Here is a 72089-nt window from a genome sequence, read left to right on the forward strand (position 1 = left end):
TTTTCTCTGCTTCTTTATATTATGCTATGACTTCATTTTTTTAATCCCACTAGAGATAAGCGATGAAGTTGTTTTTTTGTTTGTTTGTTTGTTTTTCCTTTTCCTTTTGAGAATTACTGTAGCAGTTGGTTTTTCTAGGACTAGAGGGAGAAGTTTCGTGTGTGCTTCTATGATGTTTTACTTCGGTGGGAATAGATTTAGAAAGATTAAAGTAGAGGACTGAACGTGGAGGATATAAAAGGAAAATGCACAGGATAAAGATATTAAAGTGTAAAAGTTCAGACAGTTGAAATCAATAACCGGTTTGCATTCTGACAACACGAACTTTCCAGTCGTTACAGTCTTTGTGAAAAATGGAATGGCAATAATTATTTCCAGTTAGAAGCAAGAGGCTATTTCCATTAGGTCCAAACAAAACAGCCAGATGGGTTGTTTGGTAGATGACTCAGCCTGGGACCAAGCTTGAATTTCTGTGGATTCCCGTGGTAGGGCCTAAAACACACACACAGACACACACAGTGAACTTCTTGATGTGCACATATATTCAAGTCATTTTTGTTTCCTTTTCTCTCATATCTATTTTTTGCATTCTGCTCTGCTCCTTTTCACAGATACTTCCCCTACCTTTACATCCGATCCATGCGTGGTTCCATATTCAAAGAAAAAGATACTCAATAAGTAAGCTTTCCACTCCTTTAAAAGCTGACGCTATTGAATGTAATAATCTACAGTGACAGGAGAATATACAGGATATAATCCGCAACTAATTTACTCCATGAAACCATTTATTTTTGCAGTAGCTAGGAATGATCTGACATTTCTGATACTCTAGGTCATATTGTAACACACAGCCATAATAAAGGAAGGTTTTATTGGTAGAAACGCATTCCTAGCCCCCTCATACTAGCAGCTATTACTATATATTAATATTTCCTGAGTTTTTTAAGTGGTGCTAGAAGCTGATTATCTCACTTAATTTTCATCACAACTCATCAATACAGATGAGTAAACTGAGGCACAGAGAAGGTAAGAAACTTGGCCAAGCCCCACAGTCAGTGAGTGGTAGGACTGGGTTTTGCATCAAGCAGCCTAATTCTTTTTTTTTTTTTTTTAAGATTTTATTTATTTGACAGAGAGAGACACAGCGAGAGAGGGGACACAAGCACGGGGAGTGGGAGAGGGAGAAGCAGGCTTCCCGCGGAGCAGGGAGCCCGATGTGGGACCCGATCCCAGGACCCTGGGAACATGACCTGAGCTGAAGGCAGACGCTTAACGACTGAGCCACCCAGGCGCCCAAGCAGCCTAATTCTTAGTTATGGTTGTGAAAACACTGACTTGCGAGTCAAAAAGTAAACAGTGGTGACAATTGTAGGAAGGCGCGTTGTTTACACATCAACACTAAAGAAAGGATTTGGAAGATGGGTCAGTTTGGTTAGTGAGTCAATATCTAAGTTTCGACATGACTGCATTTTAGGTTTCCAGATACCAACAAGCTCTTCTTTTCCTGTATTTCTGGCTCAGCCTGAAGGAGGTACGCAAACTCCAGGACAAGGATTTCTTTTCAGACCCTTCAATATTTTTTTAAGTCATTTTAGTTTGAAGCTAAGAATGAGCTTCGTCCAATTTAATCACCACAAGATTTATAGCAAGAGATGGATGGAAAATAAAAATTCATTCAATCGTATTGACTATTTGGCCTATCATTGCTAATCATCTTAGTGTTTGGAGGCACTGATTTTTTTTTCACTTTCTCTCGGGTGGTTTAATGTTAGCTGTCCCTCCAATTTCTTATGCACCTATTAAATGTCACTTGAACTCCATTAGGTCAATCCTTACAGCAACTCTGTAAGGCAGGTGTTAGTCCCAACAGTACTAGAAGTAGCAGTAGTAATGATAATCTTACTGATGAAGAAGAGTAGTTTAGAAAAGGTCGTTATTGGGCGCCTGGGTGGCTCAGTTGGTTAAGCGACTGCCTTCAGCTCGGGTCATGATCCTGGAGTCCAGGGATCGAGTCCCGCGTTGGGCTCCCTGCTCGGCAGGGAGTCTGCTTCTCCCTCTGACCCTCCTCCCTCTCATGCTCTCTGTCTCTCATTCTCTCTCTCTCAAATAAATAAATAAAATCAAAAAAAAAAAAAGAAAAGGTCGTTATTATCCTCAGTCGTTGAATAAGCGCTGGAGGTTTGGTTAGAACTCAGATCTCCCTGCTCCCAAGTCACTGCCCTCTGTACCACTCCACTCCCATGTGATAATGAACCCTTAGAAAGTATCCACATATGTCTTTTCTTCTCCCTTTTCTTTGCTAGCAATGTTCCATGATTTTCACAAAGGAAAAAAAAAGCATAATTAATCTCAACCCTCATTTACTAAGCGTGATCTTTTGAACTATAAAGTAGTTATGCCATAAATTGAACATGCCTAATCAGCATCCCCACAAATATTTTTCCCAAGGTAAGGTTATCTAATTCTTGTATCACAGTGACCAGAATAGGAGACTCATGACTTTTTTTTTTACGTTATGTTAATCACCATACGTTCCATCATTAGTTTTTGATGTAGTGTTCCATGATTCATTGTTTGCGCATAACACCCAGTGCTCCATGCAGAACGTGTCCTCCTCAATACCCATCACCAGGCTGACCCATCCTCCCACCCCCCTCCCCTCTAGAACCCTCCGTTTGTTTCTCAGAGTCCATCGTCTCTCAGACTCATGACTTTTTTTTTTTTTTTAAGATTTTATTTATTTATTTGACAGAGAGAGACACAGCGAGAGAGGGAACACAAGCAAGGGGAGTGGGAGAGGGAGAAGCTGGCTTCCCCTAGAGCAGGGAGCCCGATGCAGGGCTCGATCCGAGGACTCTGGGATCATGACCTGAGCCGAAGGCAGACGCTTAACGACTGAGCCACCCAGGCGCCCAGACTCATGACTTTTTTAAAGCAATGCCAATTTGTGAACTTCCGTAGCCACTCCATGGACGACGTTGCAAGTGGCAGCCCACGGAAGGTCACGACATGCTATCCCCCTGCACATGGCGTATAACCTTTTTACAGCAATGGCTGTCGCAGTGTCACTGTTCTTCCCCAAATCATCCAGGACCCTGCTACTTTCTCTTTACGGGCAAAATGTAATTATCCTCCCCTTTGAATGTGGGCAGGATTGTGACTTGCTTAAAACTAAAATGGTGTGTCAGAAGTGACGGTGGGACTCCTGAGGCTAGGTTGTAGGAGGTGACGGAGCTTCTGCGTTGGTAGCCAGGACACTTCTGTTGGAGTCCCGAACTGCAGAGTCAGCGGGCTTACCTCCCCGAGGACACGATGCTGTAAGGAAGCTCAGTCTAGCCTACTGGGAGAAGACATATGTATTACCATATAAAAGAGAGATGCCTGGCCAGCCCTTATTTTTCTAGCTCCAGGGAACTACAATTGCAGGAGATTGCTCTAGCCAAAACTGCCCAGCCAGGAAGAGAGAGGATTGGCAGTGACTCCCCACAGAGGTCTTGGTGACAGCAAAGTAAGAAGCATGCTATGCTTTTTTACTCCTGCTTCTCATCCCGTCACAGCTCCCAAGGTTCTTGCCTATTTCTAAACCTGGACTCCTGGTCTTCTACTCATTCTCAGTCCCTTACCCCAACACACCCATATCTGTAAATCCCTCCTTTGTAAGTTAGCCAGTCAGTTTCAGTTGCTTGCAACCAAAGACCAGACTGGTTGTCCTGATTTTTAAGCTTATAGATGCCTATTGCTTTGTATCAGCACATACACATATACTCATCCAGCTTCATGTTTAAGTAAAAGGATGAGTTTAGGGAACCTGAGTAGTTCCCAGACACAGTGAACCCAGACATGAGTGAACCCAGAACCCTGAAACTCTAGGCAGCCACCTTAAGACCATGAGATAATCAACATAAGGCAAATGCCAGATAATTGTGAGATTTCCTGATATCATTCAGCCTCAGTGCAAGCAGTGGTCTTCCCCTGGATTTCTTGTAGAAAAAAAAATTTTTCTTATTTAGGCACTATTAGTCATCTTTTTCTGTTAATTACAGAGGACCACAAAATTAAGTGATAAATACACAGAAACAATCCTTGTGCATTCCACAGGAGGTCTGTAGGAACAAGGACAAAAGAGGAAGAAGAAAAGTCAAAAGGGAGTCGTTCTCAAAGTATTTAACCTTGGCATTCTGGTGACAGAGGTTTCACTTGAGGTGCCACAGGATATAAAGAGCAGAGGTGGGTCACTGTGATGGATATTCTTATTTAATCATAAGAAAAAAACAAACAAATGAGGATAGATAAAACTAATATAGAAGCAAGGAGCAACTACCTTAGGAGACATTTTAGCCATAGATGAAGAATGCAGAGCATATGTGTGTTGAGCCTAGATAGAAAGGGATGAAAGACCAATGAGTAATATATGGGGTATGGATGGTTTTGCAGTGTTAAATATTCTCTCTTTTGTATTATTCCTATGTTTATGCTGATTGTTGAAAATATTATCACTATTTTGTTTGAGAAACTTATCATTGGTAATACATAGTTTCTACTTCTCCATGCCAGAATCAACAAGTATTCTGTGTGTGTGTGTGTGTGTGTGTTAACAAAATCACCATAGGTTTTCAAAAATTCACATATCAGGCAACAAGGGATAACGGAAGGTTTTTTGGCAAATGCAAAATGCTGGCTACCTGTTTTATGTGTTTGTTTACTTATTTGCATATTTAAAAATTTAAGTGTATGTTATCTACTAGGGACTGGGTAGGGTACGAGAAAAACAGAAGTGAATAAAACAAACACAGTCCCTACCCTTAAGAAACCTAGAGAAGCGAAAGGACAGCTGAGCCAGCAATTGTAATATGATATAATGGAAGCATCGAGGTGGAAGATTTTGAGTTTCAAGGAAGACTTTGTGGAAGAACTGCTGTCTTGACAGAGAGCTGAAGCCTTAGTGTGAGTTAGAAACACAAATAGAGGGAATGGGGAGTTTTCCTAGAGTTTAACTGTTTTATGCATAATAGCGTCAGAGGTTTAACCTATACCGCAGTTTACCAAGAGGAATATCTTGTCCACATGGAAAAACTGATTTCTTAGCATTGTGTGTAATTTCAGTATCTGATCATGGAGACTGAGACTTTTTTTTTTTAAAGATTTTATTTATTTATTTGAGAGAGAGAATGAGCTAGAGAGAGCATGAGAGCGGGGAGGGTCAGAGGGAGAAGCAGACTCCCCGCCAAGCAGGGAGCCCGACACAGGACTCGATCCTGGGACTCCAGGATCATGACCTGAGCTGAAGTCAGTCGCTTAACCAACTGAGCCACCCAGGCGCCCCTGTGGAAGATATCCTAAGTTGTAATTTGATTTTCTTATTTTTGTGTAAATATATCTTACATATCCCAGATTTAAAAAAAAAAAGTATGCTATTTTTTAAGGCTTTTGTTTGTTTGCTGTTTTTTGTTTTGTTTTTTAAAGTACCCTCCATGCCCAATGTGGTGCTTGAACTCATGACCCTGAGATCAAGAGTCACATGCTCCATGAACTGAGCAGGCACCCCTGTTTGATATTTATTTATTTATTTAAAGATTTTATTTATTTATTTGAGAGAGAGAGAGAATGAGAGACAGAGAGCACGAGAGGGAGGAGGGTCAGAGGGAGAAGCAGACTCCCTGCTGAGCAGGGAGCCCGATGCGGGACTCGATCCCGGGACTCTGGAATCATGACCTGAGCCGAAGGCAGTCGCTTAACCGACTGAGCCACCCAGGTGCCCGGAGACTGAGACTTTTTGTCATCTTTTACTTTCTCTTTGTCAGTTAAATCCTGATAATAAATACAGTTACAACTAATAGTTGACATTTATATCTCCAGTGATTTTTTCATTTAAACGTAGCCATTAAAGGGAAATGAGCTATCAAAAAAGAAAATTGACAGTGAATAAACTGCTTTTCATGGCCTTGTGAAGTAGATTAACACGCGCGCGCACACACACACAAATCTCACTGTAAGCAGAGGAGGACATTTTTATTTTTATTTATTTATTTATTTTTAAAGATTTTATTTATTTAACAGAGAGAGACATAGCGAGAGCAGGAACACAAGCAGGGGGAGTGGGAGAGGGAGAAGCAGGCTTCTTGCTGAGCAGGGAGCCCGATGTGGGGCTCGATCCCAGGACCCCGGGATCATGACCTGAGCCGAAGGCAGATGCTTAACAACTGAGCCACCCAGGCGCCCGACATTTTTATTTTTACTTACTATTAAAATAACATCTTTGTCAGAAAACGTGGCTTCTGAAGTAGCTTCTCATTCAGTCTCACTCCTTCTTTGGCCTTCCTTCCCATATATAACTTCAGTGAGATGGATCTGGGGTCAGGAGACCTGTGTTCAAATTTACGTTCATTCATTCACATACTGTGTGAACTTGTGCAAGTCAAGTGACCTTTGGGAACTTTAGATTTCTCATCTATAAAAAGCAGGTAACACCCCCGTCACAGATTTGTCTGAAGACTAAATAAAAGAAAATTAAGCATCTAAAAATAGTTTTTAACAATGAAACGTTCTTGATAAACTTATTTAATCTTCCAACAAAATGAAATACCACTCATTTTTCAGGCATTCCCCATTTTGTAGCTTTTTCCCCAATCCTGTTACCTACTTCCTGTTTTGCTAAAATATTTCATGTTTCTGTATTAATAATCATCATTACATTATCCTGTCATCTTTTGCACAGTTCTTTGCCTCTGGATTTATTTTGAGCTTCAAAAGTTGAGAACTGGTTTTTAATACACTTTATTTTTTTAGGACACTTTCAGGTTTACAGCAGAATTGTGCAGAGTTCCAAACCCCCTATCTCTCTCTGTCTCACAGCTTTCCTTGTTATTAATGTCTTGCATTAGCTGGTATGAACGGATAACTCATTGTTACAGTTGCTGAACCAACACGGATACATTATTATTAACTAAAATCCATGATTTACATGGTCTATGATGTTTTGGGCATTTCTGGAGGTTGTATACGTCTCTAGGTTTTAACAGATGCATAATGTCATAGATCCACCATTACAGTACGGTACAGAATAGTTTACCCTAAAAATGTCCTGTGATTGACCTCTTCCTCACCCTAATCCCTTGGCAACCACTCATCTTTCTACCGTCCCTGTAGTTTTGCCGTTTTCATCACATCATATAGATGGAATGATATAGTGTGCAGCCTTTTCCAGCTGGCTTCTTTCACTGAGCAATATGTGCTTAAGATTCCTCCATGTCTTGATAGATAATTTTTTTTTTTTATGGGTGAATAATATTTCGGTGTGTGAATGTACCACAGTTGTTTTTTTTTTTTTTATCATTAATCTTTTGAAAGACATCTTGATTGCTTCCAAGTTGAGGAAATTATGAACAGACTGCTATTAACACCTGTGTGCAGATTCCTGTGTGGACGTAAGTTTTCAATTCATTTGAGTAAATGTAAAGCAGTGTTATTGCTGAATTGTACAATAGCACAGTCTTTTAATTTTGAAAGGAACTGCCAAACTGTCTTCCAGAATGGCAGTACCATTTTGCATTCCTATTAGCAATGAATGAAAGTCCCATTGCTCCACGTGGAATGGATTTTGGGCAATTCTAATAGGTGTATACCACTATGTCATTGTTTTATTTTGCAATTCCCTGATGACACGTTAAGTATCTTCATATGCTTATTTGCCATCTTTATATCTTCTTTGATGAGGTGCATCTTCAGGTCTTTTGCTCATTTTAAAATTAGATTGTCTGTTTTTTTATTGTTGAGTTTTAAGAGACCTTTGGAAATTAGTCCTCTATCAGATATTTGTGTTGCAAAGATTTTCTCCCAGTCCAGGGCTTGTCTTTTCATTCTCTTAGCAGTGTCTTTTGTGGAGCAGAAGTTCTCCATTTTAACGAAGCTGACTTTTTTTTTTTTTCTTGCATAGATCATGGAGAGCTATATATTTTTATCTTCTAAAAATTGTCTTTTTTTTAAAAATTTTATTTATTTATTTGAGAGAGAGAATGAGATAGAGAGCACGAGAGGGGGGAGGGTCAGAGGGAGAAGCAGACTCCCTGCTAAGCCTATTTTTTAGAATAGTGCTGATAAAAAATACCTTGATAATTTCATCCTGCCTCGATGTACCAGCCCCAGGTTCCCTCTGATTTCCCACTCAGGTACTTCTCCAACCAAACAAGCACACAAAGGAGGTATCTCACGTAATAACAAATGAACTAAAAAATTCAGAGGCTATAATAAGCAGCATATCTGCCAGCCTCAGTTTGGCTGATATACTACGGCCCAAGTCATCGTGATTGTTCTACAGGATGCACAGGACCAGGTATAGATGAAAGAGAGTGAAGGGCGGGGATCAAGGCAAATAAAGCTACAATCGGGCGCCTGGGTGGCTCAGTTGGTTGAGTGACTGACTGCCTTCGGCTCAGGTCATGATCCTGGAGTCCCGGGATCGAGTCCCGCGTCGGGCTCCCTGCTTGGCGGGGGTCTGCTTCTCCCTCCGACCCTCCCCCCTTTCATGCTCTCTCTCTCTCAGTCTCTCTCTCTCAAATAAATAAATAAAAAAAAATCTTAAAAAAAAAATAAAGCTACAATCAGGTGAATGCAGCTTGGATGGTCAGAAACAAATACCCAACTCAATTCGTTTGGTGATGAATAAATTAAATTAAGTTAAATTAAATTATTGCCTATGTGGTAAGAATACTCTCAGGGAAAATAACTGATTTCTTTTACAAAAGTGCAAGAACAATTCAATAGAGAAAGGATACCCTTTCCAACAAATGGTGTGGGAGCCATTGGACATCCATAAGAAAAGAGAAGAGAGAGCTTTGACCTAAGTTTCACACTTTACACAAAAATTAGTTCAATATGGATCACAAACTTTAAATGTTAAACGGAAAACTATAAATCTTCTTTTAAGAAAAAACAGAGGAGAAAATTTTCAGGGACTAAGGTCTATAAAAAGTCTGTAGATGTGACACCAAAAGCACAGTCAATAAAAGAAAAAATTGAAAAACTGAACCACATTAAAATTTAAAGTGTTTGCTCTGAGAGAGATCTAGTAAGAGAGTAAAAAGCCAAGCTGCAAACTGAGAGGAAACCTTTGAAAACCATATACTTGACAAAGGAGTATATGAAGAATTCTCAAAACTCAACAATAAAAAATAAATAAAAAAATAAAAAATAAACAGTGTCAAAATGCAGAATAGTGGCAATATCAAATGCTGGCAAGCTTGTGGAGAAACTAGATTGTTTATACATTTATTATAGAAAAGTGAAGTGATACAGCTACTCTGGAAACAGCTTGACAGTTTTCTTTGAAAACTCAACATGCAACTACCGTTATTTTATTTTATTTTATTTTATTTTAAGATTTTATTTATTTATTTGAGACAGAGAGAAAGAGAGAGCACATGAGGGGGGGATACCGTTTTTTTAAAAAAAGAGAAATTTTCATTGCTGTTATCATTTCATCTTCACACTGGTTTGTGAAACATAGGAGAATGTTCGATTGTTACAATGCTGATGCAATAAATCCATTATTACTCAGACATGCTTTCAATTATCTGCACCCAGATGATAAAATGTAAGGAGTCCGTTTTCCAACTCTGTGAATATTTTTTTAATTTATTAATAATTTTAATATGCAAAATCTGTTTCATTGAATGACTATAATTTAGGATTCAAGCTCCTTTCCCTTGATACAGTTAAACCACTCCATTGCATACCCACCCACACACACACACACCCACACACACACACAATCAGAGCAGAAGAACCAATGACGCACAATTGTCCTGAAGAATCATTTCATTTTCTCCTGCACAAACATCCTTCTCAGGTAATGTTACTAGAACAGCCTGTTTTTGTTTTTATTTATTTATTTATTTATTTTTATTTTTTTTTAAAGATTTTATTTATTTGCGAGAGAGAGAATGAGAGACAGAGAGCATGAGAGGGAAGAGGGTCAGAGGGAGAAGCAGACTCCCTGCCAAGCAGGGAGCCCGATGTGGGACTCGATCCAGGGACTCTGGGATCATGACCTGAGCCAAAGGCAGACGCTTAACGACTGAGCCACCCAGGCGCCCCGAGAACAGCCTGTTTATGAGGCTTTTATAGTCTGGGATAAATAATAGTTTTAAAAAAACTTCTATTTTATGGAGTTGTGATATAAAAATGATTTATAGGCTATATTTTTCAAAAAGCATTTAGCTAGACTGTAATCCTGCTGAGAAAACTTTCCTGTGTAAGTCTATGATATGGAATGAAAAGATATGATTAAAAGTCTTCTGATCAAGAAACTTGCAATCATCAAAGGAATGTTAGTCTCCACAGAGAGCCACCAGGATTTTTTCATAATCTCCCTTGGTTTCGTCCTGTTGGTTAAGAAATAGAGTATGCTTAATGCTACCTGAAACCATAATCAACATAAGGTATTTTTAATTATAGAAGAATTATGTATTTGTAGATTAACGGGCGTAGAACATATATCACAGTATGTAATATATGTTTTTTATAATAATCTTTTATAATAATATCATTTATTTAAATAATACAATTAATATAGCAGATAACTGATATTTGTTAATCGATTATTATATAAAAAGCAAGAGCTTTCAAGATTCAGATTATATTGATTATGTTATATATTAGAACTATTATTTTCCAAGAACTAAATGTCACACAGAATTGAGTGAACTTAACACAGTATGATTTCATATCATAGTGAGGGCTATCTGACTCACTCACCAGGGAGAAAGTGATAAGCCTGTGATTTTCTCACCTTTTCTTGGTAGATTTAGTTATCCAGTATAAGTGACAACTTAACTTGAATTAGTCATCTATCTTTCAGTCTTTCAATAAGTTTAAAACCCTTGTCTTTTTATTTTTAACATTATAATGAAAATTTAAGCATGCATGTTTTACATTTTACATATAACAAAATTAAGAAAGCTTAGAATAATAAGTTTCTAATCTCTGATCAATATTCATTGCAAAATAAATCACTATATATACTCCCTACTAAAATATTTTGGTTGCTAACTTTATGTATGGGAAACTAAATATTTCCATGGCTACTGAAAAATTTGTGTTGTTTTTCAGTAGAGAACTCACTAGTCCAGTGAAAGTTCAATTTACTTATAAATTACGTGTCCTAATATAACAAATTAATCTTACATCTAAAATCTACAGGTATATAAGTCAGATTTTCTCTTTGGAGAAGTTGCAAAAAGACTGCCATTTGTGGAGGTGGCATTATGAAAATCACAACATACCAGGATGGCTTGGCAGAGAGAGACACCATACAACTTCTGGTAGCATGCTTTGATGTCATTCATGTCAATTTCAGAACGGGAAACCATAATTCTGATCAATGTCTTATGACGAGTTCCAGAACCCTGTTTAAAGCAAATGATGGTAAATGTCATATTCAGAGCATACTCTTAATAAAGCAGGTATAGGTTTGAATGTGAAGCTCTTTTGTTCATTCATTAAAACACACACACATGCACTTGACACATGCACTTGACACAGGTGGAAATAAAATGGCAGGAACCCAACTGCTGCATCAGCTGTATGGAAGAGCTTTTACAAACTCCTCATTGGTCTTCCACCATCCAGTCTTTCCTAGGTCTAAACTATTCAAAAATTACAAAGAACGTGAACCTTCTAAATTGCAAATCTGATCACTGAATCCATCTATTTAAAACCCTCCATGGTCTTTGGTTGCTTTTAGGAAGAAAATGAATCATTTTATCAGGGTTTACAATGTCTGTCTAATTCCACACCCTCTTCTTCCACTCTGCACCATCCCTCTCATGACATTTATTATCTTGAAAGAGTCATGCTAACTCTTTCCCTGGACCAACTTTATCCCTCCAACTCTGCTCTCACCTGGCTAATTCCTCTTCAAATATCTTAGTCTTAGTTTAGCAGACCGCAAGTCTACATTGATTCCTCCTGCTCTTCTACCATACTAGGTATTCATCCTTACCCACCCAGATAATTACCCCCTAGATAGCCCCAAGCATGAAGTCTGGGACTCTACTGCCTACCACATGGTGGTGCAATGCCTATCATTTTATCATTTCAGAAGGACTCTTCCTATTAATTGAAGGGTTAGATCTCTCTCCCTCCCCCACCCTTTTCTCTTGAGACCTCCTTATTTTGGAGTTGCAAAGGAAAGAAAAATACAACCTAATAACTTTTCACAATACCTGTATACAGGCGGCATCCTGATGCATGCTAGAGAATAAAGTTCAAGTGAAGTGGCTAAAGTGGGATTGCAAATCTATCTCCATAACACCTTCCACTTCCGTATTAAAATGACATTTTAAAATCTTAGAATGAAATATGAATCCAGGGCATGGATGACAGAATAATAAAAAAGGCAAGTGAAACTTAGAAAGGAGGAAATTATAAAACCCACAACCTTAGCGGAAGTAGGTTACTAAAATCACGCATTAAAAGAAAAAGTACAGAACCTTTCTCTGCTGACTCAGGTTTTATGCAAACAATGAGTAAACCACAAATTACTGACAAGCTCACCTGACTACCTTACCTGTAAAAAAAACTACAACAAATCCGACAGAATTTTATTCCAATAAGTATGTGTATTGCCTCTTGCATTACATGGAACAGTGGTTCTTTTTAATGGGAAGATATGAAAATGAGTGTGCCTTGCAAACAATACGAAGTTTTCTGTTTTTCTCTCCACAAGCAATAATTTCACCCCTCAGCAAAGCATAAAAATAGAATGTTACCTTCATGGCCTGATGAAGCTTCTCGGCAAAGAACATCGGTTTGCTCGTGGCACACTTCACTGCAAGACAGGCACACGTTAGCGGACATATTTACCATACGAGAAGAAAGACGCATGTGAAAGTTTTACCAGAAAGACTCCTTTCTCCACTGCTGTTCCTCATCCCCCACTTAATAGGGGATATTTGGCCTATAAAAAGCTTTCTGTAGATGGTGGTCTTGAGGAATCTTTTCCCTAACAACATCACTGTCTCCTCTGTCTTAAATCCACTCAACAGCAACTTCAGTTCATGGTATTCTAGAGTCTCCTCTTCTTGGAAATGGGGAAACTGGCAGGTGTTAAAGGTCATGTGGGCATACAGTAAATACTTTTCTTCGTGTCATAATAAGAATTTTTTTTTCAAAGGAAATAGGACTTGCCTTCGATATAAGGCAACTGCCAGATAAAACACTAATAGACGCAGCCGTTAGTAATATTCTCTGCCTTGCTCCTCAAAGTGTGATCGATGGACCAAACGTATTGGCACAAACTTGGAGCTTGTTAGGAATGCAGAATCCAAAGGCCGCACTACAGACCTGCTGAATCAGAATCTGCATTTTCACGAGATTTCCAGGGGCTTTATGAGCACAGTCACTGCTTTAGAACATAGGTTCCCAGGTTCTTGGAATAGCATGGGAGACCTTTAAAGGCTTTTTCTTCTAAAGACCTTTCCAGAAGCCCCTGGAGACCTACTGAGCTAATTCCTCTGGACTTGTCTAAGATGACTCAATCAGCAAGTGACAGACCAGGATCTGACTCTGCATTTATTTATCTCCAAACCCCACGTTCTTAATGATCACTCTGACTTTCCCCCAAGCCATGCCCAGCCTGGTGCATCACTTGGCATAAGTAAATGCTCAGAAAGTATTTCCCATCTGTCCATCTTTTTGAAGAATTGTTATTTTATTATAATATTATAAATATCATACTGCATATTCAACTATGATATTAAACATATTATTTAATATAATATTTTAATGTAATTATTAAGATGGCCATTATATACCTTTAGCTAAATATTTATAGTCATTATCTTCCACGTTGCCTCTGTATAAAACATAAGTTTATTATATCTTAGTTTTTTGGGTCTTTTTCATTTTTATTTTATTTATTTGTTTATTTTTAAGGAGGCTTCACACCCAGCATGGAGCCCAACCCAGGGCTTGAACTCACGACCCTGAGACTAAGACCTGAGGTGAGATCAAGAGTCAGAAGCTTATCCAACTGAGCCACCCAGGTGCCCCTGTTTTTTGTTGTTGCTGTTGTTTTTAACTGTGGGACAGCATCGACCGTTTCAAGTTAGAAAAGCCTTCCCCTTCCATGACTACATACCGATAGCCGTGAGGCACTTCTCAATGTCACCTTTCATCTCCAGGTCCAGAACTTTGTTCATGTCGTGCTTACCGTACTTGCTGTACTTCTGAAACACTGAACATTAAATTTAAACTAAGAGAGGTACAAAGCATCCTATTCTTTAGCAAACTAGCAAAAGCAGGGGAACTGACGCAAAGCATTCTTTTGAATGACTGAATTTCAAAACACACATTTTAAAGCTAATTATTCAACTGGGCATATTTTGGATACTTCATCTTCTCCCAGGAATGTAACTCATGTGGCTATTTCAGTGCCCCTGTGTATTTCGGGGAAGTTTTCACAAGTGTTGACATTTATTAGAACTGGCATGTGATTGACAGCCGTGACACTTACTACATCAGAGCTAAATGCCATACCGAATGGATCTTCCCTTATATAAAGATCTGTGGAGTAGAGGTCTCTTATTTTTATCCTTAAAAATCAGAAGGTGCTATTATAAGATAATGAACTTCAAGTAATCATTAGGACTTCCCCCTTTGCCTTGGCTTCCGAAAGGTTCAGAGCCAAATCTAGGGCTCAAAGGACAGAACTCTTGTTTCTTTTGGTTTGGGAGCATCTCTATGCTTTTTTTTTTTTTTTTTTCCACTTAGTCCTGAGTTTAATGTTTTTCTTCATTGTAATTTCATTCTGTTGTATGTCTATATTTTGTCACACCTATTCCAAATTTCTTGGGGGAGTAGAAATCGTCAAGATAATTAAGTAGTGTTCTGCCTGCCGAAGTCACAAAGGGTATTTCAAATATGATAAAATGGTGGCTGTACAAAGTTGGACAAATGCACAAATAGCAGTAAAGGGTCAGGAGCACTATATTCACTTGGTATGAGAGTGACACTGATTAAGGCTTCTCTCTTTCCTTTCTTTTATTTGTCCTCAAAAAAAGTGCGTCTACTATAAACAGTTTTCAGGAATTTTTTTTTCTTACCTTGGCGAAGATGGGGGTAGGTTCTGGTGGTAAGGATGGTAATGAACACATTCGCATCTGTCCCCTTTCTCCTTTCTCCTGCTTCATATAAAGCCTATCAAGAAACACAAACATAGGGGCGCCTGGGTGGCTGAGTGTCTGCCTTCGGCTCAGGTCATGAATCCAGGGTCCTGGGATGGAGCGCTGCATCAATCCCCGCTGCTCACTGAGCCCCCTGCTTCTCCCTCTCCCTCTGCCAGTCCCCCTGCTTGTGCTATCTTCTCTCTCAAATAAATAGATAAATGAAACCTTTGAAAAAAAGAAACATAAACATTTGACTATCTGCTGACTTGTTACTTGCACAAGAATGTTAGATCTCTTCAAAGATTTTCTAGGCATCTGCTTTGTGTCCAATTCAATCATAGTAGGCAAAGCTAAGAATGCAGGTTCCTTAAAGATAGGGACCTTAGTTTGTCAAGTATCTTCCACAGTATGTCTCAAGGCACCTTGCAAACAGTAAACTGAATATATTTTTGCAGAGTAAATATTTGCTGGATTAAATTGCTTTCAGATTATGCTCTATATCAAGGCAACTTCATGGAACTCTCTAAAAACTTTTTTTTTACTCTTAATTGTTCAAAGTAACTATCAGCAAGTGGTACTAATACATCGATAATACAAACATAAACTAGATCTTGAATTTTGATATTAAAATTTCTGGATTCAGAATTCTGACTCTGCAACTTAGCTGCTCTATACTCTTAGATAAACAATTTAACCTTATGAAACTGCCAACTTTCCTCTTTTGTAACTAGAAAAGGTAATCCTTGCCTTATTATCACAAGCATGCTCTGTTAACTTTGAAATGTTAATTGCCATCATCCTCCTGGGCCACACTAATCCATGTAGCTGCCATAAATATACATCTGACAGCCCTGATAGTCTTAAAATAGAAAGCAAATTCAGAAATGTCACAAGCAAATAAGAATCATTTTTTATTATGGGCAATTAGTCAAATACTAACTTTTTTTTTATATGCTTGCACAATTTCTATTAAAATGGCCAAACTTCTGATGGACATAAGTTATTTTGGACTTTTCAAGCAAACATCTGGTGTATATGCCTTTTTTCAACAAAAAGTTAATGAGTACCTTTTATGTGAAAGATAATGCACTGGTATTATGAAGGGAGTGGGTATGGACACATAAGCTTCTCTCCTATTAACTCACTGTGATGAATTTATAGACGTAATACTATCCTGTGAGGGGAGTGGGTATTGACACATAAGTTTCTCTCCTATTAACTCACTGTGATGAATTTATAGATGTAATACTATCCCGTGAGGAAAGCATATGCAAATAATAGTCAGTTTTTTTTTTTTTTTTTAACAAATTCCAGGCCCTAAAATGGCACAATTTTTCTAATGTTGCCAAGGGACTGGTGTATAAATAACCAACAACCTCACTGAAACTATGTGTGTCAATATACTTGAAAGTATATAAAAACGTTATTATAATTATAAAAATTATAATATAATATTATAAAAATTATAATAACGTTTTTATATACTTTCAAGTATATTGACACACATTACTATAATGTCTTTACAATATAAACTTACAGCTATAAACCATTCCATTGTTCACTGTTAAACGAATGTTTGATGCACTTACTCTTTCCACTTAACTTAAAAAATTATTTTTCCCTTTCTTATACATAATAAGATAAAAATTCAGAGTTTTCTCAACAAAACAATTCTTAAGAATGACAAATCAAATTCTCATTCTTTTCTTTCCATCCTTTCCCACTTTGTAAATAATGAAATCTTTTAAAAACATAAAGACCACGTTTTTCTCTCTTGAGCTATTCAAGTACAGGACGGGTGTGCATCATTCAGGGAATGAACGTTAGGGGCCATTGGTCTCTCAGAGGATCTTAGATTTGCTTTCACATAAAGGCATCAAGTGGTAACCCCACCTAACACAGGACCTATCTCACATAGGAAAGTCAACTCCAGGAGTATTTGCTTACCCTAGCATCTGAATCAGCCAAGTCGTCATTCAAGCCAAAATCCTCAGATCGGTCACCCTGAAAAAAATCCCATTCTGTGGTAAGTTGTTTTCTAGCATGTACTCACATGATTTGCTTAATTCCCTTAAAATCAGATAAATAATACTTTTTTGAGAAAAAGAGAATCAAGTGCTTATTTCAAGAGAGAGGGAATCTCATTTTACTCTTCATAAAGGACGAGGTATGTCCTGAACTAGATGAGGTATACCTTAGCCAGGGAAAGCAGAGCGTTCCGATAATCTCCAGATGTGTCTGAGGTGATATCTTTAGCTAGATCTCTCTTCAGTTCTGAGAAACGAGAAAAGTGTATTTTACAGTAAACTGGTGATAAATGGGCACCCTAGCAACTGGAGTGCTGTCTGGTAATACCATGCATGCACCAGACACGTGCCAAACAATGAAGAAATATTTTACTATGCAGACTTTCCAAAGCCCCGTCATTAACATCAACATTCAGTTTTAAGAAATGCGTATTAGATGTAGTTTCCAACTAAGGTAACTTGGACTGTTGGGTATTAAAACGTACCCTCTCTGTAGACTCTGTTAATTTCTCTGATTTCTTTGTTAGTTCTCGATACCAAAATTTCATCCAGAGTGTCTTCATCAGTTCCAAGGCCCTGAATTAAAAAATAAATATAAGAAGAACTTTGTTCAAGAGCGTCTGCTAGTTTTTGGGTCCCAGAATTCATTTGAATCTAGCATTTAGTAAATTTCCCACAGTATTTAGTAAATATCCACAATATTTAATAATTACAATAAACTCTATTATATTGCTCTAAAAACAAAATGGGTTTAAAGCCATTATTTTGCACAAAGATATAAAAAGTGAGGTATAGGATACATGCAGTGACAGATAATATGAGGAGAATGGAAATAATACAGCTGCTAACATCAACATTTCATTCATTCATTCATTCATTCATTTATTTTATGCCTGCTGATTGGCATACTAGGTGTGAGGATATAACAAGACGCATAAGCAGACTTGACCTATACAGTCTGTGGAGGAAAGGAATTCTGCTTAAATCAGGTTACTTACCTTCATGGCAGCACGAAGTTCATCAGCATCAAACTGGGCTGGAGTTTTTAATAGAGCCAAAACCACCTCCTCGAGGTGACCAGAAAGGGCTTTCTTCAGAGCTTCATCCAGGGGCTATAACGAAGAGATGAGAGTCAGGGCTTCTAGTAAGTAACATGCTGGGCAATATAGCAATGTGGGGTTACCTAACCTTTAGGTAATCTTACTACTGATTTTTAAATCCAGCCATCTTTTAGAGCTCCTTTCATTCAGATACAAAATACGAGATTTAGAATGTTACCTTCATTTTTTAGATACAGAGTGATTACAATGCAATGTACTGCATTCATTGATAACTTCTGAAAGGATTTCTTTAAGGGTTCTCTTGATCTTTTACAGGGGGAGGAAATCACAAAGCTCAAAACATAGGGGTTTGTATATGGATAGAAACAGAAATTAGAATGCTTTAAAAATAATGCATTAATAATTTTTCAGCCTTTGGAGTTTGCAGTGCTCAAATAAGCACCGTAATCAGACATTGGCATTAGATCATTTTCTAACTGCACGCCGTAAGAAAATTACCCATTTTGGGCATAAAAAATACAAAGCTTACTTTTAAAGTTGAATTGTATGTATAAACTTTACATTTAGACATGAAATTGCTGTTTACATTTCAGCAGAAGACACGTGTCCATCAGAACATAGTCCTTATTGCCAACAGTACCCTTGATATTCGTTATATTCAAATTAAAGACTGGTCTCCATTAGAGAAGTCATCTGCAAAGAACCAAGACAGCTAATGTCTGAAACCAGAAATTTGCTAGTATCGATTACAGTGCAACCAAGTGGATGAACACTGTAATCCTAGTCTTAGTTGCAAAGGGAACACAGGGTTAGAGGCTGAAAAAACTAGGTAACTGTGCCTCAAAATCTGTGTTTAGACGTAAGTGTAATTGAAATTGAATATCTAGGGACGCCTGGGTGGCTCAGTCGGTTAGGCGGCTGCCTTCAGCCCAGGTCATGATCCCAGGGTCCTGGGATCGAGTCCCACATCGGGCTCCCTTCTCGGCGGGGAGTCTGCTTCTCCCTCTCTCTCCCTCTGCTTGTGCTCTCTCTGTCAAATAAATAAAATCTTAAAAAAAAAAAAAAAAAGATTGAAATTGAATATCTAAATTTCCCACTCCAACCTACCTTCCCTTTTTCCTGGAGATAGGCCGCTTTGATCTGCTGACGCTGTGCATTGTTCCTCTTAGTTAGAATGTCAATGATGGTTGCTTCATCCACACCTGGAAATAAAAGGCCACGAGGCTTTAAAATCAATTTTCTTCATCATCAGTAATGGACATAAAATAATTAATTACCAAGATGTCCCAAATGAAGTTCTAGGGAACTAAGAAATATAAAATGACAGGAGCCTAGGACATGGAGGCGACATTAAAGGGAAGCACTTCAGATGGCACTCTGTCCATTTGAAGGAGAAAGAAAGGGGAAATTGTTCCCGGCCCTCTCTGCTGCAGTGTTTGATCCTGATTGAAACCCTAAATGTGAGCAGAGGTGTTGATTTCAGCATTGAGTTTCTGCTAGAAATGAGCCGGTAAAAATATCAGTCGTCTCAACAAAGATTCTGCTGGTTTGCCCAAAATTTCCTAAGTGTTGAGAAAGGAAATATATCTTTGTTTGATAAAGAAATCTTTTTTGTCTTCAAAAGGAAACAGACTTTTTCCACCGCATATGTCCCTTTTTTGACAGCCATTCAAATGGCCATTGTGAAATGTCCCGGAGGGTTCTGTTTTGGGAAGACGTAATTACCTTTAACTGTTATAGCGTTATGCAAGGCAGCAACATCCGAGGATGGATTGAAGCTAGGATAGGGGCTCACTGCTGACCCAGGACCGCCTTTGGATCCTTTCACAGTTTTCTGTGGATAAGAGAGAAATAGAGTCATGTCCACTCACTCTCATTAGTTTTCCGCTATTTAACTAAGTTATTGTATGGTCACTTGACTTACAATGTATTCCTGCTCTTCATTTTCAATAAACCAGGCCTGTTTGAGGAATTCTGATACCATTGCCATTTTTAAAGAAGTATCTGGAAAGAAAACAGGTAGATGCCATTACAAAACACAAACCTACCACACATTTATATCACTCTACTCTCTCGCATACGCAAGACACAGAGTAGCCTTGACCTTACTTTTGGATTAATTTCAGGAGCATAACAAAATGCTAGATGTAAGCTTTTTACAAGGAGAGTCTTACCCTTGAACAGAAACCCATAGCCTCCACTCAGACACTTGGCTCTTTCTTGGCATATTCAGTCCTAACCTTTAGGGGTCAGATGATTCTACAAGTAAGCATATAGGCTGAAGAGAGGGGTTGGTGATTTATTTTACTGATCTAAATTTATACACCATTCACCATATGCCAGGCAGCGAGGGTTCAGAAAATATTGAAACATCATCCGTGCCTCAGCTAGTGTGTGCTTCCTGTGGGAAAAGACGAAAGCTAAGGGGTCGTGCTGGCTGATCTGAGCCTCTCTTGAAATGAGTCAAGATTAACCTGACAAAAAAGTTAAAGAGAACAAAACAGAGAGAAGGTTGTCATATTTGGGACACGGAAGGAAGTCTACTGAAGCAAAAAATGTTGACAGAAGCCCAATCAAAGAAGTCTAAATGTATCTCCAAAGCTTTAGGAAAACATGAATGGATTTCTAAAAAGAGAGCAGCATGATTCCTTTTATATTTCAGAAAGATCACTCATCCTATATCATAGAGAATGGCTAAGAGATGGGCAAGATGAAAGATTAGAGACTGCTTAGTAGGCCTTTAGAGAATCTGCGTAGGATTGGTGAGGGCTTAGAGAAAAGTAATGGCTAGAGAAACAGCATAAAGTTTTACATTTATAAGGTAAAACCATCTGTGGCAGTCTGCTGTCTGTCTCAAAATTCAGATTCAGACTCAAAACGCTAAAGAAGTTTGATAAAGATTCAGAAATACCATCTGAATATGGTATTTCTCCCTCAAATAATTCAGTGTCTTTTTCCATTCCTTAGTATAAAATTATTTCAGCATGTGGAGTAATTGCTATACTCACATTTCTTCCTAGTTGAGCCATCCTAAATACTAGTCCTGCGTGTTCTTCCACCCAACACAAAAAACCCAGATTTTCTAAAGGGTTCTTTGTTCTGACAGGAAGCATCAGGGTGAAATTGCAACATAAGTGCCCCTTTTGGCAAATCCTATCTTGAAATTTTTTGAATTGCTATCATGGTTCAGCAGTATTTTTATTTGATCAACCATGTATATTTTTAAAACCTGAAGCACGTTTAAAACCTCATGCGTTCCCTGTTTTGTCCACAAAAGAAGCTATCAGCGATCCTTTTTGTCTGGGGATTTGTTTTTAGGAGTCCATACTCAAGGTCAATGTAGCTCTCCATACCCTTCGTTTATCCCTCTGGAGACTATGACCGTGAATACATCTGAAAGAGTTTGGAAGGGTAATCTCAGTAGTTTTAAATTCTTGATACGAAGCTAAATGAATCATGAGGAGTAAAACCCATAACCTGATTCTTCAACAGCATGTTCAGACAAAGTATTTCAGCCACACCTGCTGAAAAATAACCTCAGTCTCGAGTAATGAGATTAAATACGTGAGGGAAATCATATCTAGAGCAGAAACTATCTCCACTTAATTATCATGGGGATTGTTCAAATTACTATTCTGTCATCTGTGAGAAGAACCATTATATTGTGCATTCATTTAAAGTAATCTCTTCCCCACCCCCCAGCAACTGATAAATTTGAAGTTATTTCCTGCGGTAAAGTCATGATGTACAATTCTGCACGAGGTTTTAGTTCCCATTACAGTCGTAATCTGGTGCAATTGCTGTTAGCATGGGGAGTTTCATTTTCCAATTATTTAATTGGCGCATCCAGAGCTTCTAGCAATTTCTGGCAAGGTTTCAGGTATTTGAAATTTCCATTTTTATAATCTCATCTATGCCCTTCATAAAGTAGAAGCCTCAAAATGACTGATGTGATTGGTCACTTAGCGAAGTACTTTTCCATCAGTGAAAGAGGCATTCCAGTATTTCCACTCTTTTGAGTTGGAAACAAAACAAAACAAAAAAACTTCAAGAGAGACCAGAGACTAAGGATATTGTCAAACAGTTTTAAAAATGAATCTCACAACTTCAAAATAAATTTTATGAAAACTTTACTGTGCTTCATTTTTTCACTTCTAAAAAATGCTCACATAATGCATCAATTTCTTTACATAACACAAAACAACAAAAATAAGGGGGTTGAATAATTTATGTGACACAACAGAGTCTATAGAGGAGACAGCTTTGGAACATATCTTCTGAGTTTTTAGATCTTATAGTCTGAAATAATTTGGATGTTCTAAAAGCACAGTCTGGAAAAGAAAATTAGTCTGAATAGACTATCTCAGAAAAGCAATGAGAGGAAAATAGAATCTCAGTCCAGCCAAATAATATCTACTAGCTCTTAGCTTCAAGACACAGGGATAGTGGCAGGATATAAGAAATTGCCCTGAAGCAAAGAGATTTTATCAGGTACTAATAGTTAATTGTTTAATGTCAACTGCATATATTAGTAGAAATCTTTAACAGTAGCAACATACCTTACAAATACCACAGCTAAAGTACTTTGGCCAAAACAGAGGGGGGGAGTGGGGCACCTGGGTGGCTTAATCGGTTAAGCCTCCAACTCTTGATTTCTGCTCCTGTGGTGATTTCAGGATCAGATCGAGCCCCCATCAGGCTTCACGCCCAATGTGGATTCTCTCTCTCTCTCTCCCCGCCTCTGTCCCTCCGCCATACACTTCTATCCTTCTGTCCATCCCCCCACACACCCACAGTGCACACACTCTCGCTCTTCTCAAAAAAAAAAAAAAAAAAAAATTTTTTTTTTTCTTTTTTTGGCCAAATTGAATTGCTAAACCATTCTGTCTCTTCAGTAATTACCCTCTGCATGAAAACTAGCATTTTGTACTTGATAAAACCTATTCAATAATTGGAAGGTAACACTTGGCTTAATTATAGATAAATAATGCATATAAAGATATTCTATAGACTGCTACATGTTATACAAATGTCAGATACTATTATTCTTCAGAGAATAATTTGGTCTAGAAAATAGAATTGTACAGTTAAAAAAAAATAAAGTAGGTAACCCTATGAATTTACAAAAGATTTTCTTTTTTCTGGTTTTTTTTTTTTAGTTGCAACATTTATAGTAGGTACTTAAGAGTTTATTTTATTAATATACCTTGGCTCACTATATATCTAATCTGGCTGCTAATGAGCTCTGAAACCAAGTTTATCTCAGTTCGTAACATCATCTAATTTGAAGATGAAATTGGTCATTTATGGGTTGACCTATATGGAAATTAAGAATATTTCAGAGTTTCATCTAATAAATGATCTGTTTGTGAACATGCACTGCCAACCAATCTCATTTATCCGTGCATAAATATGTAACTTTCTAGAGATGGGTATTTTTTTGTATATTGTGTTTCAGAAGAGAGCTTTCTTCATCTCAGTCAGCAAGGAATTAAAGAGGGCAAATACGCATAAAAAGTATGCCCAGGATGTTAAGTACAATGCAGGAGCCATGCTTGCTGAACTATAAGATAAAGGTATTCCAGAAATGGTACATTAGTAATTGCACCAGCTCAAAATTTGAGAAACTAAGGCTTGTATCAAAGTTAGTTTCCTGATTTTTCAAAAACTGCACTATTGTTGTGTCCTTGTTTTTTAATATATACAGACAGAAGTAAGCTAGAGGCATAGGGACATCATATCTGTAGTGTTCCCTCAAATGTTCCAGAAAAAATATAGTGAGAGGGTGGAAGGGGTAAGAGGACAAAACAAATGTGGCATATGAGCAATTGGGGGATCTGGGTATAAAGGATATGGTAATTCTGTGCAATATTCTCGCAACTCTTCTGAAGGATTGAAATTATTACAAAAGTTGGTTGTTGTTTTGTTGTTGTTCATCACAATTTCTATCTCTTGGCCTCATGAAAGACTACTTCTAAGATCTGTGACAGAAGCTGAGTTTTGTGGTGTCTCATGCCTTCCTAGAATGATCTAGAATGATCAATTATACAGTGACACCAGCAGCAGCCAATCCTTGCAAAGGACAACACCCTTATTCCCATTCTCTACCTGGGAAGAACAGTGTGACTTCCTGGCCGTGTTGTAGACAGAAGTGGCAAGCATCAAGTCATACATAAATCCATGCCTTCCGATTGCATATTCTTTTAAACTAATGACCAAAAGACAGTGAGTGGCAGGGGTGTTATTTTTAATAGCTCACACTTGAGAATCAAATTCATTAACAGTGAACCCATGGAGACTGGGGCAAGGTTTGCCCAAGTCCTCGGGTGTTTCTTTTTCAGTGATTTAGCTTGTGCTCTCTTTTCCCTTGGATATCTATTTCACAAGTCCTTCCCACACCTACCCGTGTGAGAGAAGGCAATTAGACTATACAATGGCATGACTTACGAAGAACCACCTTATGAAAGGTAGTCTCATGAATGTTTTGCTTCTGGGTTTTTGGACAGGGTGTTTCCTTTGCCTGGAATGCTGTTTCTTCCTCCATATTCACTCTCCTATGCCAAACTGTTGCTTCTAAAAGGACTCAGCATAGACCTCTTCATATCCTCTAGAAAACTTTCATTATTGGTTCAACACTCGGCTGGGTGCTCTCCCAAGGCATCCTCCTTTTCCCCTACGCTAGGCCCTACCATTCTGGATCATCACTTTCTGTTGACCTGTCTATATTCCCTGGCAGCATTACCCGGAGAACAGTGCTAGTCCCCGTTCCTTACGTACCTCCAGTCCCTAGTATTTGCTATGGTAATAAGTGTTATTGAATGGCTAAACAGTGTATGAGTGCTAATTACTTGGGAAACATATCTATACACTTAACGAATATTTCCCCCTAACTATAAGATGTAAAAATAAGAATTGAGGAGTGCTGAGGCCTATTTTGATTCTCTTTAACTGACTGTATGGCCTCCAGAAAACATTTAACTTCTCCAGGGGTCTTCGTTTGTAAAAACAAGCATGTTGGAATAAACAGTATCTAAAATGCATGAGAGTTCTGAAATGCCTGTCTCAAACTTCACCTCACGTGGATGGAGGTGGAGAAAATTAGCATAATTAAGGAAGATATTATATATATTTTATCTGTTCTGATCTTCCTGATAAAATTTTATCCTGTGTTAAGGAAAAATGAACTCATTTACTCCAGAAACCACTTTGTGTTTATCACTGAAAAATAATAGATCCATTGGTTTAGCTATTTAGCTCTGATTTTAAATACCACTCTAGGGTATTTAAATACCACTCTAGGGAAGATGAAGAACAACCAACTCAGCAAACTAACATCATACACAGAAATGAACCTTTGCAGATCTTTTGATCGAGAAAGCACTTAATAAGCATGAAACTCTTGAATAATGTTATTATGAACTGTTTTGTCCACACCAATCTGATGTTGGCTAGCTGCCTCATGTGGTTGTGGTAACACAACTTCTGGAGAGGAGACCATTTCAGCATTATGAAACCAGCCCTTTACCACATTTGCATCATTTTACGATGTGCCTTCTCTTCCAGCTACCAAAATACATTCCCGGGTGCAGAGGGCAATGTTACTTTTTCAAAGTCCACGTGTAATTTTAGACACAAACAGAGCAAGAAAAAGTACACCTTTCTTCATCAAGCTAGCATTAAAAGTGAGACATCAGGACATTTAATTTAACATTCAAAATGGGCTAAGAGAAAAATTCTTGCTATGAACAATAGCCGGATATATTATGATTCACATTCTCTCACTTTTGCAAATATATCCAACACCAGTAAAAACTCTGCTTTAGATTTGCTTTGTGCTTTTCTAAGGAATTTTATGGCCATTAGTTCTCATTCACAATCTAGATGCTACTAAGTAGAATAATTTTTGGAGGACCCAACTGGCATCCACAAGAACTCATCGGGCACCACCCAGAAAATATTTCCCTTCCCCTTAAGTTTTCAAAGCAGCACTGGAAAAGCCTGCCTATGACACAGACCACAGGAATAAGAATGTGGCCACACCCTCTTTAAATGAAATGATTAATAAGCGGATCCTCTTATTTATTTATGCTTCATGAATAAACATAACGTAATTTCAGTTGTTAATTACAAAGGGCATGATTATCACTATGATGTCTGAATCTATTTGATTTTTACCAAAAAAGAAAATAAAATAGTCCTATTTTGAAACAGTTTCCTGAAACCCACCTCTGGCACCTCTGTTCTTCTGTGCTAGCTGGCCACAAGTATCCACCCTCCATCATGATTTCCATGTAAGACACACAGAGCTCTTGGAAATGTCTGACTCGGTAGGAGGAAAGCACATTCTTTCCTTTTTTTTTCCATGGTAACTCACCAACAGTACAATAAGCCAGTATTAAGCAAACGGTCCATATGTGTAAAACTCTATTTCTTAAGTAAAATAAAACATTACGATTTTGTGGTTTCCAAACTATAAATACCCAGTGTGATTTTACAGAAAGATTTATCAAAACATGAAATGCAGCCCCCCATAAACCCTGGAGAAGCAGTAACATGTAACATCAGGATGGGAAAAGTTTTGCAAACAATCAAAACTAACTAAAAAGAAAACTAAGACTTACCCTTTTTCCCCCTTCCAAGCACTCAAGAGAGGTTCTCTTCTGAACGTTTCCCACTAGAAGTGAAGCATTGTGCTTCTGATTTTATAGTTTGAAAGGGGGCCACACCTAGCAACCAGAAGTTAGTAATTGGCTGCCCTTTGTTTGAAATACGTGGCTCAGCCTTGTCCGAAACAAAGTGAAACAAGTCTTGCAAAACTACTCACTAAATCAAGTCCTAGCTGACAGCACAAAGGGGGAAAAAAAAACCCGGAAGGACAGACTTTTTTTTTTCTTTTTTCTCTTTAGTTTGCATTGCTTTTTCCAGAAAAAGTAAAATGCAAAAGATTTTCAAGTATGCAGTACTGTTTACCCCATTGCTGCTACAATGATTAACACCCTTCTTTAAACAGATTGTAAAATGAAAAATGTATAAACTTCAAAATAAACCCAAGAAAACCCTTTCAGTTTGAATCCAAGCTCCGTCACCTATTACTGTGTGACTTTGGGGACATATTTAATTTCCCTGAACCTGTTTCTACTTTTGTAAAATAGGATAATAAAATCCAAGCTGTCTATAAACACTAGAATTCTTGTGACAATTGAGAAATAGTGTATTTTTGTAAATTTTAACATCATGCAGTTCTGATTAAGTTTTATTTATATTTTACCAGCATTTCTCCTGCCTTAAAATAAAAGACTTCTTGGGGCACCCGGGTGGCTCAGTTGGTTGAGCCTCCGACTCTTGATCTCAGCTCAGGTCCTTGATCTCAGGATTGTGAGTTCAAGCTCTGCATTGGGCTCCTCAATGGGCATGGAGCCTACTTAAAAAAATAAAATAAATAAAATAATAAAATAAGATAAAATAAAAAATAAAAAAATAAAATAAAATATAAAATAATAAAATAAAAAATACTTCTTGTGCCTGCATATAGCTTGTGGATATAAATAAGAAATGTAAAAGAAATAAAGCTCCAGATCGTCCCCAAATTGTAAACGAAGTCAATGCTAGAAATATGATTATTATGACGTTCAAAAAAGGCATTGGCATTCGAAGAAAGCCTATTTACAGTAATTCCTTTATATAGAATCAGTTTTACAGATAGAGATGGATAAATCCTTGACATTCTAGAGTAGTTGAACAATAAACCAAACCAATAGAACTGTAACGTGAAAGGATGAGTGAAGCTATTAAAAAACAGGTACCTTAAGGAATTTCCTACTTAACATGAGGAACGGAAATTTGTTTTGGTAGCCTCGATGGTAATTAAATTTTGTTCTTCACAAAATTTTACAAAAATTTATATGATATTTCAATTAAACTATGCAGAGGTATAAACTCTTTCATAGTGTGTGTGTCAATTTACGGGACATTTTAGTGCTTTGTTCTTTTGCTTCTTTTCCTTGTAGATATTTCAGGTAATTATATATATATTATTATATATATGTATGTCAGCTTTACAAAAATCAATGAAAATGCTTTCTTAAGATTGTCAGTTTTTATAACACATTCTATAAATTCTCAGTGCTAATTTCAATGAAGTCAACATATCCCCTGACGTAGGATGATCAGCTAATCTAAATATTTGAGAAAATGCCAATCTATACATTTGGCACTCACCATTAAGTATGTGTTGAACGAATTAATTAGCTACTAACTAATTAATTGTTTCATATTATTGTATTACATTTTGACAGATATAGATGAGCTTTCTAATACTGCATTTATTTTGTCAGGTGCAAAGGGAAAAGATAATGAACAAAATTTGTTTCTCTGTGTATATTTGTAGTCCTAACTCTGGTAATGGAAAAGTTGGAATCTTTCTGCACAGAGACACTCTTGTGAAATGAAGAAGAAAGTCCATGTACCTTTTATAAAATATAACAATGTAAAAGGAACGTATAGGTTCATTTTATTTTGGTTTTGTGGTTACCAGTAGCATAAGTCCAGAGGAATTGCTGTATCTACTCGGATTTGTAAGGCGCTGGCTAACCTTTATAGCAACAATAAATGTGGTCCTTGTGGAAGAACTGAGGAAAAAAGTTAGCAGAAAATTTTTTTTTCAGAATTAACTTTCAGCTATAACTCTCAAAGCAAATGAAACCCCCAAATATAAAAAGTAAAGAAACTCACTAATCATATAGGAATATTGATGTGAATAATCTGTTGGAAACTTTCTGCACCCCCCCCAACCAAGTGGATTTGTGGAAATAAAAGAAAGCATAGCATATGTTATCATTAACAGCTGAGGGATAATCAAGAGTTAAATGTTTTATGTATTTGAAATGCCACATACTGCAGCCTTGGAGACATGACTCACTACTCTTGCGGCTTCTAGAAGATAATGAGTCATCAGCTCCAGTTACTTTACGGAGAGAGAGAACAAAAAGTAAAGGAAGAGAAGAAAAGAGAAAAAAGATCGTTAAAAGCAACCACTATGTGTTATATTTTTGACAGCATATTTATTTCTACTCCTTTAGTGTAGGCCTGATAGTGAAGAGGAAGCAAAGCAATGAGACAACATACAGTGTCTCTCACACACATTATGTGTTCACAGAGCAAAAGTACGTGCCTAAGACTCCAGCAAAAGATCTGATTTACTAAGGGATTTCCCCACACCCCTTTAAAAAATCAATGAAAAGACTTTCTTAAGATTGTCAGTTTTTATAACACATTCTATAAATTCTCAATGCTAATTTCAATGAAGTCAGCATATCCTGACGTAGGATGATCAGCTAATCTAAATATTAGATTATGCTGATCTGTCTTAAGCATTACTCTTCATATGGAGAAAGAGGGATATTCAGAATCACCAAGAACAGCATTTCACTGAAATCCCAAACTTTCTCCACACCCAAACTTCCTCACATGCGCTATCCACAGGCCATGGAAACATTGCCTTAGTTGGCATTTAAAATGTGTTCACAGGTTAAAACACTTTGAGAAATAGTGTTCTAAATGGTTTTCCCTTTACCTCTAGATATGTCAGTAGTCAAATAATTATCACACGTGCGTGCGTGCGCATGCACACACACACACTGAGTTACTGAGATGATGATGATGATTAATACTCAGTTATTCCCAACATCACATGCAATAGAAAAAAACTATATATATATATATATATTTTTTTTTTAATTTTACCTGCTCAAGTTAATGAGGTAGTCAAATGGATAGTTGAAGTTCAAATAAGTGCATCTTCATTGGACCTCACTTGAGGAAAAATAGACAAAACTATCTGTATAGAACAAGTGGAGGGAACTTTGTTTCCTTAACACATCACTGTAGGGAGGTGATTGACTGAGAATGTGATGGATTAATATTTGATAAGTTATCTTGCTCCCTTGCTATGGATTCAACAAGAAAAAATGAAAAGAATCACCCTGCCCTCCCCCTGCAAAGTAAACCATGATTGGAATTCCTGAGATTGGAATTTCCTCGTCCCCGTGGACTTTGGAAAGAAAAAAGAAGTTTCTCATTAGGTCAGGTCCCAGCAAGACAACTTTTTGGAGTTTTGAATATCCAGACCCATCTGTAGCAGTGTGTTTCAGTGTTTAGGTCAAAATCATTAGTAGAGTATGAATTCAATTTACTATGTACTGACCAACATTTAAAAAAAAAAAGAGAGAATAAAATAAAAAGGAAAATCATGGAAACTACCAGAGTGTTTCACATATTATAAAGTAAATATTATTTTATGAAATCTTGGCTTATAGTGATATGTGTATATACTTATGAGCGCCTGGTATAAAGATACGAACGTATTCCAACTGAATGTTGTGTTTAAAAAAGCTTGAAAAAGATTGAAGATGAGGAGTAAAGTACATGTACCCAAGAAAAGTAGAAAATGTTGTGTCTTCCTAGTTGTATAATCCAGAGAATACAATTATATCATAAGGAGTCATATATACATATGAAGATTGAAATATTGTTTGTATTATCCCCAAAAATGAAAACAACCCAGTTATCTATCAGTAGAGGAATGGATTAAAAAAATGACATAATATGAACAAACTAGATTCATAAACTTGAATCTATGCTGAAAATGTAATGGTAATCAAAAAGAGCAGTATCAAAGGATGATACCTCTGAAGAAAAACATTTAAACATCAAAACAATAGTATATATTTTAGAAATGTTCACATATGAAATATTACACAGTATGATTGAGAAGGATGATTACAGACTCTGGGTAAAGGTTAACCCTGAGGAGAAAGGGTTTTGCACCATACCTAAAGCTCTCTTTTTTTTTTTTTTTGTAAAACATTCTAAAATAAGTAGCATTTGTTAAACTTAAATGTTGGATACAAAGGTGGTTATTAGGGCCTTCTTTGTTACTTTCTATATGTTTAAAAATTTTTAAATTGTATGTTTAAAGGAATCAGACGTTGTGTCTTGAGTTTTTCATCCAATATCATATTTATGAGATTCATCCATATTATCACATATATTGTTATTGTATATATAAATTCTTTTCATTATTCTCATTGTCCTATGGTATTCCATTGTATAAATATATCACAATTTTTTATGCATTTTTTTTTCTACTCAAATATTGGATGTTTCTAATTTCTGGCTCCTACAAACTATGAGGCTGTGAAAATTTTATATGCATCTTCCGATACTTTTGCTAGTTTCATGGGGTATGCATACATTCAACTTTAGTCAGTACTGCCACATAGTTTCCCAGAGTTGTGCCAAGGTACACTCCAAAAGAGCAGTCAAGGAGAAATCCAGTCATTCTTTAGCCTTCTCAATATTTGGTACTGTCTTTTTTCATTTTAGCAGTTCTGGTGTTGTGAAGTAGTATTACCTTAGAATTTTAATTTACCTTTCTCCAGTGACTTAATGAAATTGAGCATTTTTTTTTTTTTTTACATATATGTTGGTTATTAGATACTCTCTTTTTTGGACTGCCCGTGCAAGTTTTTGGTCCATTTTTCTAATGGACCATCTGCCTATTCCTTATTGATTTGTAGAAGTTATTTATATTTTCTTCATTCTTTGTACAATGTTCAAAAACAGGCAAAACTCATCTACTTCAGTTTTTTAATACTTTAAATAAATTTACTTACACACACTCCCCATATGCACAATGTAATTGGTCTAATCTAAAGGAGTAATTGCAGAATTCTTGATCATGAGAGAAACAAGGGCTTCGACTTCTCTAGAGCAGATAGTCTACTTGAATCTGCTCAAATACCCTTGTAACATGTTAGCATGGCCACAGAAGGGGTTAATGTTGGGGCATTAATGCAGGTCCCCACTACTGAGCTGGTCATCAACAGGTGAGATCATTGGGAAAAAGAACAAGGTGGTCCCATTTCCCATTTCACTAGATTTTCTGAAACTTTGTATTCTGGTACAACCTAAGGATAAAAGAAAAGGTGCTGAAAACTCATTTATGTTGGACTTACTACTATTCTCCTGGTGTGAGTTTGGAGGTAAAGGCTAATTTTATTTATAACTTAGATGAATGCTACATTTTTTTCCATTTTAGTGTGATAATTCTGATGTCCACCAAACAAAAACAGCTCACATACTTGGCCTAAGGTCTCTCTGCCTTTCTATATTTTCTTTTGTAGTTGAGAAATCTTAGAGAAGACAGAAACTCAGATTCAGTGGTAGCTTAGTATCTATTCCTGTGTGACTGAGGAAAAGTCAGTGAATGATTTGGTGAGTCAGTTCTGACACTTCCGTCTGCAGGATCATGCTAGAATTAGTGATTACATGTTGCATAAGTCTGTTTTATCTTTGAATATGATATCCGCCTTCCTCTCTTTTTATCCTAAAAAAATAAAAGAGAGAGTATAACACGATCACATTGGCTGTTTTAACTAATTTTATTCCAATAAATTTTCAAGAAGTTTTGGAGGAGGAAAATTAAGATGTATGTTAAGATCAGGAGGTCAAACTCTGTTTTCTAGACTCAAGGAGAGCAATGGAGCTATTTAAATCCAAAGTTGTGAAATTTCAGGTTTCCTAAAGCCAGTTTAACTATCACGCATTTTGTACACATAATCTTCTACAACTCTTGGTAATTTGTGCCATCACAGTGATTTTTCCTTCTATGTCAACACACTTGGAGCAAAACCTTTTGGTGGGAAAAGAAAAAAATAGGAACTCATTGCATAACAATATTTGTATGAGCAATAGATATTACTTATTCAAAAGCCCAATTGACAAGAACACTCATTCATTGCTGGTAGGAATATAAAATGGCACAGCCTTTAGGAGATAGCCTGTCAGTGTCTTACAAAATTAAACAAAATCTTATGATATAACCCAGCAATTGCACTCCTAGATATTTATTCAAATGACTTGGGAAATTTATGTCCACACAGAAACCTGCACAAAAATGATTATAGCAGTTTTATTCACAATTGCCAAAAATTAGAAGCAACTGAGATATCCTTCAAGTGGTGAATGGATGAACAAACTGTTGTACATCCACACAACGGAATTTTATTCAATGATAAAAGGAAATGAGGTATTAAGCCTGGAGAAGACATGGAAAAATCTTAAATACATATTGCTAAATGATACAAGGGGTATGAGAAGGCTCTATACTGTATGATTCCGACGACATGACATTCTGGAAAAGCAAACTCTAGAGACAGTAGAGAGGTTCATGACTGCCAGGGGTAAGGAGGAGGAGAGAGGGAACAAGTAGGTGGATTTTTAGGGCAGGGAAACTCTTTTGCGTTATACTATAATGTTATATGCATGACATTTTGCACTTGGCAAAATCTGCAGAAATGTACCGCATGAAAAGTAAACCCTGATGTAAAACTAGGGCATTAGTCAATAATAATGTATCAATATTGGTTCACCAGTTATAACAAATACACCAGACCAATGCAAGATAGTCATAATAGAGGACACCAAGGGGCTCCTGGGTGGCTCCGTCGGTTAAGTGTCTGCCTTCGGCTCAGGTCATGATCTCAGGGTCCTGGGATCGAGCCCCACGTTGGGCTCTCCTCTCAGCGGGAAGTCTGCTTCTCCCTCTGCCCGTCCCCCACTTGTGCGCTCTCTCTTTCTCTCTAATAAATAAATTTAAAAATCTTTAAAAAAAATAATAGAGGACACCGAGGCCAGTGGAAGAGGGAACACACGGGGACTCTCCATACTTTCCTACTCCATTATTCTGTAAACCTCAAATTTCTCTAAACACGACATTCTAAGAATAAGAGTTTTGGAAACATCATGGAGAGAAAGTGGTTTGAGAAGAACATAGGAGCTGAGAATGTGCGGGAAAGTGTAGGCAGTTCTCAGACATACGCATATACTTGCATAACATGGTGGGAAAATGGCAACAAGAGGGGCGCCTGGGTGGCTCAGTTGGTTAAGCGACTGCCTTCAGCTTAGGTCATGATCCTGGAGTCCCGGGATTGAGTCCCACATCGGGCTCCCTGCTCAGCAGGGAGTCTGCTTCTCCCTCTGACCCTCACCCCTCTTATGCTCTCTCTCTCTCTCATTCTCTCTCAAATAAATAAATAAAATCTTTAACAAAAAATGGCAACGAGGTATTAATTGTGATGTAGGATTAGAAAATCTGAATATATTTTTAATTGAAAAATATATAAAACCATTAAAGGAAGAGAGGTGAAGGTACAGGAGAAACAGGATAGTTAACAGAACAAGCTTCCAGACGCTTTTGGGAGGACAGAGATCTGGTATGGAACAAGACTTACTACCTTTTAGGATGAGGATATCCCTTCCATGGAGAAACTTCTCACAGCCTCCTTTTCTGGTTGACTATTTGATGGGAGATAAAAGAGGAACACCTCATCCTTGGGTAGAACAAATGTAATCCTGCTGAGGGGCAGAGACAGAAAAGTGGTGGCAAGAAACCTCACCTATGTTCAAAGGGAAGACCATGTGAAGACACAGGGAGAAGGCGGCCATCTACAAACAAAGAACATTTTGGAACAAGTCCATCCCTCACAGCCCTCAGAAAGAACCAACCCTGCCAATACCTTGATCTCGAATTTCTAGCCTCCAAAACTGTGAGAAATTAAATTTTTGTCGGTTAAGCCTCCCAGTCCATGTTATTTTGTGATGGCAGCCCTAGCAAATATTACAGACTTCTTATTTAACCAAGGACATGCTTGATTAAATGCCCCCGTATAGACTTAAAGTCCCACTAACATATGATTAATAATGTCTCCTTGTAGAAAATTCAGTTAATTAGCAAATTGTGTGTTCAGTATTGTTTTTTGTAATTCCTGCTAAATCTATGAGCCCAGTGTCCAGAGATAAATTATAAATATATTATAATGGAGAGAAGATGGAATGTATAATGGATTTCTGTGAGAAATTTCTCTTCTTTTGAAAGATATTGCTACTTGCCTCTTACTTAATCCTTTCCAGTGACCCTACCTCCATGATGTAATGGAATTGAGACTGGAGATTCTTGTGGTCTTAGGAGAGGCAACGGATGGGTCAGAATGCCTCCCTCAGGAAGCCATTGCCCTGTCATGCCTACAGAATTATAGCTAAAGATCAACAAATCACTTAGTGTGCATCCCCAAGAATGTGAGGTCCAGAAACTTCTTACAGTTGAAAAGAAATTTATCTCACTGATGAAGAATAAAGATAAATTTTGTTTGCACTATTTCATATAAAAAAAATAGCTGGACAGTAAGATAAACTTTTGACTGATCTTTATCTCCTGGTGTCCTGAAGCATTGATACTACAAAAATATTAAAAATATTTTGTATGCAGTAAATGGTTATCTCTAATTTTGACAAAGCCCTAAAGCAACCTCTTTCACTCCCCTATTGCAAGACAGATGTAACTTAGTTTAATGGTAACAGATAATGCTTGGGTTTTGCAAGAACACACTACCTTTTTTTCTCCATGCATGATGGCATGAAATTTAAGACCAATTTTAATAACGGAATGATTTTGAGATGTCTTGCAATGCCATAATTGTAAAAAACAAAACAAAACAACTATTGGATGTGACTTCTGTATAGCTAGCTAGTATATAAAAATCATCTTTGAAATTTTTTTTAGATATTTTATATTTTTTATACATCCATGCAAATATGGAAGATCATGAAACTGTCATAAAATAAGCATCAAAATATAAGATAAAAAAGGGGGGGAAATGCTGCACACATTTTATAACCAAGATCATCTTTAAGCTCAAAGCCAAACATGCAAATTCTAACATTTTCCCTAAATCTGCTACATAACCAGGAGTCTTTTGGAAAGACTAAAAATAAGCAAAATGTGAAAAAGAAACAATTCTAAATTCCTCATATGAGAGCCAGATTCAGAAGAACCCCAAGAAATTTAAATTCAGCTAATGAGTGTACAGGGGACAACCCAGAAGATTAAAGATCCTTAATGCTTCATTGGTAGCTCTTCTTCCTATTTGAAACTATATCCCTGTTGCCTGGTTAAAGTCTTGCATTTTTAAGAGGCTGTGGCAGGTGCTTGCAATATGCACATTGCAGTTTAATTTCCATCTGGGTGAACAAGAAGTCAGCTGCCTGGAGCTGAGGCATATTTGCTGTGAACACAGGTAAATTTGTTTAAAGTACTCTAAGTGTAAAGAAAATAAGGGCTTAGTTGGGTGAAGAGGGAGCACAAAAAAACTCACCAGGATTAGAAATGATGGGTTAAGCAAATACTCTTTACAGCATTTGATATTTGCAATATGGAAATGAAATGAAGATCAGAAGAACTGCCTCATGGACTTCTTAAAATTCAGTATTTCCTAAACTTCCTTTAAACCAAAACATCTAAGTTACATTTCTATGTAGCTTGAGTGTACGAAGTTTCATATCACTATGAGATATTTTTTAAAACTCGATAGATGGGGTTTTGTGAAAACAAGTACTGCTTTGAAGAGAGCTATTGTATAGTGAATGTCACTACTATAAAAGAGACTTTCTGAGAAAATGAGTGAGGAGTCCATTTTGTGAACAAACCTGTTTTGCTGAAGGAGTTACAGAAGTTCAGGATGTGTAACTGTGGTTTGATGAGTCACGACTTTAAAATTTGCCCCGAAGTGGGGAAGAAGGGGAGGGAGATTTGCAGGGGATAGCATAGTCCTGTCAGAAGCTAAGTAATGGCAATTTAATATCATTCCTTTGCTTGAAATACCTGTATTTTTCTTTAATAGGTAGTTCAATGTTAACATGGCAGATGCTTAAAACGGAAGCCTGAACTCTTAAAAAAAAAAAAAAAGAAGAAGAAATGTATTTTTCAAATGACTCATTTCTCTTTAAGGAGAAGTGGTAGAAAAGTCACATTTTTCCCCTTGGGAGGGCACTCAGAACTGCTTAAAGTACTTGTGTCTTGAAGAGACCAAAGTGCTTAATAAATTACAGTGAAGTTTTTCAGCTATCTGAACACATTATGTTTTATTTCTGCTGGTCTCGTGGAGACTTAGAAAAGACATTAAGACTGATATCTAGGACAAGGCATTCTCTGACTTTGAGCTTCTCTCTGTTGAAATCCTGTTCATATTTTCAGACCCAGTTCAACAGCCAATCTTCTACAGCATAACTTCAAATCTCTGTAGAAAGGAGTGGTGGCTTCTCTGGAAAGCAAACAGCACATTGGTTGGATCTTGAATACAGAATCATTTCATTTGAATTTTCAGTATGCCTGTTTTTAATATAGTCTCTCTCCTCTACTAGACTAAGTTTCTTCAAGATGAATTTTTATTCATACCCAAATTGTCCACAGGGCTTTGCACATTTTAGGAGCATACACACACAACTTAAAACGTGTATTCAATCATTTGGCAAAATGATCTGGATCTATCTAGTCATATGTAAGCTCTCCAAAAAAATGTTAGCAATCGCATGTACTAACTGCTCTTTCAGGCATGGGGAGAACTTGGTTAAAAACAATACAAAAATTTACCACCCTCACAGAACGTACAGGCTAAACACACAAGTTTCCCTGTGTTAGAGAATCTCTCCTGGAAAGGAAGCTTACCATTCTTTGCTCTATGGAATTTCCAAATAGTCTACTCACAAATAGTGCAGATTTTGAAATTGTACTTTTGACTCATGAGGTGATTTCAGCCAGCAGATAATAAATGGAAGATTGTCTGATGGCATAGGTAATACTCTTGTGGGCATAGCCAATATCTTCCATAGACAAACAAACAAACAAGCAAAAAGAAGAAAAAAAAAAAAAACAAGAGAAGATTGATAACATAGGCAATAATAGTTAAACCTTTGAAGGCATCAAAATTCAATTCTCTGCCCCTTGTGGACATGCTCTGAAGAAATCACATCTACCCCTCTATAATGTCAGTCACAAAAAGGTCCTAGAAAAGGAGACTTTGAAAAAACCATTATTAGCATTGTGTCTTAAGGGTGAAAGTCACATTCTGGAGGAGTAGCTTGTCCTACATGGGCCAATAAAAGCAGGAGCAGGGTGCCTGGGGGGCTCAGATGGTTAAGCGTCTGCCTTCGGCTCAGGTCGTGATCTCCAGGTCCTGGGATCCCGTCCCCTGTCGGGCTCCCGGCTCAGCGGGGAGCCTGCTTCTCCCTCTCCCTCGGTTCCTCCCCCTGCACTCTCTCTCTCCCTCTCTCTCTCAAATAAATATATAAAATCTTAAAAATAATAAAAGCAGGAGCAATACAAGAGGAGGATCAGAAGACAAATCAACAAAAGCCAGCTGTAGTAGTTCTCAATAGAGGAGAGGCAAGAGACCAAACTGTTCCAATTCCATGTAAAGGGCCAGAGAGATAGTAATAAGGAATTACTAATACTTACTGAGCTCTTGCGGTGAGCCAGGTAATGGCACCTAGCCTTTGCTGGGGAGGAGGGTTCAAGACAGAGAGGGAAGAGCTTAGCAAGGTAAGCATTGCGGGATCCTCAGCAACTCACCAGAGAAAATAGCATTAGGAGCAAGGGAAGCTTTTCAACTAGCTTGTATCATTTTGCTATTTAATTAACCTCCCCTTAATATCGGAATAACCTCTTCATATATAATAACCTCTCCTTAATATAACTGATATTGTCGATTTGTGTTTGGGGATTAGTTAGGATTGCTAGTGCAGAAGCTGAACTCCAGCAAGTTTAGTCAGAAAGAGGGATGTGTACAAGAAAGATACTAGGGTGTCTTTGTAACTCGAGCATAGATCTGGCCCTCAGACTCTTAGAAGTAGGAATTAGAATGCAATTAGAAGTTTCTTCCTTTCTCTTATCTCCATATTAATCAGAGTAGCTTTTCTCCTAATAGAAGGAAACTTGACAGCCAACGTTCTTGTCGTTCACACTTCTGGATGTTTCTAGAAGCATTGTTTCTTCTCCTGTTTAGGAAGAAAAATCCTAGAAAAGTGTTCCAGTTGACCTAGCTTGGATAAGTTGCCTATAGTAAATTGTCCACTGTGGACAGAGAGTTGATGTACTATAATTGGAAGACCCTACTAGAGCTTGTTGGTTGGTTTTTATCCAAAAGAAGATATGGTTGTTCTTAGCATCAGGAGAAATGCTTCTTAGACAAAATAACAAATGTTCACAACATTTTTTCAGCATTGGAATCCACCATCTTGTCCTCAATACCTCCTTTTATTCTGTGGAAAGGCTTAAAACCCATAAACTTCAGTCTAAAATTGATTGCCTTTATTTCCCCGTTAGTATAGATGAAAAAAGTCTTCTGTAGTCCCTATAGTGATTTGTGGATAATAGGGAATTATAAAATAAGTAAACTTTTTCCACATTGCTCCCATCACATAGCAATAGGCACAGAACAGATTCTTCTTCTGGTACTGACTTAATCTGAAAAAAAAAAAGTCAAATCCCACTTTCAGTATAAATATCATCTCATTATTAGTTGAGCACCAAGGTTAATTGGTTTAATGTGCATGCATTTGATGTTTTTGTGAAAGTGGTTCTGTAACCACTTGTCACAACTATAATATGACAAAATTTGAAAATTCACGTAATGAAAGCCTTTTTTTTCTTCATAGAATCTCATTTCCTTTATTCTTTGGCTTAGTGAAATATTGTGAAGATGGGGCAAATACGGTCCATATCCCTGCACAACCACCAACATGATCCTTTTGTTGTTCTTTTGACTTTGTTACTCTAATCACAATCCTTTCCATTTTATAGTACAGCACTGTTTGCAAAGTCCCATCATTTTACCAGGTTGTCTATAATGTACTTTTTTAGCTCAGCCTCAGTCCAACATAACATAGCCTTTGGGTTAGAGATTTGTTGACTATGAATAAGGTATGCTTTATTGTATAGATATAGACAGAGATAAAAAAAGATTAGAACTGAATTTTCATGACCTTCCTTAAGATGTATAGGTGGAGAGCCCTTAAAGCTACCAAATTTGAGAGAATTAGAGCTTATTAAAAGCATGCTTTTTGTGAGAAGTTTTGTGACTGGTTTGTAATGCCTTTAATCTCTGCCAATTTACTGCTTAGTTTGGTGGTCCATTTGTAGTCAGAGGGGATGAGAAGTATTCAATTAAGGTTTATAATCTACCCGAAATTCTGGTATCCATCCCTGATAATAGAGACGTTAGAATGTCCATCATTTTACACTTAGGAAAAGCACCACTTTTCATATGGAATCTGGGACTTACGTTCAGATGAGTTCTTAGAATTCACACGTAAGTCAACAGTGCATTTACCAGGGGTGCCTGCCTGACTCAGTCAGTAGAGCATGCAACTCTTGTTCTCAGGGTTGTAAGTTCGAGCCCCACATTGGGTGTAGAGATTACTTAAAAATAAAATCTTAAAAAAATAGTGTATTTACCAAAGGTACTGATTCAAGTCATTTTGTAGTTATAACTCTAAATAATATATATGTCATTGATAGCTCCAGAAGAAGGTTTGATCCAGGTTCTGGAGACTAGAACACAATTGCTCAAAGCCTGGGAAGCTTCATGTGCAATATTACATTTAGATCTCCTTTAAAAGAAAACCAAAATATGACTCAAAATATTTTTTTTGTTTTAAGAAATAAAGAAGATATTCTTCCCTTAAAAAAGAAAGCAATCTTTATATAGAGATCGGTACTGTGAAATTATTAACCAATATCCCTTATTTTAAAATTTCCTTTCTCTCCCAATGGTTGATCTTTTCATGTTGCTTTATTGATGCCTGAAGTAATGACCCTCTTTCACACACATTCATAGATGGTAATTTCACTATAATAAAGGAAAAGGATGGTTTCAGGTAGAAGTCTATAGAAGAAAATTGGTGAAGGTGGGTATATAAATATATATATTCCATCAATGTCAAGAATATATGTATATATATGTATACACATATATACATAACATATATACATACAGTGAAATAGTGAAATCATTCCTATTTCTAATAGACCCTCTTAAGCAACCTCCATGTTCATTAAGAGCCTGTTGTCCTGGTTCTATTCCTATCCTTCAAATGAAAGCTTGTTTTGCAGTTTCAGGGAGAAACTCTTTCCCTCACTATCATTTCTGAGGAAAAACACAGAACACATTTTTACAAAGTAAAAAAATAAGAGTTTCATCTCTTGCCTTGATGAAAAAAAACCTAAAACTGGGAAGATAAAGCAATGATTAAATATTATTTTTGTTTGTTTTATTTTGTTTTTCTCATCCCATAGTTAAGAGCTAAGACCCTGATGAATTGCCTGTTCCTCTCCCATTCTATGTACCTAGTGCCACATGCATCCTGAGCCTAACAAGACCAAATTTGCTACCATTTTTCAAATAATCTTGAATCCCACTTGTGTATATGTGCTCATCATGCTCCTAGTAAAGATGCTTCCTCTTTTCCTCCCCATGTTTTTATATTCTTTCAAGTCCAGCTGCAATGTACACTATATACTCCTTAACTTTCTAATTCAGTCCTTTGAATAATCAATCATAGTCTTGTTTATATTAGTACTTAGCCATTCCATAATCTTAGAAACTTCTTTAGAGCATCCACTCCTTTTTAATGTACCTTTAATTTAAACCTTAAAAAAATCCTATTAGAAATCATTACCATCTCCATCTTTCTATTGATATGAGATGAGGCTCACAGAATTTCAGACATTATTTTTCCTAAAGGAAGAGTGAATTAAGTGGTAACAGTTGAACTCAGTTCACTTTGTTGTTTAGGACTACCTATCTACCTACCACATAGAACTGGGCTCAAAATGAAGTTGATGTTTGAATTAATTGTTATTCACACATTATCATTTAGAATTAGAAGAAAAAAATTAGAAAACTATAATTAAGTCTTAAGAAGAAGATTGCACTGGGACACCTGGGTGGCTCAGTCGGTTAAGCGTCCAACTCTTGATTTCGGCGCAGGTCATGATTTCAGGGTCCCGAGGTCAAGTCCTACTTCAGGCTCTGCACTGGGCATGGAGCGTGCTTGGGATTCTCTCTCCCTCTGCCTCTGCCCCCCCCCCCCCCCCCCCCCCCTTGCCGCCTCTTCCCCCCCAAAAAAAAAAAAAAAAAAAAGTGTGCTAAACTTCTTTTTAATCAATTTGGTGTGAATATATAGTTACGTGTGTGGTTATCTATGTAATTACATGTTTGATATATATCTCCCTCAACAGACTGTAAGTTCCTTGATTTATTTCTTATTAGTTTCCTTTCCTGGCACAAGGCCTGGCACATAGGAGGCATTAATAAATACTTCTTAAATAAGTTATGAACACTGATACCTCTGTATTAAAATGAGTTCCTTTGTCCAAAGAGTTCTTTAATGGTAAGTAATCAGACAGGATGATCTGGTTTACTCTACCTCTATATTAAAATGAGTTCCTTTGTCCAAAGAGTTCTTTAATAGTAAGTAATCAGACAGGATGATCTGGTTTACTCTCCGTGATTGGGAAGCTGATAATGTTCTCTGACAGTAGGCCCAGAGGAAATCTCCTGGGAGTGCTTATCCAGGATAAAGGTGAGCAACATAATATAATGCAGGTTCTGGGACTGAACAACAGATATGGAAAACTGATCTCTTGAAATCAATTCTAGTTTCGGCTTCTGCATTCTAACATTTGTCTCCCTTTCTTCATCTTAAAATGAAATCCTTCCCTGTTAATGATACGATGACAATAATGAAGAATGGCTTTCTTGTTTAATGACCCATTGTAGACCTGTTGTTAACTAAAACAATTTCTAGTGATCAGAACAGGAGTTAGAATGATTTCATTGCTACGGGCACCTGGGTGTCTCAGTCGATTAAGCATCTGCCTTCGGCTCGGGTCATGATCCCAGGGTCCTGGGATGGAGTCCCATGTCAGGCTCCCTGCTCAGTTGGGAGTCTGCTTCTCCCTCTCCTTCTGTCTCTTCTTCTGCTCTCTCTCTCTCTCAAATAAATAAATAAAATCTTTAAAAAAAGAATGATTTCATTGCCTGGGATAATAAATATTTAGGTATATAAAAACAAACAAACAAAAAACCAGCACTGGGAGGTAGGGGAGGGTGGAGAGGAACACACTAAGGGTGAAGCTAACAAAGAAAATAAAAGATAAAGGAAGCACCGTTAATACCTGCGTGACTTGAATAAGTTCGTGAGTAAATAAATACTTCACATGGGGCTAGTGCAGAGAGATTTGAAATTGAATGAGTAAAGAGGAAATTTAATCATTATAAACCTGAATTAACCCTCTTTGTTTTTTTAATGCTCTGGGTTACTGATGATAGAAGGAACATCTATAGGGCGCCTGGGTGGCTCAGTCGGTTAAGCGACTGCCTTTGGCTCAGGTCATGATCCTGGAGTCCTGGGATCGAGTCCCACATTGGGCTCCCTGCTTGGCGGGGAGTCCGCTTCTCCCTCTGACCCTCCCCCCTCCCATGCTCTCTCTCTCTCATTCTCTCTGTCTCAAATAAATAAATAAAATCTTTAAAAAAAAAAAAAAAAAAAAGGAATGTCTATAATCAATCAGTGTTTTTTTATCTACCCATGACTCTGAAACTCTGAAACCTAAATCTTGCTGAGCATCTGCCTAAGTAGGCTGGTGGCAAGGCAATGGTGTGATTGTTTTTATTTATACGGCTGACTAGCTGACTCCTTGTGGCTTAAGACTGAAACTCAACAGATTCCACCCTCTAGTGTACACTTGGCACCAACAGATCTCTGAGGCATGCTTGAACTTTCCTCAAAAGGGCAAAAGGAAACCAAGGAGGGTAGGAAGGGACACCAGCAGCCCCATGTCTGTCTCTGGCAACTTTCAGAGAATAAGCAGCTCTCATTCCCCCAAGGTTCTTACACTGAGTGGTCCACACTGCTGTAGTATAAGTATTTTACCTCCCATAACAAGGTTTGATCATTTCAGTTGTAAAACTGAGTTGGTTTCGTTCTGCTGCAGGACAGATGTGTGTGTGTAACATCTACTCAATGTCAAGGTTCCTAGATAGCAGTTAACTTACATCTTCTCTTTATCTTTATAAGAGAGTCTTTTTTTTATTTTATTTTATTTATTTACTTATTTGACAGACAGAGAGAGAGAGAGAGCACACAAGCAGGCAAAACGGCAGGCAGAGGGAGAGGGAGAAGCAGTCTCCCCGCCCCAGGAACTTACATTTTCTTATTATTTTGGACCAAATGATAATCAACAGCATTGCATTCAGAAAAGTTTAAACACATTGGGACAGTAGACTCAGCTACTGGATCTGGATCAAAAGGGACCACAGTTATCACATTGTGTTCATTTTACTTTGACTTCTGCATACAGTATACAGTACTGTATAGGTTTTTCGAAGAACAGTAAGGCAAATAATGATTCAAAAAGGTAGGTCTAATCATGGTCAGTATTCAATTTAAGGCCATTTTATTTAGAAAGTACATTAGAACTATACTTACTAAAACTAGGAACAATTATTTATTAATAATTTGCTACATTTATAAGACATCTCAAACAAGGCTTCAAACTACTTTGTTGAATGGAATACATATGCATATATGTTTATATGTATATCTATCTATTCACTTATTTTTGAGTGTAGATGGTAAAGTTGTCTTCATGCTAAGAATTATGTCACTATGCCAATTAAGTATATCATTGATTTTCTGGAACTTTATCTTCTGACTACCTGATTCTTAAACTGGGACGAAACCACCCTCAGAGCAGGGATGTTAAAAAGCGCCAAGGGGCACCTGGGTGGCTCAGTCAGTTAAGTGGCTGACTCCTGATTTCAGCTCAGGTCATGATCTCAGGGTCCTGGGATCGAGCCCCACATCAGGCTCCATGCTCAGTGGGAAATCCACTTGAGAATTCTCTCTCTCCCTCTCTTTCTGCCCCTCCCCCTGCACATGCTCGCACATGTGCGCTCTCTGTCTCTTAAATAAATAAATAAATACATAGTTCGTAGCATTTTTGTCTCAAATATGTAACTGTGAAGTCTTTTAAATCAAAGAGATAGAAGTGAAATCCTATCTGCTGCAATGTCATTGAGACATGTTCCAGGAAATACCCCCTCCTATTTCACATGCTACACATCTGGTGTGAGGATTGCATAACTCCTCTCTGAGCATATGGCAGGACATATGCGGAAATACAGGGAGTACCAGTCAACGAGTACTTCTTGAAAGTATCTGGATTGTAGACAGTTTCCTCAGGTGTCACCAAACAGAAAACTGCTCTGATGAGTGAGTATAAATGCCAGGACTTGCTGCAACCAGCTGGTCAGGGTGGGGCCATCATCATCAGCCAAGGCAAGAACTACATCACACACCAATTGCAGACGTCATGCCGGTTCTTGGCCAGAGTCCTGAATAGAGTCCTTAATAAGATTATTAAGAGATAAATCTCTTCATTCATTGTAGAGTGTACAGTGTGAATCACAAAGGTTCATCAGGGTAGCTGATCCTTAGGAGCATTACGAGACTCTTACATATTACCAATAGGGTTGTTAAGTGTGAAGGCTGTTCTGCTCCTTGACTATTTTGATTATGGGACTGGACACAAAGAAAAACTCATAGTTAGGAATGAATTTACCTGAACTTTACCAATGTTTAATGAAACATTGAGTTATGAAGTCTTTTTATTAAATTATTTTTTATTTAAGCTATAATTCAAAATGTTAGATGAAAACTAGAAGTAGTGCGGAAAACAAAAAGAACCGAAAAAATAGAGATCATAATCCAATTTTATAGAATCAGTCATTATAAAGTATATATATAAGTTATAGAATAAAGCAATGACAGGTAAAGATTTAAAGCTAAAATTAGAACTAAACCACTTCCAATCATACCTGTTTCTCTTGTTCCCCACACTTCTTTTTTTTAAAGATTTATTTATTTGCGAGAGACAGAGAGCAGGTGAGAGGGGAGGGGCAGAAGGAGCGGGAAAGAGAGAATCTCAAGCTGACTCCCCGCTGAGCCAGGACCCCGGGATAGTGACCTGAGCAAGAACCAAGAGTCAGACACTTAACCGACTGCGCCACCCAGGTGCCCCTCTATTTCCCACCCCTTCTAATGTAGAAGCTGAACATTATCCACAGAGAAATCCTGTCATCCATTCAAAATCAGCTTTCATATTTTCTGTCTTCCAATTTTGCTTCAGGCCCACCTTAAGTAATAAAGGCAAAAGATAACATTTACTGCTTACATACACACTGTCTAGCATTATACAGAAAGTTTGTAACATATATTCCTGGAGGTAATCCTCCTAACAATCTATAAATGGATACCACTATTATCCTTACCTTATAGGAGGCCTCACATTGATTGGTTAAATAACTTGCTGAAAGTCTCCCAGTCCGTAAATGGAAGAATTAGAACTTAAACTCTGGGCAATTATTCCCTAAAGACCATGCTTTGAAAAACTATGCCATAAGCTATCCAAGAGCAAGCTTCTTTCTTATAGAATTTGAATCTGAATTAGAATACAATTTAGTGTTAATTGAGCTTCAAAATTTATGAGAAAATCAATTAAGCTAGGGGAGTAAAACTATATGTTTCACACACATACACACACACACAGTTTGTTTTTCTTTTTTTTTTTTAGCCATTTATTATAGAGGTCCTTAGACAAGTGACTTTACATCAGTTCCCTCATCTATGAAACAGAGATGGTGTCATTTACTTTCATTTGTCCATGTAAATGATGTAGAAAATGATGATATATATTTTAAGAATGATGAGATGATGAGGCGCAAAATAAGATAAGAGCTAACAGCAGAGATTCTGGAATCCAATTGCTGGACAACAAATCTGATTTGTTACTTACTAGCTATGTAACCTTTAATAAGTTTTATAATCTCTCTGTGCCTCAGTTTGCCATCTGTAAAATATACATAGCAGTTAGTATTCCATATAGTTGTTAGTGGATTATAGGAGAAAATCTGTCTAGAAAGTTTAGTGTAGTATCTGGTATGTAGACATTTCTCGACGAAGATTCATTTTTGTTTCCTCACATCAAATGGACTAAAAACTACATTCCAAAAATAAGAACAAAACTGGTTCCTAATTAGACCATATTAAGGAAAATAATTTATATAGCTTTGAAACAGGACAAGTAAAGATTTTCATTCAGAAATGGTTATTTTACCATTTTGTATTTTTTTTCATAGTGAAAATGAAGTCATGTTGGGGAGTAGATTCACTTTTTGTACTTCTTTGATGTTCTCTGAACTTCTTTCTGTTTTTAAACACACATAAGAGTTTGACCCTTAAGGAAAATAGGGTAGAAAAGATCTTAAGAACCGGAAAGAAAATAAGTTCTTTCTTCTCCTAGTCGTGATTATAGGTTGCCATTCAGAACAAGCAAGATGTCTGTAATATTATCATAAGACTGGGCGCCTGGGTGGCTCAGTTGGTTAAGCGACTGCCTTCGGCTCAGGTCATGATCCTGGAGTTCCTGGATCGAGTCCCGCATCAGGCTCCCTGCTCGGCAGGGAGTCTGCTTCTCCCTCTGACCCTCCTCCCTCTCATGCTCTCTGTCTCTCATTCTCTCTCTCGCAAATAAATAAAATCTTAAAAAAAAAAAAATATTATCAGAAGACTATATGTCGGGCGCCTGGGTGGCTCAGTTGGTTGAGCGACTGCCTTCGGCTCAGATCATGATCCTGGAGTCCCTGGATCGAGTCCCGCATTGGGCTCCCTGCTCGGCAGGGAGTCTGCTTCTCCCTCTGACCCTGTCCCCTCTCATGTGTTCTCTCTCATTCTCTCTCTCTCAAATAAATAAATAAAATCTTTAAAAAAAAAAAAAGAAGACTATATGTCAAAAAAACAGGAAAGAGGGGAGTACCGTAAGTGATTCTATGGAAAACACTGAAGAGGAGGAAGCATAATATTAGGGGAAATGGCCGATGGTGCTGCAGTAATAGGACTCCTCCTGGGAGCCAGGGAGGAGGGAAAGACCACAGCAAGAGCTTCTGCAGCTGCCATGTTGAACACTGGAAACTGGAGGGGATACGAGCCCTATGGCTGAGCTCTGAGCCTGTCACAGCATGTTTTCCTTTGGAATTCTTGTGCTGTGAAGGCACTTACAGGAATAATTATACTACAGAACTTCGAGACTCCAAAGCAGATGGGTGGTCAAGTAGAGATGTGTTGGCTCTAACATCCTTAGGATTCAAAAGGAGAGGAAAAACAAAACGCCTCCTTATCTGAACTGCAAATTTAGAAATGCGGGCTTCCTAGTTTAACCAGGTAGCTCCCTTCAGCCCAAGGAGACAGTCAAGTGAGGGCCATTTCCGAGGCCCTCACAGTAACCCAGCGAATGCCAAAGAAAACAGGAAGTAGGGGCCCCTGTCAAGTGAAGGGATGTTTGATTTTAATCAAGAAACTGAGGATAAGTATATCTTTGAAGAGATTATATCATCCTGTAAATGATCTCTTTTAAGTTTGTGGTATATGCTGAGCTGGCCCTACCTTGGAAAAAAAAACTCAAAAAAAAAATCAAGCTTTTTTTTTTTTTTGCTAACACCATAATCACTTTGATTGTTTTTAAATTCTTTTCCTGTGAGATTTATCATATACAGAGAAGATTTTATAAGCCATATACTTATGTGTGCATGTGTGTATATGGGTAGGTAGATATTCTAGTCTGTCCCATCTATATTTTGATCTTTTTCTTTTTTTAAAAAAAAAGATTTTATTTATTTATTTGAGAGAGAGAGAATGAGAGAGAGCAAGCACATGAGAGGGGGGAGGGTCAGAGGGAGAAGCAGACTCCCCGCCGAGCAGGGAGCCCGATGCGGGACTCGATCCCGGGACTCCAGGATCATGACCTGAGCCGAAGGCAGTCGCTTAACCAACTGAGCCACCCGGGCGCCCCTATTTTGATCTTTTTCTTAACCAGTACCATAGAATCTTAAATTCTGAAGTTGTCTAATGTATTTTGATATCAGCTAAGGCAGTTCCAACATCTTCAAGTCTCTCTGGACCAAGACGCTTTGATAGTTTTCGGCAGTTAGGAAACAGCTAGTCACATTTCCCACATTGGCATGATACGTTACGAAAGGATTCTGTAATAGGTATTTTAGGGTTTTAGTCATTATGAAAAATTAGATGACAGAATTACAAAAGGACCTAAATTGTAATACTGTGTATCTGTTCTGTTATGGCTCTTAACTTTCCTATGACTCATCTGATATTAAAAACTTATAATTCCAGTTTAAAAAATAAACAGCCCTGAATTTAATCTACATGTATATCCAAGTTCATCACTCCATATCTAAGTTTATTTAAGGATTTTAAGGAGTTTATCTGAAAACTCCTATCTAAGTTTATTTCAAGGATTTCAAGTAATTCTGCCAATTAAGAATCTAAGATAAATGTATGGGTGTAATTGCATGTTTATAGGCAGTGATAAATATGTCCATTCCTAGTTCAAAGAATGGAAGGGGTTAAAATGCTGAATGGAAAATTCTTTTTTTTTTTAAGATTTATTTATTTATTTATTTGAGAGAGCGAGAATGAGAGAGAGAGAGAGTACATGAGAGGGGGGAGGGTCAGAGGGAGAAGCAGGCTCCCTGCCGAGCAGGGAGCCCGATGCGGGACTCGATCCCGGGACTCCAGGATCATGACCTGAGCTGAAGGCAGTCACTCAACCAACTGAGCCACCCAGGCACCCCTAAATGGAAAAATCTAATTAAGATTTTGTTACACACAGAGCATTGTAATAAGTTGTGGGGTATAAGATTAATCCTGTTTGCAAGGGTCTAAGAAGCAGGTTAGAAAAACAGACTTTCCTTTATATATAAAAATTTCAATAAACAACCAAGGCTGAATAGTAAATGTGCAATGAACAGAATTGCTGTTTAGGGGTGATGACCAAGAGATGGGAAAGGCTTTACTGAGGCCTTAAAACAGAGTAACACTCACATAGAGAGAAGGTGCAAAAGGGTATTCCAGAGATGGGAAGCATCACTAGCCGATATAAAGAAACTAGAATGTTCATAGAGGACTTGCTGATTGTAATTTCAAATTATATGCAAAATATATAAAATTGTATTACAGAAATATAGACAAGATATACTTGTGGCATCGTAGGGGCCTTCTGTGGGTCTAGGGACTAGCTCAGGTTTGTAAACTGGATGAGGAAGTAACGTTCCATGGGCAATAAGGGTATCAGGCTTCTGCTCATCCAATTTTAATACTTTTTTATTATGTATATCAAACCATGCTCTTGTTGGCTGTCCAACTGGTTTTCCTTAGAAACACCTTGGTATATTAGCCATCACCATAGATCTCTAATGTTTCAGTACTGTCCTTGCCGTCTGCTATTCTGGAATCCCATCGTTCCCACTGACGACGGTTCTTGAACAATATTGTCTGTCATCAAACCTGCTGCAGCCGCCACTGAGCTGCTCAGACATGCCAAGACCTCTATCACTAGCATATTCCTTATGAGGAATTCCTGATGACAGCGTTCTCTGGCCCTTCCAAGAGCATTCTCTGGTTTCCAAAGAACCCAGCCAGTTGGTGGGCTCTCAGGGGTTATTCAGTAGACTCATTCTAGCATGTTCACTCCGGTGAGCCTTTTGATCCCCTTCCTCAAAACTCTGCCAGGGTAGTTCTGTCATTTGCACTTAATTTAATATGATCCTTTTGTTCCCCACAAGCTTCTAGTAACAATCCCAGCAGTATATTAGGACCCTTTCCAGGTGCTCTTGTCAGTCATGGGAGAATGCTCCCTTATTGGCCAATTCTCCTTTATTGGGATTATCTTTCACCACCCCCAGCCCCTACCCGAGTCCAGTACTATCAAGATCTACTTCCTGGCATGTTCTCCCAACTCCTGCTTTCTTTTGCTGCAGTTAATCATGTCCTGAAGTTTCTTTGGTGAATAATTCCTTTCTTCCTCTAACAAGAAAGTAGTTCCCTAGCTGGCCGTGCTGAGACTTGATCCTAGTTACAGACCTAGAAGACGGGAGAGGAAGTGGGTCACATTTTGAAAAGAACAATTATTATCTTCCAACCCATCCATCTCAGTTGATGTTTTGGCATGGTCTTCAGGCAAGAGAAGGCTGCTATTCAGCAAAACAAAGTAGGGCATACCTGCAGCCCCAGAGGTTCAGAGGAATCTGAGGGTTCCCTCTTCTTGAGTATATCCATGTCCCCATCCAGTGCCTTAGGGCCCCACTCCTTTCCTATCAGGGTTTGATTTTAGCATTAAAGACTTGCCAAAGCTGTGAATTCAGTCTTCATTATAGTTTCTACTATTTTTACAATAAAGTGCATGTTAAATAATAGAAAAATATGTATATATTATATTAATTAATAATTTATACATGGATATATATAAATATATTTAAACCATATATATATGGTTTCTGTCCTGGGTTCCTGACACAGAACTCCTAAAACTTTGTGATTTCCTGAGTGATAAGAGCACTAGGAGCATATTTTGTTCCAATATTTGGTCTTTGAAATTGGTTCCTGACACAGGGCTTCTAAATCCCTTGGAATTTACTAGATGATAGCAGTATCTTTTGTTCGAATGAGGTGATTCTTGGTGGGCTCCTAGATGGCGTTGGTCACCAGAAAGACTCAGCCATGCTTAGAAGTTCGGTAAAATGAGGCCATCTGGGTGATCCTTAGTCCAATATGACTGGTGCCCTTATGAGAAGAGATTAGTACACAGATTGCACACAGACAGATGGATGGCCATGTGAGGACACAGCAAAAAAGTGACCATCTACCAACCAAGGAGAAAGGCCTCAGAAACTTGCCACCAGACTTGCTGACAACTTGATCTTGGACTTCCAGCCTCCAGAACTATGAGAAAACAAATTTCTCTTGCTTAAGCCACCTAGTCTGTGATGTTTTGTTAATGCAACCCCAGCAGACTCACATTGATAGACATATAGGTGCCAGCTCATGGAAGTGAGAGCACACTGGGGGCAACTCTGCATGGAGTGGAAGACAAATTAGAGGGCATGTGGAAAGAGCACCATGGTGTCTGCTCTGGCCTGGGACCCTTAATTCCCAGTGAAGCATTTCTAGGATGCGTGCTTCTTGTCTCTACAACATTGGTCTTTGCTCCATTAGACATTTCTGGTTTCCAGAAAGGACATAATAAAGGTTCTACTGGAACCTGAAGCTGTGACTCATACTTTGTCAGAGGGGGCTTTGAGGCATTGACTAAGGCTTGCTTTTATATAATGAAGGTGGAAACATATATCTGGACCATGGGAGATTCATTTGGATGCATCTTTTAGTTCTACACCTGAAGATCACAATGAATGGGTTGATACAGCAATGGCCATAGGATGAGGGCAAGGTATCAAGCACACAGGCCCTTCAAAGTTGAGGAAATGGGTCGCCCCACAAAGTGATCAACCTAGACCAGGTGCAGTTTAACCATCAATGAGGAAAATCTGGGATAATTAACGGAGGAGTGAGGAGAACCCTTAGTTGATCGGTTACTATTGAAAACTCGTTGCTTAGTTCAGTATATTTTAAATTCTATTTTTGTATTTGCACAGACAAGGGATTTACATCACAGTTCTAAAAAATAAAAGGTATAGCCATATTTGAGGCATTGTGGTCTATAGGTGGGAAAATACGCTAAATAATCACACAAGACAAATCTCTTTGCTTCTATAAAGGACTCGTTGTAAGACTCACATATAGCCTATTAGGTTAATTCTGATTTTATATGTTTTTGTTTCCAAATCTAAGTAGTGTCTGTCACTGAAAGGGTGTTCTATGTAATACAATATTGACAGTGCAAAGTTGATCTTACTTTAGTCATTTCTAATCATAGCTCTATTGCTGGCACAATTTTAACTTTACTTGAGAATATAATTGTATATATTCATTCTACAAAAAAAATTTACTATGGATCTGTAACTCAAAAATTAAATTTTATTTTAAGTATCTTACACATTTAAGGAAAATTGTCACAATAGTGGTAATTCAGCTCTCAAACTTTTTTTTTTTAAAGATTTTATTTATTTATTTGAGAGAGAGAATGAGAGAGAGAGAGCATGAGAGGGGGAGGGTCAGAGGGAGAAGCAGACTCCCTGCCAAGCAGGGAGCCTGTTGCGGGACTCGATCCAGGACTCCAGGATCATGACCTGAGCCAAAGGCAGTCGCTTAACCAACTGAGCCACCCAGGCGCCCTCAACTCTCAAACTTTTAAGAATAAAATATAGAAGTTGAGGCGCGCCTGGGTGGCTCAGTTGTTAAGCGTCTGCCTTCGGCTCAGGTCATGATCCCGGGGTCCCGGGATCGAGCCCCGCATCGGGCTCCCTGCTCGGCGGGAAGCCTGCTTCTCCCTCTCCCACTCCCCCTGCTTGTGTTCCCTCTCTCGCTGTCTCTCTCTCTATCAAATAAATAAATAAAATCTTAAAAAAAAAATAAAATAAAATATAGAAGTTGAGTTCCTATTTTAGAAAAAGGAACAAAATGGTAAATGCAATATTACAACGTTGTTCTTTTTCAAATTGGGAATACTTTGAGTAAAATATATACAAAAGCAGACAATTATGTTTTTGATTTTGTCAAGCATAACAATGAATGTGAAATCACTTGGTATAATTTTTAATAATAGAAATTGAAATATTTGCTTGTGTGACTCTCTAAGTGATTTAAGAAAATTATAGCTTATTGCAGGTATGAATTCATTTAGAGACATTGTTTATAGCCATAGAATGGCAAATATTCCAAAATAATTCAACCTATGGTAGAATAATCTTCAATATATTTTCAAAACTAAAATAAACATCTAAATAAATCTTACATTATGTTCTATATGAATAATTATTTTGATGTTAATTTCACAAATGTTTTATTCATACCCAGTGTTAATTAACTTCCAAACCTATTAATTAAAGCAGGAGAATTCCATATTGTAATACAAATATAGAGACAATTTTCTTCCCAGGGAGCCAGGCTAAGTTAGTATTCAGAGCCTAGAAACAGAATATAGACAAAAATATTAACATCCCAACTCAGCCAACATCCAATGAACACATGTGGGAAAAAACAGATTAAACAAAATTTCTAAAACTGAATAACATATGGGGCATTAGTTCGTGATGAAAGACGAAACAAAAATTGCATGATTCTTACCTAATTAGACAAGTTATGAACTGATGATGGAAACATTTTGTAAAAACACAAATTAGTATATGTTCTAATATTACCTCATTTAAACCCCATGAATCTACCATCTTCCTCATTTTCTGTGGCCTGCAGACACTCTCCCTTATTCTTCATCCCTCATCTCTGACTGTCCCTAGGGAAGTCACCGAATCCAGTAGCTGAAAATAGTTACTCAGAGGACAGACATCCACTTACCTTCTCACGTAGGTAGCCAATAGCAATCAGCCAGGCAGTATTTTGGGTACTGAAGATACAGGTGTGAACAAAAATCCATTCACCTGTCTTCATCAACATCATATATTCATTGTGATAGTCATAAGTAAGTTAAAAAGTAAGTAATGATCTTAAAATGTTGAATCTTACCATGCAACGTTGAGTAAGTTATTTACCCTACTAAGCCTCAGCTATGTCTTTAACCTGTAAATGGGTATGATAATAATTGCTTACCAATGGGTGAGTGTATGTGTGTGTGTATAATATATTATATACAATAAATAATATATGCTACCTATGTTATATATAATAAATAACATGTTATATATAATGTTATATATCTTTATGTCTTATATATATTATATATGTGAGTATATATATTTTCTTCTTTGAGATAAAATTAGCCTTTACTAGAAGGGAATTATAAATCACAATTAGACTGGGCAAAGGGCCTTATGTAGACAGAAATCAAGCTCATGGAACTAAATATACCTTACTCAGATTTTGGATACAAATTGCCTCTGTTGACATGATCAATTATAAAGAAACATATGAATTATGGATAATCCAGTGAGCAAAGAACCTTGTTATCTGACTCCTTGGACTGATTCCCCAGAAAAAATTGGAACACGTCCTGTTCTTTATCGTAAGTTGCAGATTCTTTCTCTACCTTTCCTGACATTCAGTGTTAAGATGGTCAAGACTCTCCAACGTATCAAATCATTTTACTAAGGAGACCATCATTTTGTGTTAGCCCCAAATCTCAGAAATCTTAATTTAAAAAAAGGTATTAACATCACAACTGTATCTATTGTATGAAATGATGTTCACAGATTTTGCCTTTTATTAATCATTGAGCTTGTGAATAAACTCAAGAGTTCTTTTTTTTCTTTTCCTTTGACCTTCCAGCCAGTCTGAAACCTCTTACAGGAGAGAAGCACTTGCCCAGAAGCTACATGTCTCAGGCAGGTGTTAAAGTCAGCCTTTCCTGACCCTCCACACAGTGGAAAGCTTTGATTTCTTCCACTTTATTTCATAAGCTTTTTTTTTTAAAGATTTTATTTATTTATTTGAGAGAGAGAGAGAATGAGAGACAGAGAGCATGAGAGGGAGGAGGGTGAGAGGGAGAAGCAGACCCCCTGCTGAGCAGGGAGCCCGATGAGGGACTCGATCCCGGGACTCCAGGATCATGACCTGAGCCGAAGGCAGTCGCTTAACCAACTGAGCCACCCACGCGCCCTATTTCATAAGCTTTTTGTGATGTTAAAGTGAGATAATCCATGCAAAATTTGTTGCATACTGCCTAGTATATAGTAAGTGATCAATAAGTATTAGCTACTATTATTATCTGATTCCCTTCTCTATCCTACGGGCTTACCATAGTTTAGAATCTTAGTACTTTTTGCCTTGTTACATTTGCAATAGCCTCCCAACAGGTTTTTCCATATCTAATATAACCTACCCCCATCTTCCATACATGTTATGTATTGCCACCAGGATTAAATGTCCTGATTAATAATTCTGGACCATTTAGGTTACTGATCAAATGCCTTTAATGAGTTCATACCTTACTCAGGCTTTCAAGACCCGCCACCGCCTCAGTCATTTCCCTTTCTAATTTTAGTGCCCCTTATGCTTTATACTGAATACTATATTCTGGTTAAAACAGCTTGTTTGCTCTTCTTTTAAATGACTCAACATTTTCTTTCTATCTGGAATGCCCCACTCAATGCCTCACCCCCAGCTGGCCCACATCCACAGTCTCCATCCTCCAGATGTCTCTTCCTCATAATCTACTCCTCTGAAAGCATGTTTTCTCCCTTCTTTTACTTTCCTTGTAGTCCTTATCAGTCTCTACTTTCCACCTTCTAGCACTGTTATTTGTGTACCTGCTTTATCTCTCCTAGTGGAGTGTAGGTCCTTGATGGAAGAATCCATATCTGGCTCATATTTTCATTCCCAAAGTATCCACACTGAATAAATATTTGTTAGCTAAATGAATGAATTAATGTTCCAATTCTCCAGGCCAGCAAAGTGAGCAGGTTAAATGTCAAATATAAATAATATTTTACTGCAAGGCTGGTTTCTTAACCAGAGAAGTGCTGACTTAATTTGTGATATGATTTATGGAGAACAAGGGAGATCACCTTGTTCCAAAATATCTTCCAGACCTTCATATTCTATGAGTAGAAAGCCAGTAAGAGTTGATTTTCTTAGTCTTCTTAATGGCTTTAAGTCAGTTTAGGTTTCAGAAGACACATACTTGCTCAATAAAGTTGCTTGCTGGATTACAGACCATGCAAGAGATAAGGAAGGGTAAAATGGCACCGAAGGAGAACACAGAATGGTGCAGAAGGCACCTTTTGCCTACGTTGAACTTTTTAAATGGATAATCCCATTTTAGTATTTGGCAGTGATGTAATTTCTCAGTAGGACGTGTCATCATTTACCCAGCCTGAGTCAGACTATCAGCAACCACCAAGAACCTGCCAGGGGGCAGAATCAGAGGGTGTAGCTGAACCTGGAGACAATTGGAGGGAGCTCAGAGGCAGGCAAGAGTCACTGTGAAGAGGGGAATGGCAAGGCCAGGAAATAGAAGATGGGACTCGAGCAATTCATGTTGTTTCACCCATGCAAATTCAGAAGTCACTGCTGAGTCAAAGCAGGCGTGAGCGGTCACATGGCACCTTGGAAAAATCCTCAGCCACGGAAACAATTATGTTAAGGTGGGAAGAGAGAGTCACTAAAGCAGGCTTGAAAGGGAAGTACTGGAAGAAAACTGGAAGAACTGTCAAACTGGAAGAAAAACTGGGACCGACATGACCTTGTGTTAGACACTCTATTGCTCCATCCTACTTGTATTACTGTTTATGCCATACACAAAGCTCTTCAACATACCTTCAGGACCTCTTATAATTATGACACTTTATTCATGCTGCCCGGATGTCTCAGATTTCCCTGATCTCAGACCATGGAGAAAAGAATTAAGTAATACTTTCTTTTCATTCCTAAATCATGATGGCAACAGTCCATCCACTTGATTGGTAGAACATAATGATCAGGAAAGTATAAGGCCACCTGAAGTGTCTCATGTGCATCTCAGGTCAGTTTTCAGCTACAATCAGGATATGAGGTCTGTGACCCGTGCTGTGCCAAGGTGTGTTCCTATAAGCTCACAAGAGCCAGCTGTGCACTCTTCCCAAATCTGTGTTCAGTGAATTTATAATGGTAGCTTGACATTGGATATGGGGGCAAAAACTAAGAGCCATGCCTTTTTCTCAGCGTGTTCGCACTGGTCTTTTTTTTCTGTCATCTCTCATTTGTGGTTTATTCCACTGCCCATGAAGCCATCTGGAAGAGCTGAACCATTGTCATTCTTTTCCATGAGTTCAATAGTAGTGCCTATAGTATTGTTTCCAGATGCTTCAAAAGCTTCCAATCTTGGGATTGCCAGAACATTCTTGGATTTCATGCAAAGATGGGGAGAATAATATATCTCAACTCTTCATTTTGTCACTGGGACTCTACAAACTTAATATTCCCATGGTTTGTCAGTCTATCTTACTGAGTTCTTTATGGTGTCTCCAAATGAATCCAACAAGCCTTGTAGGAGATAAACACTATTTCGCCCCTTTTCTCATTTGTTTTGCTCCTTAAGGGCCTCCTGTCAACTATGAAAATGTGTTTCTCCTTTCCTAGGGACAAAACAAAAAACTTGAGGAATGGAGGGCAGATGGAGTCCAGCTTACCCAGAAAGCAAGCCTGCCATTTGAATTTATTTTTAAAAACTATGCACTAGTTGTGTTAGATATATATTTTTTGCCTCCTTTCCCAGGTGACCTTTCACCCTTTTTCATCCTGCTCTGTGTTCTGGGAAATTAGTACATAGGGGCTTCTTCAATGGTTCCCTTTTCCTCTAACCTCCTCTTGAGTTTGGCCAAAGGAAAACACTAGCAGGAAATGTGGAAGTCATTGTTGAATGGTCTTCTCCATATAGCTGCTCTGTGTGGGTTCTCATAACTGTTCTCTCCTCTGTCCCTCTAGCCTAGGGGGAGAAACAGCTCCTTGTTTTTGGCGGTCCCAGGAAACAGCACCATCCCTCATTATCTTCCTAAAGCCTCACCCTATTCCTTTAAAAAAGAAATCTTCTCTATTAAAATCTCATCAATTATCCAGTTTGAGTATGCTATCTTTATTCTGCTGGAATCCTGGCTGATAGGCTAATCACAGGAAATCATGACCTATGAAGCTTAATGTTCTTCTCACTACAGAAAGGTTTCTATTTGATATATTTAGGAATCACATACATTGTTTCAACTATTGAAAAGAACTAATAATCATTCTGCCAAAGGTAGCTGTTTATTTGACCTTAATATATCTGCCCCACCTGTAATTTCATGAGCTCTTGTCAGAGTTTATTAATTTTTTAAAATGCATAACTCCACTTGAAATAAATAGGTACTTGAAGAGAAAATCAGGAATAATAAAGGAATATTGAGGACACAGAATCTTATCATACGTATGAAAATACTGTTTGATACACATGGGTATAAGAAAAATCTAGCAATTTGGGGCACTTAGGTGGCTCAGTTGGATGAGCATCCAACTCTTGGTTTTGGCTCAGGCCATGATCTCAGGGTTGTGAGATCAGGCACCCCTCCCCTGTAGTTGAGCTCATGCTCAGTGCTCAGCATGGAGTCTGCTTGAGATTCTCTCTTTCCCTCTCCCTTTGTCCTTCCCCTGCTCACACTCTCTAAACAAACAAACAAATAAAAAAAAATCTAAAAAAAAAAAAAAAAATCCAGCAATTTTATCAGAGTATTAAACGCACAGTGATGGATTGGAATAAGCTATACCTCACGAACATTATCTCTGGATTCAGTTACATTAAAGTGAAAATCGAGTGTGTAACTTTGGTTTAACATGGGGGAGTGTTAGAAAATGCACTCTGATGTTAGCAGGACCTTGAGTTTCACATTATTTGGGTGAATAGGTTCTGGAAAATATTTTCTGACTCACCTATCCCAGAAAAGCAACAAGTGAAACAGTTCAGGTGAGGAATTAACTGGGATACGTTTTAGACTCTCTAACCCTCTATGCCCCAGGCCGTCCTGAGTCAGTCATCAAACCAAGCTGCTCATCTGAACCTGAGGCAGTGTCCAGGGTGAGAAAGACAAGGCACCCTCACCCTGACCTGCCACTAGAGACTAAGGGAAAGGTTATATGACATGACTTGACTCATTGTGAAAATGTGGGGAAGGAAATATTTTTTCATTAGATTGTATCCCAGTGACTACATAGTTTGTAAAACCTATGTATTCAACTGCATAAGAATTATGTTACCTTAAAATTTACCTTTCTAATGATACACTTTCTACTATCTTACTTAATGGCTCTAAAGAACGTGATCTCATAACTCTGTGTTTAAATGTAGTTAACAAATAACATGATAAAAATGGAAAACAAAGCAAATAAAAACAAAAAAGAAAGAAAAAAGAAAAATATGTTAAAAAATAATGCATGAAGGGAAAGGCCTAAGTTATTACCTTACCCATCCCATCCCCCAAAGGGCCTAACCTAATGATCTGAACATATTAGGACTTCGATACCTATTTATTAAATTTAATGCAAATATTCAGAATGAAGTTAAAATCAGACTGGCTATTTCTGGAAAAGTTCCAGACTTAAGCATTTGGTTTTCTTTACATGTCACAAAAAATTAATCTGTTTACAGAATCTTGGTGACTCCAAGAAATCCAGTGAATCTCTCAAGGAGCTGAGGATTACCTAAAAAGGATTGTCATCTGAGCCATGACATAGGTAGTCATTGTCCCTGATGCTTCCTTGCCTGGAATTGTTCCTGATGAAATGCAAGCTCATCCACCCTGTGTGACTAAAGGTATTAAAAGCAATGAAGAATATGGACAGGGTAAGCTATGATTAATTGCTTAGTACAATGAAACTAATCCAAAATGTACATGAATCTTAATTTAATGCTCATTATAAAAAAGGGGATCTTTGATGTTTTAACACACCTTTGAAACCATTACCTTCCTAAAATTTTCCACTCGTGAGCTCTCAACTCATGAATGGCGATAATTCTAGAGAAATTGAACAATCTAAATTAATCAGGTATAAACTTTCCCAGGTTGTTATATTTATCTAGCATGACGAGTTTTGATGAGATCTAATTATACTGCTGTTTTTTATTTAGAGTTGTCTATAGACTGATAGGTTAAAATATTTTCTTGCTTCTCTTGAGCGAACAAAACAAAACAGAACGAAAAACACATTCCCATATATAAATCAAAACATCAGAGACCCTTGAACCCAGAAGTGCCAGGACAGAGCTGAGAATCAGTACAGAGCCAAGGTTGCAACAACAGTTTCTGACAAAACTGAGGGGTGGTTTGAGGATAGAAAGGGTAGAATTTGTAGCAAAATTGGTGACCTGGATTGGCAAAGGAAGACAAGACATTTTTGACCCGATTGTATTATTCAGGATAAGGTAGGCTATATTGTAGTAACAAGATGACCCTGAACCCTTCTCTGTCTTCTCTGCACTGAGAGCAGCTCTCTTATCCCCTGAAAATGGATATGCCTATGCAAAGTTTACCTCCACCCCCTTCTTTGTCAGGAGCCCCTCTCCGCTCTTGGGCTGATTACTGTCTGCAGTGGTCTAAAACCCCCTGAAGACACTGACAGATGAGAGCCTTAGCAGCTTGACAGCCGCAAATCCCCTGACCTTACTTATTCCAAACCACAGTTCTGAACCAGTGCCATTTCCAGGGGCATGGATGGGGTAGCCAACTTCACTGGGGCTGGGCAGCCATGGTAGGGTGGCTGGCTCTGGGGCTTTGTTTGGGAGCCTCATCATTGCTTATGACAGGAACCCCTCTCTGAAGCAACAGCTCTTCTCCTATGCCATTCTGGGCTGTGCCCTCTTGGAGGCCATGGGGCTCTTTTGCCTGATGGTGGCCTTTCTCATCCTCGTCGCCATGTGACAGAGCCATCTCCACCTCCCATGGGTCTTCCTCCCGTGTCTTGTCTGCCCTGTATGTTCCTTTTGCTATACCTTCCCAGGCAGCCTGGGGAAAGTGGTTGGCTCAGGCTTAACAGAAGGAAGACAAATTAATGCTGTATTGATAAAAAAAAAAAAAAAAACACCTGAAATCTCACCAGCTTAATATATAAAAATTGATTTCTTGTTCACCCAAGTCAGATATAATGTGGTAGCTTGCTCGAACAGTGTCCTTCCCAGTGACAGCACAGATATCCAAGCTCTTTCTATCTTGTAGCTCCACCATGGAAAATCCTTGGTCTCCAGGGTGGCTGGTTCAGGGTAAAGAGAGCTGGGGATTGTCTGGACTTGTCACTGCTGAGGCTCTAAAGTGGCATGTGTCCTGAGACACAGACCATAGAGTGTGTCAAATATTGCCTGGGCTTTCCAACCTATCCCAGTCTCCGTATAGACTACTTTTGTCCAGTGGGCTACGAACTGAAATGGTGTGTCACCTCTGGAATGAAGCCTTTAAGACCCAGTGTGGGGTTCCTCAAGCTCTCTCTCCCTCTGTCATGTGACTGTGGTTCCACATTGTAGAACTATAAGGTTTTTTGTTTGTTTGTTTGTTTTGTTTTTTTCAAAGAACCTGATCCTCAAGTCATTGTTTAGAAGGGAGCTACCCTTGGGAGCTCCTGGTCCTATAGATGGTTCTGTGCAGGCAAGAGAAGAGTCCAATTGAATGTGCTAAGTCTTGAGATTTGGAGTTTATTTCCATAGCACAACCCAGGCTATTACTGATGTCCTCAGGGAAGATGAGCACTTCAGAACCAAGTCTTCCAATGGAAGGGGTTCTGTGGAGCTGTTTTCTAGAATCCTACTGTTGCTGAAATGTATTATAACCCAAAGTAATAACATCACATAACCAGAGATAACGTTCTATGACTGGAAATGTGTCTATCCAGTTTAGAAGCTGCTATATATTTTAAGTATAATAAAAGAGCTAGTTCTCCCAGGAACAGATTTTATCTTACCCCTAATAATTTTTTCACCATTTTTCCTATAAAAATCTGGGTAACATTTTTAACTAATGGCCAATAGATATTTTCATAGTAGATCTGAGTGGCCGTTTCCTCATGGAAAAGAATAGTAAACCTTCACACACTCAGGTCTTTTTATTAAAATAGGTCTTCCAATCACCTTTTCTGACACATCAAAAATAAGTTCAAGTCTATTTTTTAATTGAGCATGGTGTAGATTACAGAACTGTCGACTCATAATCTCACTCCCTATAGAAAAAGACACTGTTAGTATTTTTTAATATATTGGCTTCAGATGCGTTTTCAAATATTCAGCAGTAGAAAGGGCCTGACCTCTCTAACATTGGAAACAATTCATGTTAGGTATTCCTAGGATGATCAAGGCTATAAAACAATTTTTAATAACTGCAGATTTTAGTTTAAACATAACTGCACATAGTTTGCAATTACTTAATGAGACACAGACATCCTTGCCTCTGGGAGAGCCAAACCTCATGATTTGGAAATGTACAGTCAGAGAAACCATTTATAATTTTGCTTTTTTGCTTTGCTTTTTTTGGATGTTTGCTTTGGATGCTTTGGTTTCAATCAAGATATATGAAGTCAGGTTTATGACTGAAAAAAACACTTTTTCCCTCTCATGCAATTAGACAGCTACAGCTAAGCACAGATTAACAGAGAGAATTGCTAAATTGCCAAATACTTCCCTTTTTAAGCCAACAGAAGAAAAAACAGCATTCAAGTGCTACTTTAAATTTATAGAACTATAACAAACCTAGGAATTTTCAACACCCAAAGCAACGTAAGAGAGAAGACTTAAAGATATCTTTCATAAAAGAATATGAAAAATGGTCATGTTGTGAAGTGATGATAATAAAATATTTCTCTCTGTGTTTGTGTTTCTTTAATAATTACTTTTAAACATATTAGTCTTTTAAACCTCTTACCCTTTGTAATGGTCCAGGAAAAAAAATGACAGGTGAATATTCAGAACCTCTTCTATTTCTCACATCCCTGGGAATTTTTTTTTCTTTGTCTCCATAATTTGGGGCTTGGCCATGCGTGCAATCTGGAATGATGAGTGAGAAATGAAGCAATAAGAACAGTAAGCTGAAACCTACCTGACTACTTTTCACTGCTCAGTGATTTGTAGAAAAGGAAGGATAAAAGGGCAGGCACAAGAGAGGTGAGAGATTGGGCTGGGTTGAAAGAAGATTTAAGAAGATTTTAGAAACCGAGGGAGAAGATTAGGACTAAGTTGCCAAACGGTGATGAGTGGGTCTCTGCAAAAACTGAAGGGTAGGCGGAGAGGATTTTTAATGTTGAGTTAGGTGTTATGAATGGAAGTCTTCTTTTGGAGAGAATTCAGCAAAGATTAAAGAATCTCTCTTTCTGTCGGAGCACCTGGGTGGCTCAGTTGGTTAAGTGTCTGACTCTTGGTTTCAGCTCAGGTCATGATCTCAAGGTCATGAGATCGGGCCCCGAGTAGGGCTCTGCGCTTGGTGTACAGCCTGCTTAAGATTCTCTCTCACCCTCTCCATCTGTCCTCCCCCTAAAATAAATGAATGAATGAATAAATAAATAAAAGAAACTCTCTCCCAATAAGAGATGATGTTTCTAAAAGTAATAAAATGCTGAAATGGGCCAAAGAATGATAAGCTTTACAGGTTGCTCTGACTTATAACAAGATATTTTAATTTTCTATAAAAATATAGTGAAGCAGACATCATTGTGCTCTACCAAGCTGATAGGAAAACACCAAATAGTGATGGATCGACATGGCCAGTTATTAATGAAAATTGCCAAAATAACAGGCTAGAATCAGGATATGAATTTCAGTGAAGAATGCTTCCACGTACAAGGAAGATAAAATTTGTCTAACGGGAGCTTAGCAATAGAGAGGCACTTTTCTTTCACAACAAGAGGTCTGAAAATGGGCCTCCGTTGGCATTTGTTACTTTCCTTACCTTTCTGTCATGATTGAAGAGCATCTCTGACACTTTCCAGTGGCAGGTCCTTGAGATGAGAATCAAACTAGTTTGTTGGCAAAGGAAGAAGAGGCATAGAATGTGGAGTGACCTCGAGAAGATAGTAGAAAGGCTTCTGTGTAAACTGAATATTACCTACTTCAAGTTTAGTTTCTAGGGGTATCCCACAGAGAGCAATATTTTTGGATTTTTATTATTTTCCTGTGAATAGTTTCACAATTTAGATATTGCCCATTAGCCTGGTTAATACCAGGTGGAAACCAGTCAGGGAACAAGGATGTATCTGGGCCCTGAGGCATAACTTATCCCTTCCATCCACTGTCTTTCCCAAATAAAAATCTTTTCACAAAACAGTATTGATATAAACAATTTGGCATGTATCTGTGCCATTAAAAAAAAAAATCGGGCTCTTTGATTCTTAGAATGAATGCCTCTTGGATCATAACAGAGGGGAAAGTTGCATCATCAAGAATGTTATTGGCAATGTGAAATAGTATGTTTTATAATTCTAAGATCTTTAACAACATAAAAAAAAAAAAAAAAAAAAAAAAAACAGAAAGTTCCGTAGGCTCAGATAGAGCTTAGTTTGGATCGTGACTCAAACCTTTCCTATTTCCACCTGGATGATGGAGATCCCGAGGGGTTTCCAACAAAACAGAGTGAAGTCAACATAACCCAGGCCACTTACTAATTAAATGTGCTTTCAGGCATGTTTGAAATAACCCAATAGATTATAGCTTCCAACATCCTTCCATTGGTGCAACAGCATGTTTTTTTTCTATGCAGTTGTCTAGTAGAATTGCTTTGGTCTTTCCCTGCTCAGTAGATAGCATCTTTCATCTGAGACAGAAATCTTGAGCCATAGTGAGGAAGTAAGTGTTCATTGCAGGAGTATGTATTTTTGTCTTCATTACTGTGTGGGGACTTCTTACCACATCTCTTATTTAGGGTTGGCTTGAAGTTAGACCTTGATCACTTGCAGATCACTCCCATGGATGTTTTTCACCTGAGTTCACTTGTCTCTTTTGAAGTGGAAGAGCTGGGAGTATCCGGATTAATAGATTGGCCTCAAAAGAAAGCTGAGTTTTCTCAGGTGGCTCATCGGATAGAAAGAAAAGAATACAACTGTGGAAAAGGTATTTTTATTACACAACAGGCAAATATTTGTATTAACTTGTAGAACAAGTTTGATAAAACACACCCCAAAGCAAGATAAATAACATACAAATAGCCTATTCTTCCTACTAATTCTAGCACAATAAAGAATGTTTTCATCTTCCTTATCATTACAGAGGATATTCAAGAAACAGCTTTTGGCGCTGTATTGACAAAATCTAAAGCTGGCAATAATTGATATAATCTACAGGTGATAAGAATAGGAATAAACCAGGGCGCCTGGGTGGCTCAGTTGGTTAAGCGACTGCCTTCGGCTCAGGTCATGATCCTGGAGTCCCGGGGTAGAGTCCCGCATCGGGCTCCCTGCTCAGCGGGGAGTCTGCTTCTCCCTCTGACCCTCCCCCCTCTCATGCTCTCTCTATCTCATTCTCTCTCTCTCAAATAAATAAATAAAATCTTTAAAAAAAAAAAGAATAGGAATAAACCATATACAAAGAGGTGTTCTACTGACATAAGTCAAAATCTAATCTGTTTTCCAAAAAAGTACAAATTCTTTGTATTTATTGATAACGATGATAATATAATAAGAATAAGAGCTACTTTTAAATGAATGGCTTAATAAATATCTGGTGACAAACAGATTTTATTTAAAAGTAATTTTTTTAAACTACTTTATTGAGGTATGACTGATGTACAAAAAAACAATATATAGTTAATACATACAACTGGATGAGTTTAGGAATAAGTATACACCAGTGAAAGCATCACCACCATCTATGCCATAAACATACCCATCACCACCAAAACTTTCCTTATATATATTTTCACTTTACCTTAGCCCATTGGATCCTCATACCAACCCTAAACAGTCAGTAGGCATTGGTGTGCTTTCACCACTTTGCAAATGGGGAAAATGTGCCTTGAAAGGAATAATTTGCCTGAGGTCTAACTGATTGAATGTTGTAGAACTAGGAATGGAGCACAGGTTTTTAATGCTTCAAAGCCCATTTATGTAACCATTATTATTGTTGTTGTTGTTATTTGCTTCTCAAGCTTTAGAATATATCTAAAGGAAACAGCGAAGAAGAGTAAAATAATTATGTATATGTATCTGCATATTGCAGCATCATTTATAATAGGGAAATTTTGGATTAAAATTTGTGAAGCATGCGTCAATAAGTAAAAATGCTTATAGTAGGATGCTAAGTAAAAAAAGCTCATTGTACAAAAAATAGCTGATCCATAACAATAACTAATAATTCTGCTTCTCTGGACAGAGATTTAGAGATACATAAATAAAAGAAAAAATATTTATGAGGTGTTTACAAGATTTAAGCATTTTAAGCTATCATACACTGCTTTCACTGTCTTGTACGTGGACAATGGAGCAAAAATAAAGGCTAATGGTCTTCTTTTTAAAAATGCAGTAGTAGAAACTTTCATTCATAAATTCAAATTAAAGCAAAAGTTACAAAACAAAACAAGCCCCTCTCCCTTTTCCCTCCCTCTACTGTCATGTTCCTTGTAGATTATCTTCTAAATTCCTAATGGTGGGAGGCTCACAGATATAAATTATCAATTGCAATTTTAGACCTGTGTTTTGGGAAAGGGCACTCTAAAATGAGGTGGTTTACTCAAATAACCTGACGTGAGCAAGAGAAGGCATCCACATCCTGGGAACTTGCAGAAACATCAAGGTGGGATAGAAGAATATAGACAACTTCTGAGAAATAGAAGAACCTTTGAAGGAACCAGATAAATAGCAAGAAAATGAGGGCCAAGACCTTGGAAAGAAGAGAGAACAGATATATTCAGGGCCACTTTGCTAATTCATAAGCAACAATAGAGAGGCTAAGATACCAAGCAGATATTTGTCTGCTTGTCTTATGGGGCTAATGGAGAAGAAAGATGAGATACAGTTTGGGTACTCTTAAGGAACAGAGCTCTGGTAAATTTCTCAGCCTTTTAGCTTGAATTCTTCTTCCCAAGAGCTATTTCTGAGGAATAGAGGTGAACTGGAAAGAGATCAGTCCTCATAGAGGCTGAAATTCAGCTTTAAGTCATCTCAATCCTTGATTGGAATGAGGTGGTCTTCTACCCTAATTGCTTGCCAAAAGCAAAATAAGGCCACCATGGAGGGAATAATATCATCAGGAGATTTAACTGTCACCTAAATGTTTCACACTAAATTTCTAGCATTTAATAAAAATTACCAGATATGCCAAGATATAAGACCAAATAACTAAAAACCAAAGGAAAAAAGCCAGACAATAGAGAGACACAGAAGTTCAGGATATTGGAATTTAAAATAGGTGAGAATAATAGTCTAGGAAATTGGATGGCAGAGATTTTCAATAGAATACTAGAAACTAGAAAAAGAATCAAATGTATATCTTAAAACAGAAAAAAATAGCTAAGATTAAGAAATCAATAGTGGCTTAATAACAGATTTTTACAAATGAAGGAAGGAGACAGGAACTGAGAGACAGGCCAAAAGAAAATATCCCAAGGGGGGAGTAATGGATGGAAATTATAAAAAAATGTGTAGAAAACATACATAAGTGATGTGGTGGAAAGTTCTCACATATGTGAAATTAGAGTTCCAGAGAAGAGGGAGGGAGTGTAGCAATATTTGAAGAGATAGTGGGCAATAATTTATCAAAACTCTTCCATGGATTAGGAAAAGAGGATATACATTCCAACTCATTTTATGAGGCTAGTCGAATTTTGTTACCAAAACTCAAGAAGAAAGATTACATGAAATGAATATAGACCCATCTCTTTTCTGAATATGTATGTAAAAATCCTAACCAAAATATAGGCAAATTGAATACAGAGATGTAACAAGGGTGATATCTATCATAACCAATTTGGGGTTATTCCAGGAATCCAACAAAATAATGTAATTCACTGAATTAACAAAATGGAAGAGAAAAATTATTTCAACTAGATGCAAACATAATTTTATAAACTTCAACACATCCATGACACACAAAACCTCTCAACAAAGTAGAAGTAGAAGGGAATTTGTTTAATATAATAAAGTTTATGTAACGAAACACTATAACAACCAAACATAATGGTAAAATATGGAAAGTTTTCCCTGAAATGAATAAGACCTGGAACAAGGATGTCCACTATCACCATTGTTATTCAGTATTGTCAGAGATCCCAAGTAAATAAATGAAAGGCATATAAATTGCAAAGGAAGAGAGAAAACATTATAATATGCAATTGATATGATAGTGTACATTGAAATTTCCCCCCTTAAAAAGCAAACAAAACAACTATGGCCACATATTATGATTTGTAAATGTATTTAGCAGTGTCATTGAATACTGTTATTGAATAAGTATTCAAATATCAATACATTTATATTTACCAATAAAAATATATAAAAATAAAAGTAAAAACAAGTATATGTTACACTTTAGGAATGTATTCGAAGGTGAATCACATAATTGTTGAAATAGATGCAGAACACAAATTACAAAAAAAATGTAAGGAACATAATCCGTCATGAGACATTAATTTTTTACAACATAGGAAATGTGTATTAACTAAGCCTTTGGTGTGTTTTAGGCACTGTATTTGACTTAAAAATAGTATGAAAAAAATAGTATGAAGTGAGGTAAAGAACATTGGGTTAAGAGATGTAACCAATTTCTACAACTAAACACATTAATAACTAAGATTAAAAAGCAAAGACTTTGGGGGTACCTGAGTGGCTCAGTCCATTGGGCATCCGACTTCTGATCTGAGGGTCATGAGTTCGGGACCTGCACTGGGCCCCACATTGGGCTCCACACTGGATGTGGAGCCTACTTTAAAAAAAAAAAAAAAAGAGCAAAGACCTTGAACTAGCAAATAATTTTTTTCATAAGCTGGAATTTGAGGGAGACTATAATTGTAACATATTGGTATAAGTAAAAATTCAAGGCAGGAATCTTTGTTTTGTTCATGGATATAGCCTTTGAATCTGGTATAACACCCAGCATGTAATAGAGCTCAAAGAATATCTGAGCTGCTCAGAATCTCACAAATTTCTAAATATTTGACTCAAATTAGATGAAAATGGCAGGCACAAATATAATTCTTATTTTGAACCAGGCCAAGTTCTAGGTGCCTTACTCATACTAACTCATTTAAATTTGTCAACCTTATGAAACAGGTGCTATTTTCATTCGCATTTGATAGGTGAGGAAACAAGCTTTAGGCAACCTGCCCAAGGTCACACAGCTGATAAGCCTAGGAGCTGGGATTTGAACTTAAACCAGCCGCTCTGAGTAATGTGATCTTAAGCGGTGTGCTCCACTGTCCCTGTAGGATCTGAGGAATTATCTAATCTAAATTCAAGCCTCACCTGAGATCTCAAAGCATTACTGACACCGTTTGTTGGATTAGACCCTCGTTCTTCCAATTCCCAATATCACATTCCTGCCCACTCTATTACACCCCCAGTGCTTTAAAGGAGACTAACAATCCAGTCATGGGAAAGGGGAACAGGAAAGGGTGGTTAGAGATGTTTGTGCAGGTTTAAATAAATAATAGAATTGATACAATGGTTTTTAACTTTTTTTTTTCTTTTTGAGAGAGAGATTGGGCATGAGACTGGGGGAGGGAGAGAGGGAGAGAATTTTTTTTTTTTAAGATTTTATTTATTTATTTATTTGACAAAGAGAGACAGCAAGAGAGGGAACACAACCTGGGGGAGTGGGAGAGGGAGAAGCAGGCTTCCTGCGGAGCAGCGAGCCCGATGCGGGGCTTGATCCCAGGACCCTGAGACCATGACCTGAGCCGAAGGCAGACGCTTAATGACTGAGCCACCCAGGCGCCCCAAGAGGGAGAGAATCTTAAGCTAAGTGAGGACCCAACTCAGGGCTCAATCTCATGACCCTGAGATCATGACCTGAGTTGAAATCAAAAGTTGGATGCTTAACCAACTGAAACACCCAGGCACCCCAATATTTAACTATTTTTAAGGAACCAGTCATTCAGCCTATTAGATATAATATGGGTCAGAGTAAGCAAGAATCATTCAACAAAGTCAAAATGGTAAAAATTTGGACGTAATATGTGAAAATGAGAACAAGAACTTACCCATAATAAACAAAACTGAAGTGTAAGAGTTGCCAATATAGATAGTAATATCTTTAAGATAAGTTCACTATGAAATAATGAGTCTTTGGCAAATGACTTTATAAATACACACAAAACCTTATGAATCACAACTGCGTTTAAACAGAACTTATGCTTCTGAATCATGTTTCTTATTAAAATGTACTTCATGTACAATTTCTAAAAATTAAATGAAATTATTTAATAACTCAACTTCCATTTTGATAATACAGTGTTGATATATAGGATCCACCTTAGCTTTTGAGTAACATATACTGATGGTAATCTTGATTGCTGAAAGATTTGGATTTAGAAAATCTTTCCTTATACCCCAAAATGCAATCATAAGGTATCTGTGTTCGATGTTGAAGTAAATGCAGAATCAGTATCTATCACAAAGCCACAGTGGAGACAGATTTGGCTTATTCTTCCCTACTCAACTTCTTGATGAATTTCCCAATATTCTGGGTGGTTGACAAGACCGCTGATGGCCTCAGGTTCGCAGAACATTCTGCCATAGGCCAGGCCAGGCTGAGCAGAGCAGAACAGCCAGCTTTCTCTTTAGACTTCTTAACATAAAGATCGCGTGTTCTTTGAATGACATCAGTGCCTTTAGCACATGGCAAAATTGGGCAAGATTTTGCTCTCAAATGCAGAGCATGAGAATGAGAAAGAGAAAACTTGTATCTGAAGAGAGAATCATCCCAAATACTTGGCATGTACCAGGGATTGGGTGAACAGCTGACTGGGGGAGTAATTTAGGGTAAGCTATAATTACACGGGAGTAACAGTCAACCGATTAAAGCTGAAATGTCAAATTAACCACTTCTTAGTCATATGAGCCTTAAGAAGTCTCCTACCTCCTCTGAACAGTGATTCCTGCACCTGTAAATTTGACTAATAAAACTGAGCATGAACATGATTTTTGAGAATTAAGTAAGATAACATCTGACAAGAGCCTACACATAGTAGATGATAAAAATTTTTGAGATAAATCCTGAAAACATCGTGTTACATTTTAAAAAGTTAGTTTACAGGTCATATGGACTTCTCTCTTTCTACTTTTTTTTTTTTTTAAGATTTTATTTATCTATTTATTTAACAGAGAGAGAGAGAGAGAGAGAGAGCACAAGCAGGGGGAGCGGCAGGCAGAGGGAGAAGCAGGCTTCCTGCTGAGCAGGGAGCCCGATGCGGGGCTCCACCTGAGCCGAAAGCAGACGCCTAACCGACTGAGCCACCCAGGCGCCCCTTCTCTTCCTACTTTTTTAATTTTTCTGT

The 72089-nt window shown here is 37.7% G+C and overlaps 1 protein-coding gene across 1 annotated transcript; it reads right to left on the minus strand.

Annotated features, from left to right (window-relative positions):
• Window positions 1-10311: 10311 nt before the first annotated feature.
• On the minus strand, window positions 10312-27055 carry ANXA1 (annexin A1). Its single transcript, XM_035029045.1, has 13 exons — window positions 26874-27055; window positions 20177-20256; window positions 19978-20086; window positions 19360-19454; window positions 18190-18303; window positions 17677-17767; window positions 17359-17438; window positions 17112-17168; window positions 15102-15195; window positions 14138-14233; window positions 12768-12826; window positions 11280-11402; window positions 10312-10379 (listed from the first exon to the last, which is right to left on the minus strand). Exons 2-13 carry the CDS (start codon window positions 20240-20242, stop codon window positions 10326-10328), a joined length of 1038 nt encoding a protein of 345 aa, XP_034884936.1. The 5' UTR covers window positions 20243-20256; window positions 26874-27055; the 3' UTR covers window positions 10312-10325.
• Between the last annotated feature and the right edge of the window lie 45034 nt (window positions 27056-72089).

This window comes from Mirounga leonina, unplaced genomic scaffold (assembly GCF_011800145.1).
Source record: "Mirounga leonina isolate KUSES-001 unplaced genomic scaffold, KU_Mleo_1.0 Mir_224, whole genome shotgun sequence".
NCBI classification, from domain to species: Eukaryota; Metazoa; Chordata; class Mammalia; order Carnivora; family Phocidae; genus Mirounga; species Mirounga leonina.

What these genes read in the sequence shown, in the direction of transcription:
- ANXA1 (XM_035029045.1), bottom strand. Translation starts at nt 20,242, where the DNA reads ATGGCAATGGTATCAGAATTCCTCAAACAGGCCTGGTTTATTGAAAAT. An exon ending in CTACCCCCATCTTCGCCAAG is followed by an intron (nt 14,234 to 15,101) that starts GTAAGAAAAAAA and finishes TTTAATGTTCAG; the next exon opens with TGTTTCAGAAGTACAGCAAG. An exon ending in CTCTCTGCCAAGCCATCCTG is followed by an intron (nt 10,380 to 11,279) that starts GTATGTTGTGAT and finishes CTTAACCAACAG; the next exon opens with GACGAAACCAAGGGAGATTA.